Consider the following 72089-nt stretch of genomic DNA (forward strand, 5'->3'; position numbering starts at 1 on the left):
AAGCAAATGCTACAAATCAGGACTTAATTTATTGTTTGTTGATTGTCTACACTTAAGAAAGAGATGAAGAAGATATTAATGATACAGATTAAAGTTTAAAGTATGTTGTCTGTATTCTTACAGCAAATGCTGGGAAAAAGATATTCTTAATTTCATAGAGAATCTATCTGTCATCTTTTTGCGTTTTCTGGATTGGATAAAAATATCAATATAAGAATGGCTGGGAGGGCGGAGCCAAGATGAGGAAGTAAAAGCAGTGACTTGCTTGAGTTCTCCCCCAAACCTCTCCAAATAACTGTAAAAATGGCTCTGAACAAATTCTAGAGCAGCAGAACTCACAAAAGGACAGAGTGTAACAACTTTCCAGCCCAACACAACCTGGATGGTTGATCAGAAAGGTCTATCGTGCTGGGTTGGGAGAGAGGCGCAGTACGGCATGGGCGCACAGGCAAGTTCAGAGGACTGAATCTCGGGCAGTTGTGGTGGTTTCCAGATTTCTCAACCCATGAAGGCCAAAGACAACTTAGAAGCTAGGAGAACCAAGAAGGAAGAAAATGACTAAGGACAGAAGTCTGTTTCTTGGTGGTCATACCACCTCAGAGAAGAAGTCTTTCAAACCATCAACTATACTTCATGATCTCTTGATCCAGACACCATGAACTCCACCATATGCAAATGAAGAAAAGAGGGGAATAAAGCTGATTCAAGTGTTTTTGAAGATGTCGATAATTCTGAGTATGGAGCCAATTTAAAAAAAAAAAGTTTCTCCCGACGATGTGGTGAACCAATTGAATACAGTTACAGACTATACATGCATGCTCCACAATCTCACAAAGGTATGTACATGATATACTACCATGATTCTCCCAGAAGCCATTTCCTCACTGCTCTCCACAAGGAGAGATGCAATCTGACCTAGCTGATGAAATCTGGCACCCCTACTGCCAAGAATTCCACAAGATCCTTGCTTTTGGACAATGAACTGAAATCAGGATTAAGTATAAGGAAAAGAACAGGCTGAGTTTTATTGGGGAAAATGTAAAGCATTTTCAATGATCCTAAGTTTCTTTTTCCCTGTCACAAACATACATGCATAAATAAATGCATATATGTACATTCAAAAAAATAGCGATATAAAATCTCATCCATTTGTGGAGCTTCTGCAATCCACTACTCTTTTTCCCCTTTATTTTTTATTTATTTTAAACATTCATTTTAAACAATTTTGAGTTTCAAATTCTCTCCCTCCCCTACCCACTGAGAAAGTATGCGACATATCAATTATACATGTATAATTATGCAAAACATATTTCCATATTAGCCATGTTGCAAAAAAAGAAAAAAGAAAAAGAAAAAAAGCAAGAAAAATAAAGAAAGTGAAAAAAGTATGCTTCAGTCTGCATTTAGAGTTCATCAGTTCTTTTTCTGGAGGTGGGGTAGCATTTTTCCTCATCCAGTCCTTTAGGATCACTGTCGTGACCACAGTAGCCAAGTCGGTGTTGATCATCTTTACCCTTCTACTGTCGCTCTGTACAGTGTTCTGGTTCTGCTCACATCAGTTCCTTCTCACCTCCTTCTACCCCGGGAGGTACAAACCCCGCCCCGAGCCTGGAGTACGCCCCCACCGTGGGGGCGGGGACGCTCTAGGAACTCTTGCGTGCGGGCGCCCGTGGCTGCCCGGCTCTTTTCGGGGGAGGACGCCGTGTCCGGTCTGTTCCGGAAGTGGGAGATGCCGGGGGAAGAGGCTGGGGGCCTTTGACTCTTGCTCCCTGTAAGAGGAGCGAGACCAGCGGGGCCATGTCGGGGTTCAGCTCCGAGCTGATCGATTACCTGGAAGGGAAGATCTCCTTTGAGGAGTTCGAGAGGCGGAGGGAAGAGAGGAAAACCCGCGAGAAGAAAGTGAGCCGAAGCCCTTGCGCTCCCCCGAGGCTGAGCGCGGAACGGTCCCGGCGCGGAGCCCGGGAGCGTCGGAGCCCAGCCGCGCTCCCCTCCCGGCCGCCCCCGCTGCTCCCGCCCGGGGTCTCGGCCTCGCTCCTCCGAGGCCGCCGGAGGAGAAGGCCGGCCCCGGGAGGAAGGAGGTTTGAGGCTCTGCCATTTCGGGGTGTCGGGCAGGAAGGCGCCCTAGAGACGATCCTCCAGAGCCGCCGCCCCCATTTTACGGATGAGGAACCCGAGGCTCGGGAGCCGGAGGGGCCCCCCGGGGCTGGGGCGATTGGGCCTGGGACCCTTGATTCTAGATCCCTCCTCCTGCCCCGACGCGCCGAGCTCGACCGTGGGAAACTCAGCAGTTCGTTTCCCCTATCTGGGCCTCAGTTTCTCTAATCTGTAAAATGAAGCGGTTGGATTGGAAAATCTTCCAGTGCTAATGATTTATGAATATAAATAGACTTGTATCTCTCCGTATCCCATCCTATCTCCTCTCCTGAGGAGGCGCAGACATTGCCTCTTCTGTTTAATGGGCCTATCCTTGTTAATAGGATTTTTATTTCAGTGACATTGACATCAACAGACCCCAGTGTTGTGGAAAGAGGCTGAGACGTGGGTGATAGTAGTTGTTCCACCACTAACTCAAGATTTTGGACAAGTTATCTACTCTAAACTTGTTTCCTCTTTGGTACAGTAATGGGGTTGGACTAGATGATCTCTAAGGGCCTTCCAGCTCTGAAGTTCTCTTATACTATAACCTGCTGTTGAGAATCCCTATGTGTTTAAGAGGAAGAAAAGTCTTCACTCACATTTTATTCACTTGGTGTAGATCTGAGTCTTTCATTTTCATTACTCCTTTCTAAAAGCATCTGACATACCTTTCTCATCCAGGAAACTAGTACCATCTCCTACCCCTTTTCGGAATTGCATCCCACATCTAGTCAATGAAATGACCAGAAAGATCTTCTTATGGTTGTTTATATCTAATGAATATGATTTGTGATCTTATTGATGTGGGGCTTTTTTCCATTGGTACAGATTACAGCTCATTCGTACTTCCTCATCCTGTCAGATTCTCATCCATGTTTTTCTATAGATGCTCAATGAAGGACCCACCTTCTGGAAACTAGGATTTTTTTTTTTTTTTTTAACCATTTCAAGGCTACTAGTGGAGTATTCAGGCTGTTCACCTTTTGTCCCTTGTGAATTCCACGTGAAGGACTTCTCTTTGTATTTGATCATACATGTCTTTAGTGATGTGTCTTATATTCCTTATACTTAGAACTTTAAGAGAACTTACCTGTACTCACCACCCATCCCTCTAGAGAGCCATCTATAAGTTTAAATTCTCAGGGACTGTAGTGTTGCAGAATTTAACAACCACAGAATGTCTGTGGGATAACATTTGTATTGAGAAGATGGATCTTTGTACTAGGAAGTATTCTGGGATTAAAAGCATGGTACAGTTTCCCGACTGTAATCCACTCCCTCAGTCATTCCTATTTAATTCTAGGCCCAGTTCATTGTTCATCTAATTCATTGGACTGGCTATCCCTTGGCAGGGTATGATATGAACAATAGGCATGATAGCTTCTATTATCTATGTAGCACTAAATACATACCTCATTTCGTCCTCACAATAACCCTTTGAGTTAAGTAGTGCATGCATTATATGCCATAGATGAAGAAAATAAGGCTCAAGGAGGTTTGACAGGTTGACAGTTATAATAGGGGCTTGAATTTGAACTGTAGTTTACTGTACTCTTACATTATAATTATCTAAACTGAAAACTCTTTGTTTTTGAGACTCTAGATACACACACATACACACAGACAGAGTCAAGAACAGAAAGTAGTATAAGTGTGTCGTTTAAAATATGTAATTGCTAGATTTTTTTAAGTGTGTGTTTTCTATGCTAATAAATTTTAAATCCTTCAGTCTGGTCAGGAAAAAGGAAAAGTTTTAGCTGAGGAAAATCTAAATGACTCAGAGGTCCCATCTTCTTCTGGAATTGATTCTATCAAATCTCAGAGCCAAGATATCAATGAAGGTATGTTGAAAAGGTTTAATATCTACAGTATCTAGTAAGAGTTATAAAAGTGTTTGTTGTTTTGTGATTAACGTAACATTTGATGGCAAATGGCCTGTTTATTTGATGAATGTGTTTATTTTTGTGACTTCAGTTTATGATAATGTTTTATATGCTTTGTGTCCATCTTTAGGGATGTTTCTTACATTCGGAGTTTCTCTTCCTCAATATCATAGAAGCCATATTTTTCTAGCACACAGAAGAAGAGAATAGGAGACAGCTCAATGGCTCAATGAATAGAGAATTAGGCCTAGAGTCAGGAACACCTGAGTTTAAACCTGGCCTCAGATACTTACTAGTGACTAGCAAGTCTCTTAATCTTTGTTTGCCTTAATCCACTGGAGAAGGAAATGGCAAAGCACTCCAGTATCTTTGCCATTAAAACCACATGGACAGTATGGTCCATGGGGGTCAGGCAGTGTTGGAGGTGACTGAATGACTGAACAGCAACATTCTTAGAATGGCTTCTGGTCCATCCTTAACTAAAACCATTTATCCAAAAATTGTATGTAGTTACTTTTGCCTCGTTAGCAAAATCGTTACTCCTGGAGTGTAACCTCCTTCTAATTCTAAATTGTTTCAGATTGTTCTCCTGCCCCCCCCCCCCCCCCCCCAGTCCTCTGATCTACATTTAGGTCAGTCACTTTAACCTAAAGAAGTTTATCAAGCAGCCTTTTCATTTTAACTTCTTGTTATATTAATTTATGAAATTTTATTGAAAACTTTGATGGGTCTTGATTATCATAGTCTTGTTCACTGACAAAAGACAACAAATATAATATATGAATCTAAAGAAAATTTCAGTCCTGTCTTATTAGAATCTTACTACTTGTGTGTATGTGCATGATATCTTATGTTTTTAAAATGTATTATAAATCATCTCATATATAACCCAACCAGGTTAGACGCTTTCGTTGGGATATGTTTTAATGCTTGACTTGGTCATCAACCTGAATCTTCATTTGAAATGGCAAAATTACTCTAATAATTTAGAAACTCATACAATATGCTTTGTAATAATTAGCATGATCATTCAAGTATAATAAATTCTTATATAAGAATTGGAGTGTTGGAGTACATAGAGAAATGGTCTGAGGTACAAGACCTGGGTTCAAGTCCCATCTCTGACACATACTGTTTGTGTGCTCTTGGGCAAGTTATTCATTCATGTATTTGTTTGTGAGGCAGTCGGGGTAAAGTGCCTTGCCCAGGGTTATACAGCTAATATGTGTCAAGTGTCTGAGGCGGAATTTGAACTCAGGTCCTCCTGACTCCATGGCAGGTGCTTTATCTTCTGCACTTGGGCAAGTTATTTAACTTCTCCATGTCCTAGGCAACTCTCAAAGACTAAGTTGTAAAGCAGGTGCAAATCTTCATTGATTAGTAGGGGGAGTTTACTTACTAGGTTTTTTTTAAACTAATGAAATCACAGGTTTGGTTCCCCCATATATATGCCACCCCACTCCCAATTAAAATAGCCATATTAATTTTACTTTGGTTGAAAACTTTTAAGAAGATGATCATAATGGTTCAAATAACAGTTTTTAAAAGCCAGACTTGTGACTTCAGCGGTGAAGGGAACTACAGGTAAGCAGATCTTACCACTGCAGTTGGTGTAGTCTCTACAACTGAGTTGCCTAGGACACTGAGAGGTTAAATGACTTGCCTGGGGTCACATAGCTCTGTATGCACAAAGCCTCTCTTTCTCTCAGTTAAAAATGTAATCACTTAAATACTTCAGTTTATGATTCTTAGACTTTGGAGTGATTTCGAGTGTTGAAAAAATTAAAATCCTGCAGGTTTAATGAAAACATCCTTTTTGCCTGTATCTATGTATTCATTTTATTTAATCAGATATTATTATATTCGATTTTGTTCAACATCTTTAGGATGTGTTATTTTTTTAAGTATTTTTATTTCTGAAACTTAAATACACAATAAGAAAAGAAAAAGAAACATTATAAACTTAACTATTGAAACTTAAATACAAAATAAGAAAAAAAAAGTCACGTCCGCAGCAGAATGTAAAAGAGAATTCAAAATATATAGCAAAAAATTTCCATTTCAAGAAAGCCTGTACTATACTTTGTGTTGAGAGCTGTCCATCTTTTCTTTGCTTCCTTGTTAGTTTTCTTTTGTTCTCTGCTCTGCACTTTTTATTTTGTTCTTTCCCCACTCTCCCCGAAGGCTGTAGTTAAGCGTGAATATATTTATGAATAGATATAGATATTTAGGTACACATATACATATATACACATACATACACACATATGTAGACATATACTTTCCCTAACAAATTCTACTTTTGATCTTTGTTTTTATGTTTGTGCATATCTCTTATTTCCTATCCCTCCTAACTCTACTTTACTTCCACCTAGTACCTTGCCCTCCTATTATTTAACCTACCCCTGCCAAGCATCCCTCCCTTCTTCATTCCCATTAATCTAACTATACTCTACCTTTAACCTTATTCCCTTACTCTCTCCTTCCCTTATCCTCTCCCTCCTCCCTATCCCCTTAGTGTTTTATTTCTTTCTGAATTTAGTTTTTACTCTTCTAAATATATATGTATTGTTCCCTCTTGAACCCATTACCAATGAAAGTAGGTTTCCAGAACCAATAGACCTCCTCCCCCATCTAATTCCTCTGTGGTTCTTCTTTTCACAGCTCATTTGTATAAAACAATTACTTTTTTTTTAGCTGTTTCTAAATGGTTTTACTTTTTAAAGTCATATCATACTCAGGTCTACCCCAGTCTTTCTGACCAATCACTCAATTACTAATAACAATCTTAGACATATGTTTTATGTTTTACATACATAAAAAGTAAACAGTCTGTCCTTATGGAGTCCCTTGTAATTAGTCTTTGGTTTGTACCTTACATTTCTCTTGACTCTTGTATGTCAAATCTATTAAGTTCAGTTTTTTTTTTTTGTTAAACCAAGTCCTGAAAGTCTGACAGTTCGTTAAATGTCCAGTTTTATTTTTTCATTCAGGATTATGCTTAGCTTTGCTGGGTATAATATTTTCAGCCGGAGCCCTGATAATGTGTTCTACATAGTTAAATTTTCAAAATAGTTGAAGCTTATTGATTTAAGTATAAAAACATATTTTAATCATTTAAGTCTTTAAAAAATATACACTCTTATCTGATTCCTTAAACAGTTGTTATCAAGAAGAATGTAACCATTTCTTGATGGTTCAGGTCATTTTTCAAAACATCAGTTATTGTTCTGTGCTATAATACTGGGATGTCCTGAGAGATTATTGAAGTGTTTGTTGCTATTTTCCCCACACTGAATTATCCCACTGCCATGCTTTTATACTTTTATGTTTGTTTTCTATAGTTTTTCTCTTAGTTGTCTCTGAAATCTATTTCCAGTCGGCTGCATTCACACACACAGTTGTCTAGCTGTATGCCTGAGTGTGACACTGCCTTTCTTATTGAGCAAAGTATAGCTTTAAAGCCTTGTTTTTGCTGATTACAGGTCTCTCCTTAGCTCCCCCAACTTAATTCCAAGTTTGTGGCTGTATTCTAAATACTTATGATTGCTAGAAGTCTAACTTCTGGATGCATAGGGTACTACTATAATAGGCTATAAAGACATCCTCTTAGAAGGGACTACCTTTTTTTTTGAAAGTCAAAATGGTTGTATTTGGTTTTGGTTTCTCTTTACCCAGGAGAAACATCCGATGGAGTCAGCAAATCGGTCCACAGGGTCTTTGCTTCCATGCTTGGAGAAAATGAAGATGAGGAAGAGGAGGAAGAAGAGGAGGAAGAAGACGAAGAAACACCAGAACAACCCACAGCAGGAGATGTATTTGTGTTGGAGATGGTCCTTAATCGAGAGACCAAGAAAATGATGAAAGCAAGTAGATTTTTCTTTTGAAGAAAAAGTTGTGATTCAGTAATTAGTACACATTTTTTCAGTGCATGAAAATGCACTGGAGACTGCCATAATAGGGTCCACATTCAACAAAAATTTCAATTAAAAAACAATTCAGCAAGCATTCATATGCCTGCCATGACAGGGCACTGTATTGAGGAAGATGACAAAGAAAAGTGTGACATCATCTTTGCCGTGAAAGAACTTGGAGTCAAGTAGGGGAGGTATTAAAGGCCTGAACCAAGGTGGTGACAGTGGAAATGGAAATGAGGGGGCATTTGGGAAAGATAATGGAAAGACAGACTCAACAAGACTTAAATGTTTGGGGGAATAACAGGGTTGGATTGGGTATAGATCAAATAAATCAAAGATTTGAGTCTGAGATTTTCAGCATATTGACTGAGCAAATTACACCATCATAAGCTAATGAGGAAGGGGCAGATTTGGTGAAAAAAGATTCAGTTTCTGGTGTAGGAAGAAAGAGGTGGGCTTTTGTCGTATTGTACCAGACCTTCTCTCAAGTTCTCTATCCTAGTCTAGGTCTGATGGCTGATTTCATATTATCTGGCAGAGGATGAAAAGCAAACATTTTTGAAGTTAATATAATTCTGAAAGAAAATGTGGGGTTATAAGAAGCAGCTAGGTGGTGCAGTAGGTAGAGCTCTGGCCTTGGAGTCAGGAGGACCTGAGTTCAAATGTGGCCTCAGACACTTGATACTTAACTGTGTGACCCTGGGCACGTCACTTAACTCGAATTGCCTTGGGGGGAAGAATTATTCTGAAAAAGAAAATTTATAGTTCTGAGCTGTATTAGATTGTATCATTGCAAGTCTCTGGTGTATTTTAACTTTCATGCTGTACAAATAATAAATATTAAATAAATTAATCAAGCCTACCTGTAAAAGTATCCTACTTAGTAGCTTCTGACCACTTCAAAGTTTGCTTTAAAAAAGCACGTGTGTACACACACACACACACACACACACACACACCCCCACACACACACCCCAAATCACAGAAGTATTTTATAAAGTTATTTTGTGTTCACAAAACTTGTTTCAGTTGAAATTTTAAACTTTTAAAGCCCTGGTCTTTGTAAACTGTTTAGGAGATAATTTTTGTGCTTTTCTTTAATTGAATTTTCAACTGTTTTTCTGGTAAGTGAATCAGTTAAAATTGCAACCATTTAGTCTGAACTGTTGAATTCTGGAGCTTGAAAAGTTGCCTTTTTAAATGAAAGATCTTGATTTTATTATTTCCTAGTTTTATTAAAGTGTTTTGAATTAATATGTAGAACTTTAAACTATTCTAACATAAATGCCATTTTTGTTCTGTAGGAGAAAAGACCTCGAAGTAAACTTCCTAGAGCTCTGAGAGGGCTCATGGGGGAAGCCAACATCCGATTTGCTCGAGGTGAACGTGAAGAGGCCATACTGATGTGCATGGAAATTATAAGACAAGGTACTTTGTATGGGGGTCTGTATATCGATTGTGGGAGCTTAAAATTTTGTCCCTGCAAGTTCTTTGGCATAACACATAATGAAATAGAGACTTGAAAATTATAGCTATTTATGATGACATTTATCTTACCGCTTTCACTTAAATACAAGCATTGACCAAGAAGAACTTAAAATCACTTTATTTAAATGAACTAAATACCTCAGGTAGCAATAGGATAGCAATATATTCTATTCCCATTCCCATTAAATTGTGCTACTATTTCTCTTATTGGTGTTTTGAAGTCCTTGTATTCCGTTTTCCATTATTCTAAAATTGGACTTCAGACTTAATGTATAATAGTGTTTCCTAAATATATCAAGGATATTATGTTAAAAAAGAATTGAAGAAGTTTCGTTTTTTCCATTTCCAGATCAGATAGTGTCAAGTGATGAATTTAACCTGGGTTTCTTTTTGGCAAAAGACAATTCTAAACTTGTCATTTGTCTTCTTTAAGCCTCAAATCTTGTTATTAAGAGCACCTTTAAAACTGATTTTTCTTCTTTTACTTAAAATTATTGTTTTGCTTTCTCAGTTTTGCCAAACTACTACTCACTATAATTAATAAGGTAATTAACCTTAAAAAATGATTCCTTAAGTTATATTATCAAGAACCTCTTAACATTTGTTTAAATTTTGAGAACCTTCTTTCAGACTTTATTCTATATGTTGTAAACGTCACTGCTATTTCTTATTCTTTTAACAACTGATAATATGTTAAGTTTCTTCAAGATAATTTCTCATAGTTGATGTTACTTACCATCCTTGTCTGCCCCTTTATCTTAGTCCTTTTTTTTAAATATAATTTTGGGGCATTAATTTCTAGATTACTTCATTTTTGGAATTATTGCGTCAAAAGTTGAGACTATTGGGCATGCTCTGGGCTGAATTCCTTGGGTGGAAGTGTCTAGGTTCATTAGGAGATGCAGCTCCAAGGGTGTCCTCGACATAATACCAATGACTGAAGGTTCATTAGGAGATGCACCTCCAAGGGTGTCCTCGACATAATACCAATGACTGAAACATATTGGCCTATATCCTCTATGACAGGATGGAGAGGCAATTGTAAAAGTTCCGTCTAGCAGATGTTTTACAAAGGCATACTTTTTGCCCTTTTTTTTAATAGAGTTCTGGACCTGGAATCAGGATGACTAGTTTTAAATTGTGCCTCTGTTCTTTAATAGCTATGTAATTTTGGGCAAATCACTTAGAGTTTTCTAAGTATGTTTCATCACCTGTAAAATGGCATAGTAACACCTGCATTACCTCTCTTTTGGGGTGATCATGATGTTTATATGAGATAATCTATATAAAAGACCTTGCAGACTTTAAAAGCATTACATAAATGTTAATTATTATGATGATATTATGAATAAAATAAAGTTATAGTTATTAGTTTATATATACCTAAAGGCATCCTGAGCTCCATTTTTAGTTCAGTTTGTGACGTTCTCCTAGAGAGAATGAAATGAAATGGACATGAAAAATATTGGCGTGTTTGAATTTTAGAATAGTTTGTGGACCCTGAGAGTGTAGCTAGCTCAGCCACTTTTTTTCCTTTTCAGCCTTTTGTAAATATTGAAAAAAAAATTATCTCTTTTAGCTCCTCTTGCTTATGAACCATTTTCTACTCTTGCCATGATATATGAGGACCAAGGTGATATGGAGAAATCATTGCAATTTGAGCTAATTTCTGCACATTTAAACCCTAGTGACACAGAAGAATGGGTTAGACTGGCAGAAATGTCACTAGAACAAGACAACATTAAGCAAGCTATTTTTTGCTATACAAAAGGTAATGTATTTTAATATTTTTATATCAACTGTAATAGATAATATTTTGGTTGACAAAGTCTAGAATTATTGTCATTGCTGGGCTGTGTTGTAAAGTTTTTGAAAATGAATTTATTTGTAATTAACTTTCTACTGAGATTGGAAATTTGTAATTTGAATTGTCCTATTTTTACCTTTGTCATTACTAAGTGAGACAGATGGCACTAGGACTAAATCTTTTATCCTGGAGGATACTTTGTTTCAGAACCATCTCTACCTGACCAGTTTTATCCCAGGGTCAGCTTATGGGACCAGATGTACATCTTTAAGGTGCGAGCCAGCTTTGAATTGAATATGATCCAGGACTTCTTTCTAACTAGATGGGTCATTAAGGCAACTTGAGAGTCAAAGTTTGCTCTGGTGTGGAAACTGAAGAATTGATTTTTAACAGGTTCAGGGTATTTTCTGAGAAGATACTGATGAAATAAATGTATGAGAGTTGGAAGGTACCTGAGAAGTTATTCAATGTAGAGTAGACCTAAATCTCTGAGAGTTGGAAGGTACCTGAGAAGTTATTTAATGTAGAGTAGACCTAAATAGGGATCTACTTTTCAGCATCCCCAGCAAATGATCATCTAGCCCAGGGGTGGGGAACCTGTGGCCTCGAGGCCATATGTGGCCCTCTAGATCCTCAAGTGTGACCCTTTGACTGAATCTAAACTTCATGGAACAAATACCCTTAATGAAAGGATTTGTTCTGTAAAACTTAGACTCAGTCAAAAGATCATACCCAAGGACCTAAAAGGCCACGTGTGGCCTTAATGCCACAGGTTCTCCACCCCTGGTCTAGGCTTCCAATGTAGGTGAAATAATAACTGCCCAAGACACTTCAGCTTTAATTGTTAGGAAGTTTTCCCTTAGATTTGTTATAGAAGCTGCTGACCTGAGGCCAGATTATAAAGAAGTTTTAAATTTAGTTCACCCAGTTGGGACAAACTAGGAACAGGATATGTTGACAGGAAAAGCTTTACAATGTGACCATTTTATTTACTAGTCTCACCTTGATTTCATTGTGAGATTTGCCAAAAGAAAAAGAACCAAGTGTTTGTATGAGATTGGAGTTAGCATATTACTTCCAGTGCTGGCCCAAACCCTGATTATAATAGTGGGTCAGGAGTATATTATGATGTTTAGTTATGTGTTTGGAGCCACCCTGGAAGGATCTGGCCCTGAGGTCTGGGTCCTTGGCTCTGAGGTGAACTGGAAAATCCCTGAGGGTGCAGTGGAAAAAGTGCTGGATTTGGAGTTGGAGGGCCTAGGTTCAAATTTTGGCTTTGCTTTATACTACTTTTTTCACTTTGGGTTAGTCACTTCTGTGAGTTTTGGTTTCCTCGTTTTTAAAATGAGGGGTTTTGAATTAAATGACTTCTGAGATTCCTTTTGGCTCTAAATCTATGATACTGTGAATTGCCTTAGTTTAAACATCATGTAAACAGGGTGGTTAGCACTTTGTACCCTATTTTTTGCTGTGTGTTAAGCAGAATACATATTATCTGTGTTGTATTTTTAGCTCTTAAGTATGATCCTACAAATGTTCGTTATCTTTGGGAAAGATCAAGCCTTTATGAACAGATGGGAGAACATAAAATGGCAATGGATGGTTATAGACGCATTTTAAATCTCCTATCCCCATTCGATGGAGAGCGCTTCATGCAGTTGGCCAGAGATATGGCAAAGTAAGTTTGTGTGGAAACCTGTTATAACATTTTGCTTTTTTAATACTTGAAATAGTAAATTCAGTACTTAACATGTCAAAAAAACAAGGCATGTGTGTTTGAAATAGAATACATTTTTCTCTTCAGGTTCAGGTAGTTATGCTTCAGTGGATCCATGAATGAAAGAGAAGTTGCCAACTTACAAGTGAGTTTTATTGTAAACGATCTTCATAAGTTGGCTGTTTGAAACCCAGAAGATAAAAAAGCAAGCGTTTATTACGTGCCTACTTCATATCAGGTGCTGTTCCTAGCACTTGGATTACACAGACAAAAGTGAGATTGCCTCTGCCTTCAAGGAGCTTTTATTCTACAGGGAATTTCTACTAGAAACAGTTACAGTAGGCTAGCACACAGAAGTCTCTAACTAAAGTGTGATAGTACACATTTATAACAATATTGTTTTCTATTATTTTTCTTTATAATTATAAATTGATTTAAATTGGAATATATACATTTACTAAGGTTTTACTTAATACAAGGCACAGTGCTACCTCTTAGAGATTTAAATAAGCACATGTACACAAGTGACAATAATACAAGCTAGAATGTGAGTAACTATATCAGGTTGAACAGAATGGCACAGACTTGATGAAAAAGACTGTGGATGGGGGTATCAGAGATTGCTTCAAGATAGAAGTGGCTCCTGAGCTAACTGGCCCTTGAAGGAGGAGGATTTGGAGGTATGAGCATTTCTAGGAATGACGAGGAGAAAAGATACTTCCAAATACACAGAAGTAGAAAAGGCTAAGAGAAAATAAAGAAAGGTGATTATTCCAGTTTTACTAGAGTATAGAATGAGTTAAGGGTAAAGGGGAGGCAGTGAAATAAAGCTAGAAATGTAGGTTGGAGCCAAATTAAAGTCCATAAGTGCCAGAATCCAGAGTTTATATTTTATTCAGTAGGTAGTGTGGGCAACAGAAATAGCAAAGATTGGAAAAGGGGGAAGCTTTTGTAGGGGAAGATGATGAGTTCAGTTTTGGATATGTTGATTTTGAGATATATTGTGGACAGTCAAGTGAAGATATTTTGATAGTGGTAGGAAAAGTAGTACTGAAGCTCAGGAGGAAAGGTTGGGGCTAGTGATAAAAATTTCAAAGTCATTTACATAGATGTGATGAAAGAAGTTTTGGAAATAAATGAGCTCACAAAGAAGAGAATTTAGAGAAAGTTGAGGCCCCAAAACAGGGTACTCGCACTTAGGAGTCAGGAAAATGCAGCAGAACCAATGAATGAGTAGGAGATAGAGCCAACATAATGCTCAGGAAGCCCTGACTGGAGCCACAGTAGGAGAAAGGTCCAGAACAGTGGCTGGGACAACCCCAGCACCAGGAGCCCACAAGAGGCCTGAAACCAATGCTTTTGTCAGAGCCACTGCAAAAGACAAGACTAACAGAGCAAGACAGCCTTGCACTGGGGCTATTATTACCATTATTATTCAACATAGTGCTAGAAGTGCTAGCTGTAACAAAAAGACAAAAAAATTGAGGGAATAAATAGGCAAAGAAGAAACAAAATTATCATTTTTTGCAAATAATATGATGATGGTGTACTTAGAAAAACCTAAAGAGTCAACTAAAATGTTAATGTCTTCAGCAATGTTGTAGCATATAAGATAAATCCTCAAAAATCATCTGCATTTTTCTGTTATCAGTAAAACCCAGGAGGAAAAGATAAAGAAATTCCATTTAAAGTAACCATAGAATGTATAAAATATTTGGTCTACCTGCTATGTTACACACTGGAGCTATATGAATACAATGACAGTATGATTTCACAGAGTTAAAATACGGGGCTGGAGCAGAATTTATTATCCTTTAAGCTAAGTTATCATGAACTCAGGCTAGTCAACAATAAAAAGAGACATAGTTAAAAAGAGATAAATAGGGAGTTTATGATATGTTTATGTTAAACATTATGTTTAAAGGTACCATAGATATTGGATTCCTTTAATGAGCCAAATACAGTTTCTGATACCTAAACCAGGGAGAGAGATATCTGAGGAAGAAAACTTTAGACTTATATCTAATGAACACTGATGGGAAAATGTTGGAAAAAAAATTAGAAGATCAGTTAACCAACAAATATTTATTAAAGCTTACTATGTCCTAGGTATTGTTCCAGGTACTAAGGATACAAATAGAATGAATAAAACGATCCCTCCTCACCAGGAGTTTACATTTTAATTGAGGAGATACTCGCGCGCTCTCTCGCTCTCTCACTCTCGCTCTCTCACTCTCTCTCTCTCTCTCTTTCTCTCTTTCTATTTCTCTCTCTCTCTTTCTCACACACACGCTAATCAAGCATTTATTAAACTCTTACAGAGTATGTATAAAGACAAATCACAAAATAATTATGTACAATGTAGTTTGCGAAGGAAAGCACTACAAAGTGGAAAAATCTGTAAAGACTTTATGTTGAAGATGGTGCTTGAGCTGCATCTTGAAGGAAGAGAAGGATTCTGTGAAGTAGAGTCAGGAGGATATGCATGCTAGGTTTGAGGATTTGTCAGGGCAGTGACACAGATCAGAGGTGGAATGTTGTGTATAGAATGGCTATAAGGCTAGTTTAGTTGAATTGATGAATTCAGGCATTCAGTGAGAATGAAGCAAGGATATCTGTTGCTGTGTCTTAATTGATCTAGTTCTCGAAATATTAACTGTAGCAATAAGATAAAAAGTGAAGAAATAAGCATAGGGAAAGAGGAGTTAGCAGTTTTTTTTGCAGATAACATGATAGCTTACTTAGAGAATTATTGAGATTCAACTTATATGAGATTCAACAATAACTTCATAAAGTAGCTGGGTATAAAATAAACATAGTCATCATCCTTTGTGTGCATATTGCCAACAAAACCCAGTATAAACAGAAAAGGTATTTCATTTAAAATTACTTCAGAGTTTTCAGGATTCAGTTTACCAAGACTCAGGAATTCTGTGAATGCAACCTCAAGATATTTTTTACAGAAATAAGGGATAAGAATGACTGAATTAATTGAAGAGAAATGAATTGCTCATATTTGGGTGGTACTACTAAAATACAAATGACAATACTGCCTAAATAAATCTACAGATTTAGTGGCATACCAGTCACAACTACCAAAGGATTACTTTATACTAGATAAAATTATTTTAAAAATTCGCCTAGGGGGCAGCTAGATGGCGCAGTGGATAGAGTACCAGCCCTAAAGTCAGGAGGACCCGAGTTCAAATGTGGCCTCAGACCAAACACTTGACACTTACTAGCTGTGTGACCCTCGGCAAGTCACTTAACCCCAATTGCCTTAAAAAAAAAAATCCTTAAAAATTTGCCTGGAAGAATAAAAAGTCAAGAATCTCAAGAAAAAATAGTGAAAAAAAAAAAAGATGAGAAATAAGAGGACCTAACAGGACCACACCTCAGATTATACTACAAAATAGTAATAATCAAAACAATTTGTTATTGTTAAAATTTTTTAAAAGTTGATCAGTGGAACAGGTTATGGGCATACAACGCAGAAGCATTTGAAAACTCAAGGATATGAACTTGGCTATCATCAAGGATATAAACAGGGGTAATGATTCATTCGGCAAAAAATCAGAAAATTAGAAAGCATTCTGGGAGAAATTAGGCTTAGAGCAACATCTTGTGCCATATCTCATAATAAACACCAAATAGGTCTTTGACTTAGCTTTAGAAGTTCACTTAGAGGAGAGTGAAAAGAAATCCTTTCATAGCTGTGGATAGTTTTCCCATCTGTAAAATGAGGATATTAGATTAGCTAGCCTCCAAGGCCTCTTTTAGTTCTAAAGCTATGGCTCTACTATGTTAAATGTTTGTCGATTGATTGATTACTGTACAACTTGTTGTTTTATATGTAAACTATTAGCTTTTACAGTGGTGATGTAATTGTGAGTCCTAGCTTGTGAACTGTTTTGGTTATCCAAAGGAGTCTGGTTTTTGGTTTGCCATATTCATATTCCTTGCTTGTTGGAGAAGTAATATCTGGTTGGCACATTCTCCATTCTGCTCTATAGAACATACATAAAAGCAGTTACATCATCCCAACATCTGATCTGTAGTTTAGAGTAGGAATCAGCAAACTATTGCCGGCTTAGGCAATGAGTTTGTCAACCCCTGGTTGTAGAATTGACCTGATAATTGCTTTAAAGTCTAATTTATATTGGCTATACACAAATCTCTTTCTCTTTCTTCCTCTATGAGATCTTATTTAATCTTTGGATGAGTATTTCAGTACACTTCTATTATTTTTAAATACATGGATTTCCCCCCTAAAAGTTGGGATAGTGAAAAATATCGCAAACTGTGTGTGACGAACATAGATAAAAGCTTGATAACCTAAACTAACTGATTTTCAGTCAGTTTTTGTGTGCTTATCTTCCAAGGAGTTATTATGAAGCCAGTGATGTCACTTCAGCTATTAACATAATTGAGGAAGCTTTTTCAAAACACCAGACTCTTGTCTCCATGGAAGATGTTAATATAGCAGCAGAACTGTACATTTCCAACAAGCAGCATGACAAAGCGCTAGAGGTAGGAGAATTTACATATGCCAGCTTTAGATTTTGAACAGATTTCTGCTGTGTGTTGAAGGGAGTAATAGGTGTTTCTCAATTAAAACTAAAAATAGAATTTGAGAAATTGACTCTTCATTAGGTTGTCTGTATAATAACTATAGCTCATATTTATAAAGTGTTTTATGCTTTACAAAAGTGATTTCTGCACAGTGACTCTGGGATGTAGGGAAACAGCCCCATACAGTGTATCTTGTTATAGTGATTGCTTTCTGATTTTGTAATTAAAGTTTTTAAAGAGAATACACATTTAAACTGCTTTTAAGTTTTAAAAATCTAATTTACAGTGTTTTTCTGGCAGTTAGTATGGTTGCCAGATTTCCATATTGCTTATTTTAGGACAGTTATATTCAAACCAATAGCTATGGTGTGTTTAGTTCTTAGGCTTGAATTTTCTTGGTATTGAATTATATACAACTTTAGTCAGTGTTTGTTCCAAGTACGAATTTCAGTATATCATAATGACTTTTTATGATTACTATTAGTATGATTACTTAGTATTTAACTAGTAATTAATATTAGTTGAATTATTCTGCATATTACAAAGATATTTTTCTCAAGGAACACTTATACATTTATTCTTTTGTGAAATAAGTTACAATTTTGCTCTTTTTAGGTTATTACTGATTATTCTGGAATTGTGCTATGGAAAAAAGTTATTGAAAAAAGCATACCGGAAGAGAATAGAGGTAATATTACACATACAATAGGATTGTTACATCTTTGCAGTGATTTCTTAAAGTTAATGTCCTCATGACCAATTTATCCAAGAATTTTTTTCGTCATATATAGATATTTTATTTAAACTTCCTCCTTAGTCTTCTACCCCTTGGTTGATTGCATCACAGACAACTTCTTTACTTGTTTGTAAATTTTTATTATCGGTCAGATTGATATGTGTCATTCAATGTGGTCTGTACCTCATCGGTGCCGAGTTTTTTGCCTTGTGCCCATTGAAGTGAGTAGAATGAAATGAATAAGCAGTATACTAAGAGTCCTGAGAGTTAAAGCAATTTGCTGTTTTGAAAAGTACCTAAAAAACCTTTTTAGATAAACAATAACCAAAATTCACAGAAGTAAATATTAAGTTAAATAGAAGACAATATAGTTTTAGTTGAATAAAGATTAAATTGCTTTAGTGAACAGTAACTTTCTGACTAGTGTTGTATAAAGCTGGTTAGAAGGTTCATTCTGATTTCTAGGTTTCTCTAGCAGCCTTTTTTTCTAGTTCAAATTCTTTTCACTGTGCTATGGTGGTATTAGCAACATCATTCAATTCAAAAGCATGTATGAAGCACATATTATGTGCAAAAAGCACATAGTGCTAGATACAGAGAGACATAACAAAAGGTAAATAAGATGATTTGTGCTAAGTATAATAGAATTTGCAGTGTAATTATGGGTGAGGAGTTTGTGCTAGTAGTAGCTTGAACTTATTTTCATAGTTTTTGGGTGCAGGACACAGTCTGATCGATCATGGCAACAGGGCTTGTGTTCTGTGTATAATCAAAGAATAGTGTAGAGCAGTGGTGTCAAACTCAAATAGAAATGGATCCTGCTGCTGCATATTGACTTGGAGAACCTCAATTTAATATTTTGTCTGTTGTATTATATTTTTATTTATTTTGTTAAACATTTTCCAATCATTTTAATCTGATTTGGGATGTACTCTGAGTTTTGAGTTTAGCCTATAGTGCTAGGGAGTTTGACATCTCTAGTTTAGAGAGTAGGTCTCTGTGAGATATTTTTTGAGGGATGTTGAAGGGATTGCCTGCATTAAAATATTTTTCCATTTCCTAAACATGCCACTCCCCCTCCCCCTTTTTGCTTTCATACGTTTGCTTCACTTTTTCCCTTTGCTTAGAATGCCTTTCCTGTATCCCTTTATGACAAAATTCTCTCAGTCCCTCAAAGACTAGTTGATATGCTTTGATAAAGCCTTTTGTGTTCCATCCAATCAAATATAATTTTTTCTCCCCCTGAACTTCCCATAGCACTTTATACCTCTTATAGCACTTAGCCTGTTTTACCTTCTATTACAATCTTTCGTGTACATACTTTGTCCTCTCTTCATCCCAATTAAACTGGTTATCACCCAGAACATCTGGCATGAATCAGTAAATGTTAATTGCTGAATGAATGAATGAATATTGAATGAATGAATGAACGAAAATATTTTTCAGAATGCAGTAAATCTGATGATATTGTTTCCATGAATTGGTCTTAGAAGATAATTTTTTTGTTGTTGATTTAAAAAAATAAAATATCAATTGAGAATGCTTTTTTTTATACTCATAGGATTAGATTATAAATCAAAATTTAAAACTAGCAAAGAAAGAAATTCTTCATAAGCCATTCATAAATGAAAAATACAATTGATAGGTGGGATTCAGTAGTAATACTTAACTTTTTTTTGTTGTTCCAAATGGGAAAGATTTGATGGACATTCAGAAGGAAGAGTCAATGACAAATGAAGCTTTTTCAGAGGATGCCATTCTTATACGTAAGTGACAATTTTAAATTAAATAATTGAAGATCAATAGATGATCTTGGGAAGAGACATCAGTGTGACATCAGTCAGTCAGCATCCATCTGTTATGTGGTAGGCACTGTTCTAGGTATTTGGAATACAAATATAAAAAAAAAAGAAACAGTCTTTAATCTTAAGGAGCTTGAGACAACACTTGCATTTATAAGCATATATAAAGAAAAATAGAAAATAAATATATAGTAGGGGGAAAAGGCACCAGCAGTTGAGGGATCAGGAAAGATTTTAAGTAGAACACTGATGATTGAGTTGCATCTTGAAGGGAGAGAGATTCTGAGATTCTGTGAAAGTGGAGGTGAGTGGCATTGTTTTCTAGGTATGGGATTGGCCAGTACAGAAGCATGGAGACAGGAAATGTGTATCATGTGTGGGAAATGTAATGAAGGCCTATTTGATTGGATTGTGGAGCAAGGGATGGGGAAATAGGGGAAGGGAACTAGCATTTATTGAGTACTACTATATTCCAGTAGGCCCCATACTAAGTGCTTTACAAAGATTATTTCATTTGATCCTCATAACAACCTGGGGTGGTAGGTGCTATTATTCTCTCCATTTTACTGTTGAGGAAATTGAGTCAGACAGAGGGTAAGTGACTCGCCTAAGGTCACATAGCAAGTGAGGACAGATTTGAATTCAGATCTTCCTGACTCTAGGCCCAGCACTCTTATCTACTGCACTGTTTAGCTGGCCAGAGTAACATTTAACAAGTTTGGAAAAATAGGTTAGGACTTTAAAAGCCAAAGAGGAGTTTTTATTTTATCTTAGAAGCAGTAGGGAGCTACTAAAGTTTATTGATTAGAGGAGTGCCATGATTGGATCTGTGCTTAAGGAAAAGCTTCAGCAGTTCTATGGAGGATAGATTGGGGTGGGGAAAGATTTGATGCAAGGAACCCAATTAGGAAGCCATTGCAATAATCTAGGTGAGGGGTGAAAAGGAACTGGACTAAGATGGTGTCTGTATGAATAGGGAGAAGGGGCCAACTGCAAAAAAAAAAAAAAAAAAAGTTGTGACAGTAGAAACAAGATTTAGCAACTGATTCAATATATGAGTAAAATGAGAAGTCAAAGATAACACCAATGTTATAAACCTAAAATATTGGAAGAATGGCGTTATCTTTGATAGAAATAGGGAAGTTTAGGAGAGGGGTAGGTTTGTGAGGACAGGCAGTGGATTCAGTTTAGGACATTTGAATTCGAGATGTCTCTAGGACTTCCAGTTTGAAATGCTTAGTAAGCAAGTTCTGATGTGGGACTGAAGTACCAGGGAGAGATAAATTGGATAATATAGATTTGTGAGTATTCTATGTAGAGATTATAATTAAACAGGTGGGAGCTGATGTGATCACCAAGTGAGAGACTATAGAGAGAGAAGATGACCTAGGGTAGAGACTTGGAGAATATTCATAGTTAGAGGATATGTTATGGTTGCTGAGCCAGCCAAGGAGACTGAGAAGGAGCAGTCAAACACATAGGAGAGATCAGTTTCAGGAAAACAGAGAGGAGAAGATAGTGAGCAAAGGATAGTCGGCACTTTAAAATGCAACAAATAAGTTTAGATGAATGAGAATTGAGAAAAGACCATCAGATTTGTCAATTAGGACATAACTTGGAAAGAGATAAGTATCAATTGAGTGAAGTTTTTTTGATCATTTTGTAACCAGTGTTTATTTGGATTGGTAAGGATTGTAAAGGATGATGATAAACTAAAGGGCAGTTAATATGAAAAAGACATGAGGGTTCTAGTAGATTGTAGGCTGAGTATGAGTCACCAGGGGGATATGGAAGCCAAGAAAGCTAATGCAAACTTATTCTTCATTAAGAGTGTCCAAGAATAAGGAGATAATAAAAATACGATATTGTGCTGTACCATATGTCAGACCACATCTGTATTTAGTGTTCGGTTCTCAGCTACCACATTTTAGGACAGACATTGAACAGCCTGAAAGAGTTCAGAGAAGGACAGCTATAATTGTGAAAGGGCCTCATATTCATCCAATTCAGTCTAAAAGCCTTTATTCAGTATCTACTGTGTACAGGGCACTGTACTAGGATCTAGGGATACAAAGAAAAAAAATAAAAAACAGCTACTATTTACTTATTTAGGGGAATACAACATGTAAACATAAACATATATATAATAATATGAGGAGGGGGAGAAATGAACTAACAACCAGTAGGTTAAGGAAAGGCTTCCTATTGGTATGTCCCATCACTTGAGTCCTGAAATAGCTAAGGATTCTCAGTGGTAGAGACAGAATGTTGAGTTCAAGGAACAGTAGTAGACTTAACTTGGTTTTAAATGCCAATGTGATTAATTTATATTTGATCCTATGGACAACAGGGTGCTGCTGGAGGTTCTTAAGAAGGGAAGTGATATAGTTATACTTGTCCTTAAGGAAGATTATATTGACAGCTTGTGTGGGTGATAAGGTTAGAAACTAGAAGCCAAGAATCTGGAGGCTAGTAATGCAGGTGAAAAGTAATGAGAGTCTGAATTAGGTTGGCCGTGGCTTAAGTACAGAGAAAGGGATGGATGTCAGAGATATTGTGGAGGTGGCATTAACAAGACTTGGCATCTTATTGGATATGGGAGGAGAGAGAGAAGGAAGAGGCAAAAATAAGGTTACGAATCTTGATGACTGTATGAATATCATCAAAGTAGTATTAACCTGTCTACAATGACATGAAAATTGATTTTTGGTATAGGACTGGATAGTCATAATGATAAAACCGCTCAGGTTCCTTCTAGCTCTGTGATCTTATGACTTTACATGTAATTCCTGAATGATAGTAAACTGTGACATGACTTTTCCTCTTAGTGACACAATTAAAGATCTATGATAATAAAGATAAATAAGGAGAGTAAAAATGGCTGATAATTAGTTATAGTCTCTTAGTATTGAAATATTGATTAGCTTGGTCTTAAGCTTTGCCTCAGTGCAGTTTTAGGCCAAGTTTGCTGTTGCAACATCATCCTATGACTAGCTTTCTGAAACAAATTTACTGCATTATTTACTTTTTTATTTCATTATTTCTAGGTTGCATTTTAGGGTTTTTCCTGCCCCTAGTGTTTCTCTGAACTGAGAAAATTATACTTTTTAACAAAATTGAGATTAATTTACTATAAAATGTAAGATATTTTTCAAATGCAATAAAGTCTCTTTATATTAAACACTGGACCAGCCTTTGTGAGTTAGAAAGCCAAATTAAGTTTTGTTTTTTTTTTAATCTAGAGGTGGAGTGTTTTTGAAAGTGTTCAGGATGTTAGCTTGTGGATACTAAAAAGTAATTGTTATTTGAGATGAAGACAAAGAAGGTATAAACTGTTTAGCATTTGTAAGAAATATGGCTGTGGATAGCTGGCCATTACAGCGATAAACCCAGAATTTTGGCATTGTTAATGCTGGGCTTTAATCTAGTATTCTTCAATGTGGGGGCTGTGACTTGACTCTAAGGAGTATTTGATCACCCTATCTGAGGGAGGAAAGATAAATCATATTCTGCTCTTCACGCAGTGGCCAGTTGTGGAACTTATTTCAAATAGAACCTCATCTACTGTTACCCTTTTAACACTCTCCTAGGTCCCTTGCCTGTGTGGGGGCATAAGCTTCACTTCACTTCTTAATTTGGCATCTTACTGCTACTTGGCGTTCACTGCAACCACTACATAGATGCCACTGGAAAAATGATCCTATCTCCAATGATCCTTTTTCCTTCTCTTCTCCCTTGGGGCTGTGACAGGTGACCCTCAGAGGGCAGCCTCTGTGCTCCAGTGCAGGGACAGCTTCCCATTTTCATTTGGGATGAAACAGAGTGAGTTTCAAGACATGAGCAGTCATGGAGAGATTGTGATCTTTCACTGTAGATATTATTACATTATCTTTTCTCCAAACTACCTGTCTTCCGAATTTCCCTGTTACTGTCTAGGACACCACCATCCTTCCAGACATCAGGTTCAGAATCTTAGTGTAATTTTCATCTCTTCACTGTGTTTCACAGTAGTATATATAATTTATAAATAAATGTACACATATGGGAGGTTGTGCTCAGAAACTTTACTAATCAGTGTGTATGATGAAAAAAGTTCAGAAACCATTGCTTTACTTTGCAAAAAGGCTGTATGTAGAGATGAGAAATTATTATATATAAATCTTTTTTTTTCCACAGCTGAAGAAAAGGTTACTTGCACTATACCTGAAGGAGTGCCAATTGATATCACTGTTAAATTGATGGTGTGCTTAGTTCACCTTAATATCCTTGATCCACTTGATGTAAGTAAAAAGAGTTACCATTTTTGCAAGTTACAATTTTTGGCAAAGTTACCGTCAGTTTACCCATGTGCCAGAAATTATAACTTGGATCTAGATTATTCACAGTTTTTTAGGGCCAGGGAGTTTATTATGACTATATGACCATTTATTATGACTATTTGTTATGATTTCCACTCAAATCCTTATAATTTCTTCTTGAAATTGAATTAATTACTTTTTTCCTTTTAAAAATGAAAACAGATTTGATTAGAATTGGAAATTAGACCCTTAACACTTTGGGGTTTTGTTTTTTGAGTACAAGTTGAAACAAAATACTTTATTCCTAATTAAATGCTATTTATGTATTCTTTATCTTCCATAAGGTATAGTTCACCAGTTCATTTCTCTAGAGAAAACTGATGAGACCCACTCTGTGACCTTCCTCCAATTAAATTTGGAAACTCATATTGATTATTGCAACTCAAGTCTTTCTTGATAACATTGGTTTTTGAGTTAAACTGAAATACACATTTACATAAATTTATCCTCTGAATGTGGAACTGAAGCCCTTGTTTTGTGTGATGACAGTCACTCCTGACCACACTAGTGGAACAGAATCCTGAAGATATGGGAGATTTGTATCTTGATGTCGCTGAAGCTTTTCTTGATGTTGGAGAATATAATTCTGCACTTCCTCTCCTCACTGCATTAGTCTGTTCAGAAAGATATAACCTAGCAGTAGTTTGGCTCCGGCATGCAGGTAAAATTTTTGATAGTTTTACATTTTGGGGGCAGCTCCCTTTGAAGATGCTAATAAATATTTGAAATGCTGATATATAAAAAACCAACTCTAGGTATATTGTAGTTTTCAGCAAGTCATTAATGTAAGTTGCTTTAATATGGAGAACAAAATTATTTCTTCAATTTTCAGGAGTCACAGGCTAGAACTTACTAGTATACTAGAAAAATAATTTACTAAATGACATTCTGGTTTAAAAAGGTTAATGTATTCACTTAAATACTGTCTTTTGTTGGATCACCAATTAAGACCTTAAGGGGCATCCCCTTATCTGGTCCAATCTGCTTTTTTTTTTTTTTTTAAACAGATAATGATATTGAGGCCTAGAGAGGTAGTAAATAGAGAGCTAGCATTTAAATCCAGAGCCTCTGGGTTCAAATTCAAAGCTCTCTCCACTGTACCTCTTGTGGGGATATGCAATTGCTTATATAATCTAGATCATTATTTACAAGTATCCGGAGAAATATATATATATGTGTGTGTATATATATGTGTGTGTGTGTGTGTGTGTGTATATATAATGTGTGTGTGTGTGTGTGTGTATATATATATGTGTGTATATATATATATATTTGAGCCTTTATAGATTTTTTTTTTTTAGCGAGTCAGTTGGGGTTAAGTGATTTGCCCAGAGTCACACAGCTAGGAAGTATTACGTGTCTGAGGCTGGATTTGAACTCATGTCCTCCTGACTCCAGGGCTGGTGCCACTGTGCCACCTAGATGCCCGTATAGATTTTTTTTAGAGAAGGAAATGGCAAACTTCTTTGTCTTTGCCAGGAAAACCCCAAATGGAGTCACAAAAAGTCAGACATGACTGAAAAAATGGCTGAACATATTTACAGATTTATTATTTTAAAAATTAATTTTTGTATGGAATTTAATAAATGACTAATAGCTTACATTTGTTTAATGCTTTATACTTTACAAAGTATTTTTGTATACATTATTTCATTTTATCCTCACAAACCCACAAGATAGATAAATTCAGTACTACTTCCATTTTACAGATGAAGAAATTAAACTCAGGTAGTAACTTGCCCAAGGTTATACAGCCAATAAGTAGTGGAACTTGGCATCATTGATATAGAGTTGGAAGGAACCTTAAAGGCTGTATAATCCATAACTTGAATATGTATTTCATATATTTCGTTTTGTTAGATTCAACCCATCATTGCCAGTTGAGATTGTTTTTTAGTAATTAGTCTTATGCAGTGTGTTTATTATTCCTCTCAGCTTCATGTCATCTCTGAATTTGATTAGTGTGTATTGAACAGCATAGGTCCATGTGCCTTCACTACAGACTTCATTAAGTTGACCTCAAACCATCTGGGGCTACCATTTGGGTCTCTGTGATCATTCAACCAGTTCTGAATCAACCTAATCATATCACCATCTTTCTTTCATGTTTCCATCTTGTTCACAAGTATAGTATGAAAATCTTTATCATATACTTTGCTGTAATCCAGGGTTAGAGTTGTACAGGTTGGACAAACATTGGATGGGATGCTATCAATCAATCAGAAAGATTTATTAAATGCCTACTATACTAGTTATACTAGTATACTGCATTATACTAGTTACTGGGCATATAAAGGCATATAAAGAAAAATTCTACCCTTAAGGTACTTATGTTCTGTTGGGGGAAACCATATACATGTATAAGTACATATTGTTGTAGTTTTGGTAGGAAGGATAATAGCTACAGGGTGGATCACTGAAAGCTTTATGTAGACGATGAAGCTTAAAATTAATCTTGAAGGAACTTAGGGATTTGAAGGAGTGGAAATGAGGGGGACATTCATACAGGCATGGGGAATAGCCACCACAAAGGCAAAAAAATGGGTAGAATGTCATGTGTGAAGAATAGCTAGAAGACCAGTTTTTAGGGGAAGTAGGGTTTAAAAAGGCTAAAAAGGTAGGTTCTTGCCAGGTTGTAAAGGGCTTTTATGCCAATAGAGGTGTTAGAGGCAATAGGGAACCTTTGGAGTTACTGAGTAGGGAAATGACAATGATCAGATCTGCATTTAATCTTCATGGCATTCCTCAAACTTACAGGTTTAGTAACTGTAATAAAAAAAAATTGAGATTAGTCTGATATGATTTGATATGATTAAGCCAGGCTGGATTTTTGTGACACTGCTTTCTTTCCTAGTTGTTCACTAATTACCCATTTTATAATACGTTGTAAAATTTTTCCTTGAATGAAAGTCAAGATCACTGGCCCATAGTTTACAGTTTTCATTTTCTTCCCTTTTTTTTTTACATCCCCACATTGGAACATATGTTTACCTCCTTGCATTTGGTACCTATCCTATTCTCTTATCTGTATATCTCTATACAGATATAGAGATATACACATAGATATACGTATAGATAATAGTGCATTTTTGCCTACTGATTTGAACTCATTTAGGTTACCTCGATGCATTCTTTATTTCTTTCATTCATCTTGAATTTAACCTTTTTTTTTTTTTTTTTTTGTTCTGGCCTCGAAATCATGATCCTTGGTAGACAAAACTGATGCAAAAGAGTAGTTGAGTAATTTGTTATCATCCCACCCAGTTTGAGCCATTGTTACATCCGTTCTTTTAATATTCATTTCAGATCATTTAAATATTTTGCATACATGTACTGTAACTTTATCATAATTAACTAAATTAAACTTCACAATATTAAAATTCCTTTCCTAATCTTTGTATTTAATTCTGATTTTTTTTTTTTACTTTGATGAATGTAACTTTTGGGTTGGGAGTAGGTTGGAGAATCTATTCTAGTAATAGTATTGAGAACTGTTATAATATTATGTTTCAGTATGTAAAATTAGTCTATTTTATCTTTTTTTTTTTTAATGTTTCTAAAGAATGTCTAAAAGCCTTAGGTTACATGGAACGTGCTGCAGAAAGCTATGGCAAAGTGGTTGACCTGGCTCCATTACATTTGGATGCGAGAATTTCCCTCTCCACTCTTCAGCAGCAGCTAGGTCGTCCTGAAAAAGCTCTGGAGGCCCTGGAACCAATGTATGATCCAGATACTCTGGCACAAGATGCAAATGCTGCACAGCAGGTCAGATGTACATCATACTTTTTGGATTATTTTCGTTTTCTATAATACTTAGTGTTCATCCCTTTCTACCCCTCCAACTGATGTCCCATATAGTTTAATAATAATGTGATTTGTAGCTAAGATAAAATATAAGTGAAACATATGTAATATATACTGAGGTGTACTACAAATGAACTTATGATTCTTTTGGTGTCGATAAGTCTGGAAATCGCCACTGCTGCCCGTGATTCAGTCCCCTGAGTCCTGCTCCAGGTTTTCTGGGGCCCAGTCTATGCTGGTGTGGCCTGTGCTGGACAGTGCTCTTCTCTCAGCCTGGTGCAATAGACCTTTCCTTTCGACCTTCCTGGTTTTCTTAGTTTGGAAATTTGTTTCACTCTCTCTTTTTATGGATTCTGCTCTAAATAAAAGTTTTAAAACTGATTTTATTTATATGAAAATGAATAGTCATCAGACCATTTATCATTTTCATATTTACTTAGGAGCTGAAGTTACTACTCCATCGTTCCACACTGCTGTACTCACAAGGCAAAATGTATGGATATGTGGATACCTTGCTTACCATGTTAGCAATGCTTTTAAAAGTAAGTAATTAAAACGAATGGATGGAAGGTACAGGGAAGCAGATTTTGACTCAGTAGAATGAATAAATAAAAAGTACTTAACTAAGCACTTACCCTGCCAGGCTGGGGATACAAGTTGTCAAAAGATAGCCCTTACACTCAAGGAGCTTATGCTTTAGTGTGGAAAGACAACACATGTAGGGGAATGGTTACCAAGGGGAGGTTTCATCTAAGAAGTCACAGAGATGGTGAGTGGAATAAGTCAGTCAGTGAGCATTTATTAAGTGCCTACTATGTGGAAGGTACTGTGCAAAGCACTGGAGATATAAAAAATGGTAAAGGGTAGTCCTTGTTCTCAAAGAGTTCACAGTCTAATGGAGGAGACAACATGAAGACAATTATGTACAAAGAAGCTATGTACAGGATAAATTGAAGATAACAGGAAAGATGCTAGAATTAAAAGGGCTAAGGAAAGGCTTCTCATAAAAGGAGAGATTTTAGCTGGCACTTTCAGGAAGCCAGGGAAGCCAGGAGGCAGAGATGAGAAGGGAGAGAATTCTAGGCATGAAGAATAGCCCAGGAAAATGCACAGAGCCTTGTTCAAGGAACAACAAGGAGGTCATTGTCATTGGATTGATACCTAGGGGTGAGTAAAGTGTAAGAAGATTGGAAAGGTAGATGGGGGTCAGGTTGTGAAAGACTTAGAATGCCAAAGAGAGGATTTTATCTTTGATCCTAGAGGTGATAAGAGTTCATTGAATAGAGGTGTGTGTTTTGACAACTGTGTGGAGAATAGATTGAAGTGGGGAGAAAATTGAGGCAGGGGGAGCTAGCATAAAGATACTGCAGCAGTCCAAGTATGAGGCTATAAGGACCTGCTTGGGGTGGGGGGGGGAGTAGTGTTGGAGGAAAAAAAGAAACATAAGCCCTTTGCAACAGATTGGATATGATGGGGTGAGAGAGAGTCAAGATTTAAGGATGACTTCCAGGTTGGGAACATGGGTAACTGGGGGTAAGGGAGGGGGTCATCTTTGACATGAATAGGGAAGCTGGGAAGAGAGGAGGATTTGAGGGAAAAGATAACGAGTTCAGTTTTGAACATGTTGAGTTTAATATGTCTACAATACATCCAATTTGAGATAATTAATAGGCAAGTGGACATATGAGTTTGGAGGTTAGGGCTTGATAGGAGAATCATTGGCATAGACATAATAATTCCATGGGAACTGCTGAGATTACCAAGTGAAATAGTATAGAAGGAGAAGAGAAGAAGTCCCAGGATAAAGCTCTGGGAGACACTCACAGTTCGCAGGCATGACCTGTATGAGGATCCAGAGAAAGAACAGTCAGACAGGAGGACCGGGATAGAATAGGGTTATGGATACCTAGAGAGACCAGAGAGTATCCAAGAAAAAGATGGTGATTTGAAAGTGTTAAAGGCTTCAGGTAAGTCAAGGAGGATGAGTTTTGAGACACGCCAGTAGATTTGGCAATTAAGAGATAATTGGTCAATTTTGAGGTAGTATTTTTGGTTGAATGATGATGTTGAAAACCAGACTCAAGAGAGTTAAGAAGAGAGTAAGAGGAAAGGAAGTGGAGGCACTTATTGTAGAGTCTTTCTATGAGAGAAAGAGAAAGAGATATGGGACGGTAGCTTGTGGGGATGGGTGGATCAAGTGGGAAATTGTGAAAGTAAGTGAGAGAGTAGGAATGATAGAGGCAGCAATCTACTAGAGAAGACGTTCCCTTTCCAGGAATGGTAGTGTTAATTTAATTCCTGTTTTTTAGAGCAAGAAATAGAGAAGAGGTAGAGTGTGGCAGGACAGAAGATGGTTGGAATACAGTGTACTGGGTCTGGGACTGGTTAGATATGGTGGACTGTTACCAGTAAGGAGAGCATGGCTTGACTGCAGGAAGAGGCTAAGTTGAGGTGGAAGGTAGGGCTGTGACAATGGTGATGAAAGGACTTCTTAGTAATTAGAGCTGTTTAAAAATAGAATGAGCTGCCTTGTAAGGTAGAGTTTGTTCACTGGAGGAATCACAGGATTTAGAATTGACAGGCATTTTTATTGTGTAAACCAACCCCTTCATTTTGTAAATGAGGAAAGTGAAGCATAGAAAAGGCCACTTGGATGCTGAGATCCAGAATTCAGACCCTGGTCTTTGGACTCTAAATCCGGCATTGTTTCCACTGTACTGCACTGCCCTTCACGTTCAAGCAGACACACGGGATAAGCCTTTGTTAGGGATGCTGTCGAGCTCTGTCAGCCAGGGGTTGTGACTAGAGGGACTCTAAGGTCATGTCTGTGGTTAATAGCTGTTTTGCTTAGTTTGTACCTTGGATTCATGAGAGATCCTGAGTTTAAGTGAAATGTGGTTTTTGCTTATTTTGCAGTTTTGGCTTGCACACAAACACAGACACAGCCAAAAATGAATGGAAAAATAAAGTGAATGGAAAGAAATGAACTTTGGCACTCAGTACATAACTCAAAGTTCCCACAAAAATGGACTTTGGAATTTTTGTCTTGGATAAGTTAAAGCATAGTAAATAAATCTATCGATGTTATCAGACTCAATACAATTAAATTTTTGTTAATACTTAGAAAAATCAGAATGGTGTTGCAGTCATGTAGCTCCACAGATGATTATAATACCATAAATTATTGGCCCCACAAAATTTTACTGACCCACCTTCCCTCCTGCCTATGGAGCCTGAACCATATAAAATAATTTAATATTCTTTTCTACCTACTCAGATCACTCTCTTGATTTTGTTGGGATTATTCATAGAAGTAAGAAGCTCTTTATTTGTTTCTGAATGTTGGAAACCTAGAAGCTGCAGTTTTGACATTGGCTTGTTTTTAAAATATAAAACTCCTTTTCTTATATATAGATTGATTAAGCTTTAATGTGATGAAAAACCTCAAAATGTCTTTAATTTTAGGTAGCAATGAATAGAGCCCAGGTGTGTTTGATATCTAGTTCCAAGTCAGGGGAAAGACATCTATACCTGATTAAAGTATCAAGAGACAAGATATCAGACAACAATGACCAGGAGACAGCAAACTGTGATGCAAAAGGTAATTTCATTTGTTTAAAAAAATTGTGTTCATGTAACTTTTCTAAAATAAAAAATTTTCACAGGTTAGGAATCTAGCATGAGTCTGCATAGTTATTAGAATAAAATAATTTCTTCTTTTTTTATTTTGATGAGAAGTACCATAAAATCAGTTGGAGTCATGTGTAGATTATTATGGGGAAGCCTCTCCCTTGTATACAAATGCATCTGTTTGCTTATATTTTTCTATTATGCACATATATTCTCTGATGGAATGCAAGATGCTTGAGGGCAGAGACTAGTTAGTTTTTGTCTTTGTATTCCCAGAGCCTAGCACAGTCTTTGGCACATAGTAGACACTTAATAAAATGGTTATTGATTGATCTGAGGCTTTGATACATTTAGGTTTGCCTTGAAGCATAATTTTTTTGTTTAATCTTTTTTATTTCTTGGAAACAGTATCCTAAACTGGTTTACATTCTTGTCATTTCAGCCATATTTGCTGTACTCACAAGTGTCCTGACAAAAGATGACTGGTGGAATCTGCTGTTGAAGGCCATCTATTCCCTGTGTGACCTTTCCCGATTTCAGGAGGCCGAGCTCCTGGTGGATTCTTCACTGGAATATTACTCCTTTTACGATGATAGACAGAAACGCAAAGAGCTTGAATACTTTGGTCTTTCAGCTGCAATTCTCGACAAAAACTTTAGAAAAGCATACAACTACATCAGGTGAGAACCCACTGCAGTGGTGACAGTCTTCTAGGTCTTTTGTCATAGAAAGGATGTTGTGTTCATTAGCTTTTGAGTTTGTCTCTCTTTGTTGTTCAAAGTCACTTGCTTCTTTTGCTCCTGCTTCTCAGTGCTTGTGGGCAGCTAGTGACGCAGTGGATAGAGCACTAGGCCTGGAATCTAGAAGACCTGGTTCAGATCCAGCCTCTGGCATGTACTAGCTGTATGACTCTAGGCAAGTCACTTAACGTCTTTCAGCCTCAGTTTCCTTATCTGTAAAATGAGGATAATAATAGCACCTATCTTGAAAAGTTGTTGTGAAGATCAAATAAGGTTATGTTTGTAAAAAGTGCTTAGACCAGTGCCTAGCACATAGTAAACAATGGTATAAATGTTAGCTTTTGTCATTATCATCATCATCATCATCATCATTATGTTTAGTATCACTATCATCACTTACCTCCCAGGATTGTTGTGAGAATCAAGTGAGATGATAGTTGTAAAGCCCTTAGCACAGTGCCTGTCACATAGTAAGCACTATATAAATGTTAACTGTTACTATTTTTTTACCTTCTTTTATGGATTGGCAAGGTACAAAAGGCAGCTAAACTTAAAGCAGTTTCTTTTGTTTCTTTGCATTGAAGTTCATGTGTTTATTTGAAAGCTGGTCCCAAAGTTGTAGAAAAATCAATTCCTACATTATTCCCCAGGAAAGAGCTTTCACTGAATAGATTTTGTTCAGAAGAGCTTACAGCAACCTGCTTTTCCTCATGGTGGTGGTTATAGTTCATTGTTGTGAATACACTACTGACTGACTCCTTGATTGGATAGCAGAAAGATGATTGTGTATCTTTGAATGTTGTTGCCTACCCTTCTCATTTTGCTTTAATTTTAGGATTATGCTCATGGAAAATGTGAATAAACCTCAGCTGTGGAACATCTTTAATCAAGTTACTATGCATTCTCAAGATGTACGGCACCATCGTTTTTGTCTTAGATTAATGCTCAAAAACCCAGATAATCATGCTCTCTGTGTCTTAAATGGACACAATGCATTTGTATCTGGTAGTTTCAAACATGCACTTGGTAAGTATATCATCACATGTGACTGTGGCTTTTCCACAATTTATTTTACATTGAGTTTATGTTTCATATAAGTTTTATAACATGTAACAGAGAATTCTTTTTTTATAACTGTATAATTTAGTTCTCAAATAAATTTTGCATTTAAAGCTTCAAAAGTGTCACCAGATTTAAATTCCTTGGCTTTATTGGACAGTAAATTTCGTGAGTGCATGGACAATTTTTTTTGTATCTTCCGTAGAGCTTAGCATATATCCTACATATAGGTAGGGATAAATAAATGTTTTTTGAATTTACATTTATTTTTTAAGAATTTTTAACCTAATAAATTTAAACCAGTAATTTTTTTTGACAGACCAACATAGAGCAAGATTTATTTTTGTTGTGCTTTTTTATTCTAATTAATCTCAGGGAGAACTAATTAATGTAATAATAAATTGCTATAAGAAGAAATTAAAAAGGGAAAAAATTAAAGCTTAGCAGATGCTTTGAAATTTAAAGTTATTTATATACTTTCTTCTGCTTAAAGGACCATGTTTTCCATTTTCCCTTGTTTAGCAGTTTGCTGTGCTCATCCGTTGTTAGTATTTTTAAACCTCTCAGGAAAGAGTACCTCAAAAATAATGGGATGTTGAATCTTTGTTTCCTATGTTTTTATTTCTTAAATATTGTGGAAACATAAAGGAGACCACAATCTTTTTTCCCCCTCTGTCTCCTTCAAAAAACATTCAGGACTTATGAATTTTAAAAGTTGGAAAAATTCAGTGTAGGACTATCCCTTCCTTTGAAGTCTTTCTTTGATGCCTCATTCTGGTGTGGATATGAAACTGGGTTAGTGAAGCGGAGCATAAGCTGTGGTAGGTACTGCTATGCATAGGTCTAACCGTGTCACACAGGACCCCACCCCCCATACTCGGTGAACTCCTGTGGCTCCCAGTCACCTGCAGGATCAAATACAAAATCATCCGTTTAACATTCAAAGCCTTTCATAACCTAGCCCCCATCTACCTTTCTAGTCTTCTTGTCCCTTATACTGCCCCCACGTACTCTTTGTTCCATTGACACTAGCCTCCTTGCTTTCTCTTGGACAAAACACTTCATCTCTTGACATTCCAAGCATTTTCTCTGGCTGTCCCCAATGCCGGGAATGTACCCCCTTCTCATTTCTGCTTCCTGACTTCTTTCAAGTCCCAACTAAAATCCCACTTTTTACAGGAAGCCTTTCCCAATCCTCCTTAATTCTAGTGACTTCCCTCTGTTGATTTCCTATCTATCCTGTACATAGATTGTTTGTACATAGTTGCTTGCGTGTTATATTCCCTATTTGATCCTGAGCGTCTTGAGGTCAGGGATTATCTTTTGCCTTTTTTTGTATCACCAATGCTTAGCACAGTGCCTGGCACCTAGTAGGTACTTAATAAATGGCTTTTGACTGACTGCTGGAAAGTCTTTGAGTACAGTCTTAGCAGTGGACATTGATTCTGTGGTCCAGCTACTAGCTAACCAAGTCCCTAGAAGCTTATCACCAGAAGGTTTGCCAACAGGTAATGATTTTTTTATCCGTAGCAACCCATAGGAGACTCTCATTCCTAATAAATCATATTTATTAAATTCCAGACTTCCTCCCCTTTCACCCCCCCAAGGAAAAAAAATTACCTCAACTGCCCTTGTATCATATGGTGCCAAGGGTGAGGATTACTTCCCCAAACTCTGGAAATTATGAGGTATTGAAATCAAGAACTTTTCAAGTTTTAAATTTTGATTTTTCTTAGAATACAATATGGCATGTGTGACTCCTGGGACTGCAAAACAATTTTTTTAGTAAACTTTTTTTCCACTAGAGTCTGATGTCCCATCTTCATGTAGAGATTCTCAAAGGTTATGCTAATGGAGCATAAGATCTTACATGTTTTATTAGCTTGGAAAGGCTTTGAGTGAAGGCCCTAGTAATGGATTTTAAATCTTATGCAGAGGTCAGCACAGCTAAATTTAGAGAGGCTTAAAGGTGATGAATTTTTCAATCATAACAGCTCATAAGGACCATCTACTAAGTTGTAGAGAAGTTTTGATTTGTGTTGGTGGAGGGAATGCTCACACTGATGAAATTCCAAATCCTTTAAGGTATTGAAATAATGAGCCTTTCCCCTCACAGATATCATGGTACTTTGTACATTTTGGAAAAAAAATAATACGTGTAATTTAGAGATAATTCATTTTGCTTTCATGTTCCATACTTACTACATAGCAATAGAACTTCTATTTTTCCTTCAAATATAACTAACACTACCTACTTTAATATTTACATATATATTTATTTATTTATACATATATTTTTAGTCATTGTTTGGTTGTTTTTTAGTTATGCCTGACTCTTTGTGAGCCTAGTTGGGGTTTTCTTGGCAAAGGTGTGATTTGCTGTTTCCTTCTCCAACTTATTTTACAGATGAGGAAAGTAAGGCAAACAGAGTTAAGTGACTTGCCCAGGGTCATGCAGCTAGGAAGTGTCTGTGGCTAGATTTGAATTCAGGTCTTTCAGACTCCAGGCCCTGCCCTCTATCCACTGCACCAGCTACCTGCTCTGTGTGTGTGTGTGTGTGTGTGTGTGTGTGTGTATACACTTCATGTATCTGTAAGTACAAATGCTTCTTAAAAAATAAACCTAGGACAGAAAAGCTTAATATTAAATCAGATCGATAAATTGTAATCCAAGAATGAGATTATGTAATTTTTTTAACATAAACTTTGAAAACTTTAAAAGCACACTGTAATGCAGATAAGATTTTATTATTACAATAATAATTATAAATTTTATAGTATATATTTATATTATAGTATTATATATTTTAACTGTTATCTTACACTGTTATATAATTTAGGAGGTTTTTAGTTGACATGGCCCTATGATAGTTCATTTATAAAGTTGGTAAATGGTGCCTCCCAATTCTAATTTGTAATTCTGGTGAGAAAACATCACTCTAGACCAGGGCTTCTTAAACTTTTATCACTTTTGACCTATCAGCACTTCTTAAACTGTGGGTTGCAACCCCAGATGACCCACAGTTTAAGAAGTCCTGTTCTTATAGCCACATTGTGAGATGACTAACATTGATATACTTAGACCTTCTCAGCAATTCAAGGATCTAAGACATCTCCAAAGGTCTATTGATGGAAAATGGTATCCACATCCAAAGAAAGAACTATGGAGTTTAAATGCAGATTGAAGCATACTATTTGCTCTTTTTTTTTTCTGTTTTGTTTTGTTTTCTCTTTCTTTTAGTTCCTCCTATTGGTTCTAATTCTTCCTTACAACATCTCTAATATGAAAATATGTTTAATAGGAATGTATATGTATAGCCTATATCAGATTGCATGCCATCTTGGGAACAGAGGTGAGGAGGGAAGGAGAGAAAAATTTAAAATTCAAAAGCTTATGTTATGGAAGTGATTGTTGATAAAATAAATTAATAAAAAAAATTTTTAAAAATTAAGTGCTGTTCTAGACAAATGTGTGCAAATGATTCCTTTGTATTGATGCTTTTTCTTTCCATTGTGTTAAAATTGCTTAACTCAGAATGTGTAGGCTTTTCTTTAACAAAATATATTAAAAAATACAGTTGTGCCTCAGTTAAGCAAATATGAATTTATAGAACATGAATGAGAAGTATTTTACTTTACAAAAGAATTTACTATGTGAACTTAGATTTAGAATTCATAATCATTTTATTTGTATGCATTTTCAGGATTATCTGTGAGTAAAGTGAACTCTTTTGCTAAAGTATTGGGTTGGGTTTTTTCTTTTTGTAAAATATTAATCTACAAGTAAAAGTTAGCATTAAAATGGAACTAAAATGTCAACTTCATATCTAAGAGGGAAAATATTTTCAGTTCATATAAATCATGGACAAAGTACATTGATGATTCTAATTCTGATTTGTAGACATACAAATAGTCCGTCATTTTAGAAAATCAAAGTAATTTTCATTTTGCTGTGCTTTGAAAATGTGTAGATAACATGGCAGTATGGTGAATTATCAGAAAAAATAATGTTTATCAAAAACAAAGCTAATTAGTTGTTCTTAAGCCTTTGCAATGTGGCTTTCAACCTCATCACTCAACTGAAATGCTTTCTTCAAGATTACAAACGATCTTAATGGCTAAATCCAATGACTTTTTTCATAATTATCATTTTTCTTTATGATTTTTGTCAGTGGCAATCATTCCATCTTTCTGGATATTTTTCTCCCTTGACTTCTGTGACTCTGCTTCTTGATATTTTTTAAACTTTATTTATTTTTAGTTTTTAACATTCACTTCCATAAGCTTTTGAGTTTTCAATTTTCCCTCCCTTCCCCTTTCCCCAAGACGGCATTCAATCTGATATAGGATTTACATATACATTCATATTAAACGTATCTTCTTCTTGATTTTTTTCTACCTCTAGAAAATGTTCCTTCTCAGTCTCGTTTGTTGGCTGATCGTCATGGTCACATTCAATTAAGTGTAGGCTGTGGTTTCTCTACAGTATTTCTCTCAGTAACCTCATCAGCTCTCATGGGTTTAGCTGTTTTTCTATACAGATGACTGTATCCATTATGAACTCCAATTTTTCCTTGCCAACTGCCTTCTTGACATCTCCACTTGGATATCTCATTGACAGCTCAAACACAATATGACCTAGACAGAACACATCTCCTCCCACACCCAGGTTTTACTCTATCTCTTGAAGACATCTATCTAGTCGTCCAGGTTCCTAACATCAGAGTCATTCTTTTTTTTTTTTTCAATTTCTTTTTTTTTATTAACTTCTTTTGGTTTCTCAATAATCACTTCCATATGCTTTTGAGTTTAAAATTTTTCTCCCCCTTCCTCCCCACCCTCCTCAAGATGGCAGACAATCTGATATAGGCTATACATTTACATTCCTATTAAACATATTTTCACATTAGTGATGTTGTAAGTAAAAATTAAAACTTATAGGAGGAACCATCAGAAAGAGGAAACGAACTCAAAAGAAGAGAAAAAAATAGCAATTCAACTTCCATAGTTCTTTCTTTGGATATGGATAGCATTTTCCATCACAAGGCCTCTGGAGATGTCTTAGATCCTTGGGGTTAAGTTTATCAATATTAGTCATTGCACAATATGGTTGTTATTATGTACAACGTTCTCCTGGTTCTGCTCATTTCACTCAGCCTCAGACCATTCAAGTCTTTCCAGGTTTTTGTGAAGTCAGCCTGTTCATCATTTCTTATGGTACAATAGTATTCCATTATGTTCATTTACCATGACTTGCTCAGCCATTCCCCAATTGATGGGCAGCCTCTCAATTTCCAATTCTTTGCCACCACAACAAGAGATGCTATGAATATTTTTGTACATGTGGGTCCTTTTCCCATTTGTATGATCCATCAGAGTCATTCTTGACTCCTACTTTTCCCTTACTCTAGATCCTGCTGCTAAATCTTGTTCATTCTATCTTGATAGTATATCTGGCCTCCATCTTCTCCCTACTTTCTTCTCACACAATAGACAGCCTAATTCAGGATGACATCACCTGGTGTTTCCCTCCCTTCCCCCTCCTCACCAATATTAGTACTGTACACATTTTAAAAAAAATCACTTTGAGTCTCTCTATCCGTGTACGTGCTGTATCTCCCAGAAGAATCCTGGAAGGCAGAAAATTTTAATCTATTGTCTCTTTCCCTAGCACCTAGCAAAGGCTCTTAATACATGTTTGTTGAATTGAATTTGTGAAAATATTTTCTCTTGAGTTCATTTCAAATCATGCTGCTGCTTTTTTTTTTTTTTAGGCCAGTATGTGCAAGCTTTTCGCACCCATCCAGATGAACCTCTCTACAGCCTTTGTATAGGATTAACATTTATTCACATGGCTTCTCAGAAGTATGTATTAAGAAGGCATGCACTTATTGTGCAGGTAATTCCTTTTGATTTCTTCATATTTGTTTTTTAGACCTTAGTCAAGGCAAACAAAGTGCCTTGACCTTGATCAATATGTTTAGTGTTCTACATTGAGTATGTTTGGTTTAGGCTATAAAGATAACAAAGACTAAAGAAATCTTGAATTATTTTTTACTCTAAGGCTGTAACCTCTTCTGAGCCTTTTTAGATTATTGGATAATGTTAGGATTACACTTTTTGTCAACCCTACTATCCATACTCATCTACCTGTTTTTTCTTTTTATTTCAGTGAAAGACTGAAAACAATTATCCTTAACATTTTTAAAATAGAAAAACCTGGCATGAGCATTAAAAACCAGGCTATGTTTAACCTGCTTTCCAAGTGTTTTGAAGCCGAAATTCAAATGTATCTTTATACTATTTTCATAGTTGAAAAGTGAGGTTTGGATTTTTTTAAAGCCTCTATGATATAAATACAGGTGTTTCATCTTTGTGATTTTTATGAATTACTTTAATTGATTATGCTTTTGTTTTTCCTGCATACCCATAAGACTATCCTTTTCTTCCATGTTACGTTTTTCTTTGGAAAATAATTTGGTTTTCTATTTTTTATATACCCTTTCTACTAGTATCTCATGCTGAAAAACCTTAAAAGTCTTCTTTCCACTTTTGCTACCATTTGATATTTCATGTATCAGGCAGACTTTGTGTACCTAGCAAATACTCAGTTTCATGAGAATGATCAAGAATATATAACCTGGCTAGTGTGGGCAAATTATTTTTTTAAGTATTAATGTAAATTATTTTTTTTCCTGTTTAGTTTTCTTTAATAAAATGACTGTATATGTTGTTTAGCTTTTAAATTCTTAACACACTTTGAATTGTATATCGTTTATTTATCAAGAAAATTTCATTTTTAGTAAACCTTTACCCTGGTATAGATGTAATAGCTTTTAATAATAGTGTCTAAATTCCTCTGTTGGGTCAAAAAAGAAATGTGATAATTTATATTATATTAAGTTGAATTCATCTCTGAATATATTTCTTTTTTCTCTGGCTTTTGTTTTCGTATTTACCTCAGTTATCTTGTAATTTTAATTTAAATTAAATTCTAAAATGAGAGAGAGTATGGTATATTGGAAAGATGATTTGAAGTCAGAAGATCTGAGTTTGTGTTCTAAATCTGACATTTACTGTGTGACCTTGAACAAGTAATGTAACCTTTCTGGGACTCATTATGGTCTTATATAAAATGAGAATAATAATACTTGTACCATTCTTTATCTCAAAGTTGTTTTCAGAAAAGCACTTTGTAAACCATAAACATGCTGTAAGCTGTTGTTATTTAAAACATTTCTCCCACATCATTTTTTGTTATTCATTTTTGTGTTATTCATTTGTGTAATAGGTTCCATGTTTCCAAAGAGTATATAGTCCAGATTACTATACACATATGGTTTCCTTTTATTGTCTACATAAATTGTAGCTAACCTCCATTCCATTAGACATAAATAATACCTCTTTACTGGGACCTTACATGAATCCTGAGTATTCATTAATATTGATATTTTGAGGGAAATCTTTAACAATTATTACATTTACATTTGGAAGTATAATGAATCACACTTCACATTTGGATTTTCCAGTTATAATTATTTTGTGCTAAGAAGTTTTTTTTAAAAATTATTCATTTATACTGAATAGTCACTTCTTTAATATTTTTAGCTTTATGTAAAGAGTAAATATGGGGGGTGAACTAAAAAAAGAATGCATTTGGGGAAAAAGTAAATGGTTTTGTTGTATACAGTGTTGAGAAAATGGGTTAGTGCATTCTCCCAAAGAATCTGCTTTTCTAGTAAAATTACTCTGAAAGGCTCTTCATAAGAAATATGAGAAGGGGTTAGGGTCCTTAGACTTAATTTACCAAATGGGACCTATTGCCACCAGAAAGTTGCTTGTGTTCTAATGAGTTTTCTTCTAAGGGTAAACCTTTTCTGTTTTGTCAGTATACGTTCTTCATAAGTTACTAGGCATGTATCAATTAAAAAGGTTTGCCTCAATCTCAGCATTGAGTGAGCTAATTCGAAGCCATAGACAATATGTTCATGGAGGGTGGAGGCGTGATTGTGGCATTTGACTCTTAATTTCATGATTTCATTGCAAACAGCTAAATCTTATCAATTAAAATAATATTGGAGTGCCCCTTGACTTTTTTTTTAAAGTATTAAATGTTTCTAATCTTTTGCAGGGATTTTCCTTTCTTAACCGGTACCTAAGTCTCCGTGGACCTTGCCAAGAATCATTTTATAACCTAGGACGTGGCCTTCACCAACTGGGGCTGATGCATATTGCAATCCATTATTACCAGAAGGCCCTTGAGCTCCCTCCACTTGTACTAGAGGTACTATATATTTTCATTTCAAAACTGAATAACCAGTTCCCTCTTTTTTTTTTTTTTTAAGATGAATTTAGTCAGCCAAATTTTATGGCATACGCAGTACAACAAATTATAGCTTACGTGTTTGAAATAGTTCTCTAGGTCAGGACTTCTTAAACTTTTTCCATTTGTTGGTGTTGCATGGCCTGAGGGCATGCGCAGTGCTTGCACATGCTTCGTTTTCATAACCAAGGGTACAGTGAAGTTGTGAGATGCCACATGGGCAAGCACTGCCAGAAACACCTCGAATTCATTACACGTTTGATTTTTAATTAATTTTTGGTTGTTGCACATTCAGAAACCTTTTACTGTTGCCAAATTTTTCATGACCCCATATCACAACACACACTTTTAGAAGTGCTGCTTAGGTTAGATAGGTGTATTGAGAAATAAATTTTAAATGTATAGGTTTTAGAAATCTAGTGTTCTGGGAGGTAGCAGAACATACAGATTTTGAACTTATGATGTGGTAATATAGTAGCCACAGGTGGTGGACATCCAGCCTAATTGCATATGGAGTCATAATTCATTTTGAAGAGAAAACATAGCTTCTCTTCCTTTTTGCAAATATGAGGAGTCTGAAAAATTTAGAATATTCTTTCTTATACTTACAAACCAGCTGTTACTTTGAAGATAAAGTATTGACAGGGAAAATGTTGCTTGTTGGTAATAATACCTTTTTGAGCCCCCTAGAGAACCTTATAGGTATTTTCCACTTTAGCTCAGTGCCTGTATTATATTAGGTGAAATTCAGAACATAAACAGTAACTCTGTCCTGTTGGATTCAGTTGCTGAGTTACTTATTTGGAGGGTAGTTTTTCACACATTGAAAAGATCTTAAGAGACAAGAGATAAGATCTTTGACTGTTTAGGGGTGAACTGGGTTAAGTCTTCCAGTTAGAAACATCCTACCTCTTTGATTCTTTACTACAAAGATTTTATATTCAGTAGACAGAAACTTATTTTTAGATAAACTTGGAAGCAACTAATGCTTTGCCAATCATTGTGGTAGATGATGGTAGACAAAAGAATCAAGACTTATTAACAGATACTACCATGAGATCAGAGAGCTTTGACTACTTCATTTTACATTTTATAACTTCAAATCCCCGAGAGGTGAAGTATCTTGCCCAGTATCTGTCACACCCTAGGCAGGGGCAAAGCTGTGATTTGGAAGCCACATCTGGTCCAATGCAATGCTCTCTCCAGCTGCACAACACACTCCTTGGAAAGAGTCAACAAAATATCAAGATTCCCATTTATTAGACAAAAACAGTCTTTTTATATGTATAACTTTACTAAAGTACAATAAATTTTTTTTGAGAGAGGAGCTGTTGGGGGGTGCTAATCTTGTAAGTTTTCCCCAGGGTAGAAATACTTGGTGCTTGTGTCCTAAGAAATGGACAGCCAGATGTAAGTAGCAGTTTCTGGTAAAGAGTTACCTTATTTGTAGTTCCTAATATTAGGACTATGGAATGTCTTTTGTAGACATTTGATAAAATTATAAAGAGGAAAACATTGATTTTATATCCCTAGGAAATTAAGACTCCATTGTGTGGGATTAGAGACAGAGTGGTCTTTGGTTAGAGTAGGCATTTTACTAAAATAGAGTACGTCAGGATCCAGACTATTCTTGGACCTTTGCAGATGGGGTGCAGTGATACTCAAAATTCCCAAATATGTAGTGTATTCTGCAGGTCCTTAATATAAGTGTGTGATGTCTGTATAATGTCCTAGAGGCCTTAGGTAGTTTGAATACTATTAAAAATTCTATTTGATGATATGAACATTTAAAGTTTAGGGGAAATGATCTTTTTGCTTTACTGATACAAACTTTCAAATAGCTATATAAATTTTTTTATTGATGCCTGAATTTTACTAGCTAATTTAAAAAAGTTACTTTCTAAAATTGCATTCTCTGTTATGTTGTTCTCCCATGTAGCAGTACCAAATATAATGGGTTTTTCATGTTTCTTCCCTTTTTTGTCCCAGGGTATTGAAAGTGACCAGTTAGATTTGCGAAGAGATATTGCGTACAACCTGTCGCTGATTTATCAAAGCAGTGGAAATATGGGAATGGCTCGAAAGCTGTTGTATACCTATGGAACTATATAAGTTATCTTGGCAAGAAATGAAGTTTTTATGCAACTGCTGTGAACTATGATTTTGCTTTATGACTCAGGACAGGTGTTTTGGTCACCCTGAAGGACCTTAAGGAAATTATTAATTTGGCATTATTTAACATTAGGAAGTGTTCTTTTTATTATAAATAAGTACAAGTGTATATGTGTTTTAAAATGTCTGATAATGCTGTTTGGAATGTAACTTTCTGTGTATCCCTGTGGATTCCTGTACACATCCTAGATTTTTAAACTTTTTGTCAGGACAGACTTTACCCATCCTTTAATAAACCATGAGAAAGCATTTGTCAGTCTATTCTGAACCTGTACTGGGCAGTATTAAATATTGAACCAGTACTTTGTATTCAAGTCTGCTATTTTTTCTTTGTTCCTTGTTAACTTCTGAGGTGCTATTCAAAGACTTAATGTTTCTAAACATATTCTCTCAATGAAGGACTTGAGAAACTATGAAAGTATTTTTAAACATGTCTGTATTATACTGCATTATATATTGTGATTGTTGTCCAGGCAACTATTTCTTGGTACTTTGTTTCAACTTTTTTTCTTTGACTCTTGGAGAAGCCAGATTTTCATACATGTTCAATAAATCAATATTCCCTGGCTAAGGAAAGACTATTTCCATAAGACAAAAACAGCCAGCTGCTTTAGTCCCTTAGTGCAAAATTAACCCAATAGGTTGTTTTGTTTTCTCAGTTTTATTGGATTTTTCGTATTTATGCTGCCATTGATGTCTCTGTTATCAAGGTCGTGATTATTTCTGTAAGATAGATACCACTCTCTCAAAGACTGAACCAGTTCAAAAAATCTTGTACTGGGGAAAGGGGGAATCACAGCTTCTTTGCTTGTTGTGGCTTTGAGGAAGAACAACACGGTGCTATTTCAAGGTCACTATGATGATTGGGGAAGCTGGTAAACTGGTTAAGGTTAGAGACATCGGAATATTTCATAGATAATGCAAAAGATGAAATAAAAGACAAAAAACTGACATAACTTGTGATCTTAAATATTACTTCCTGGGAAATCTTACTAATGCTTTACTGATATGCACTTAACTTTTCTAGTTTAGAAGCAGGACTTTTATTTACTGAATAAATGTATCATATTTTGGGAAAAAATGTGTCAATTGAATTTAATAAAACTATTTTTTGTAAAAAAAAATCTTAGCTCATTTTTAAGTGTTTTTTTTTTGCTTAAAATCTGCTATTTAATTAGGAAAGTTAATTATAGTTAGTATAGTAAGAGTTTCTACGTCTTGTAAGTACTGCTGTGTCTTCACTAAATGTTGAAAAACTCCAAAGAAACTTTTGATATTTATAGCATTGATCCAAGGTTGTTATTATGTAGTAATCTGTTCTACTTGTATAAAATATCTGATGTTTTCCCTGCTCACTGATCCTTTATGTTATTTGAACCTGAAGCAGCTGTGATCTGTCACAAATGTCACACTAATCTATCTTTTCCTTCTAGAATGGAAAAGGGAAGATAAATCAACACTGGCCATTTGTTATTTTTCCCCAGACCCTTATTCTTTTAATGATCTTCTTTCCTGTATAGCTTTTACCCATTCCATCTTTTCCCCCTTTGTTCTGTTTCTATATTTTAGTAAAACATTTCAGGGATCCAGAGTATAAGAGCTAAGATGGTCCTTAGAGCTTTGCTTGCAAAGTTGCCTAGAGCTTTTATGTATCTTAAACTGTGGTAGAGTGGAATTTAAAAAAAAAGGAAAGTCTGTATTTAGTACAGTTCTTTTGAGGCTGTTGTCAGAAACATCAAAAGGATTTGGCTACCTCACTGCCTTATCTACAACACTTCCATGAGAAGAAGTTCCCTATGCTCAGTCATGTAAAGCATTTATGCAAATTCAAATTTGGCTTAACATTTCTCTGGCAAGCCAGGCAGTGATTTTGAAGTTGGAGAGTTCACCCAACATTTATTATAAGTGGAACACCTTAATACTCTAATAGTTACAATAAACACTTACATAGTACTTGAAGGTTTGCAAAGCACTTTATATATATTATTTCATTTGGTCAGTAGTAAATGTTTATAACAAGTTCATGGAGTTATAGACCTAATGTTGGAAGAGATGCAGACACCCTTTAGTCCAACCCGCTCATTTTACAGTTAAAGGGAGCAAAGTCCAGGTGAATTAAGTGACTTCCGCAAGGTCACAAATAGGTAGTAAATGTTAAAGGCAGGATTTGAATCCAAGTCCTCTGACTCCAGAGCCAGTGATTTTTCTGCCGAAAATGCTGTTCTTCCATGAAACTTAACTATAAAGATGTGTGTAGGGGTCTGAGAGATACAGTTTATCTTATGTGCGTGTTTCTCACTTCCCAGACTGACACTTGGCTAATCAATTTCTGTCAACTGAAAATTCTCCCCATTAATAACTATAAAATTAGAATCCTTCCCTTTGGAAATGTTTTAGTTCTAAGGTCAGGTAAAAACCATGTTATTGTAACAAATATTTTTCCTACATGCTCAGCTCAAGTGCCTTTCTGTTGCATCTCCTAGAAATACTATTTATGAGGGAAGCAGTTATGTATATTGGAAGACAGTCTGTATCCTGAATCTTGAGACCTGGTCCTACCCCCTGCCCTTATCATGATACTCCTAAGGCCAATATATTCTTTCTGGATCAATGTTCTCATAATACACTTGGTGCTGGCAGCAGGAGTATGCTGGAACCAGCTTGTACCAGCTCAAGAAAGCTAATTGTTCAATTTGTAGTGTGAGCATTTTACAACTCAGAAATTGGCAATTGCTGCAAATCAAGGTTTGATTTATTGTTTTTTGGTTGTCTACACTTAAGAAAGTGATGGAGAAAATGTTAATAATGCAGATAAAACTTAAAAGTGTGTCAATGCATTTTTTTTTTCCTTCAAAGAACTGGTTTAACATTTACCAGTACAACCCTGCCTGTCATTATGAGCTCCTCAAGGGCAGAGAGTGTCTTTTACCTTTTTTTGTATCCCCAGTGCTTAACAATGTCTAACACATAGTCGGTATTTAATGGAGGTTGATGATGATGATCACCATATTGTTATTTTATTATTATTTAATCTCTGTTCATTTTATATCCCTCTTTGTTCTTTTTTTAATCTTCAGTCCAATTTCTTTTTATGGTAGTCTAGAAACGTGGTTGATTTCATTGCATAGTTCTTTCCTGATAAGTAAACTTATTTTCCTGTCATGTGTTTATTGTGTTAAGGGTGTCAGCAGCTCAAATATGCTGTTCACCTTTGAGTTGTTTTATAGGAATGACTCAGATGCCTCTTTTATTGAAGTTCCATCTTTTTTCAATGATAATTAGGCTCAGCTTTTCAGGATATGTCTTTTGGGGTTGGTTATATCTTGAGCTTTGCTTTTTGGAATAACTTATTCCATTCTTTTCTGTGATTTCTCATGACTGTGGAATAATCTTGGCCTATTCAAATTGATATCCTTTTATACCTGAAGGCTTTTCAATTTGCTGCTTGTTTGCATTAAAATTTTGGAATTCAGCTATTATACACTTAGGAATTTCAAACTCTGGAGATCTGTAGGTTTAATCAGTACTTTGTGTATGTATTCAATAGCTTTGGGTAGTTTTCTTGGATTATTTTTTACAGTATGCTATTCATGCCCTAATTTTTTTTTCCTTTTTTCCCGTTGTCTAGGTAATAATTCCAGGAAAAAAAAAATTCACATTATCTCTGTATTCTTTCTTCAAGGTGAATCGGTTGGCCTATCTAGAATTCATGTGTTCTTTCCAGGTTCTTTTTTGTTTACCTTTTGACAGATTTTCTCCCATGTATTTATTTTTTAGATCCAAATCAGTCATCTTTTTCAGAACCTCTAAGGTTTTCCATTATGTGTTCTAAGTTATCTATTCTGTTTTGTCTTTATCATCTTTGCTTTGCTATCTCTGATTTCTGACCCAACGTCCATCCAAATATGTTCTTTTGAAGATTTTATTTATCTTTTGACCCACTTCCAAGTTTCTTGGTATTGTTCCATGAACTCTGGGGAATCTGCAGTCTCCTTTTTCATTGGAGGTTTCATTTTCCTTCATGGTAAAATATTTGGCAACTATGTTATGACCTTTAAACTTCTTTCTAGTCATTTTTCCTTCTGATTTTCACTTATTCTGTCAATTCAATCCAATAAACATTTATTAAGTGCCTATTATGTGCCAGGCACTGTGTTAAGCACTGGGCATATAATTAATAAAAAGGTAGATCTTGGCCTCAAGGAGCTTACATTCTCAAGGGGGAAGCAGGAAAGGAGGGTTATAGGACGCCATGGGATATCTTGTTGGGCAGAGTTGAAACCAGGCAGGGCAGCAGATGCAAAGTGCTGTAAGCTGAGTCTAGTTTGTGCCCTCTATAAAAGAAGGCATTTGGAGGAGTTTGGTACTCTGCCCTCCAGCCCTCCAATTAGAGAGGAGAGGAGGCTGATGGAAGGGATGTCACTCAGGGCTTGAGTTAGTGATATGGTTGTGAGTTTGGAAGTAATGGGCTTATTCTGGAAGAGGCACCATTTTCTGCTACCGGATAGGGCAGCAGATACAAAATGGAGTCAGTAAACATCTATTAAGTGTCTACTGCCTGCTCTTGGGAGACTTACAATCTGGTGAGGGAGACCAAAACCAAATAAATAAGGTACAAACAAGCTATATATGCAAGACAAATAGTTAGGAGAGTGAAGGCACTGGAATTAAGAGGGGTTGGGATAGGCTTCCTTTAGAGGATGGGACTTCAAGGAAGGCAGCAGGAGCGGAGGGAGAACATTTCGGGCTTGAGGGGACAGCAGGAGAAAATGTCCAGAGCTGAAAGATGGGGGGCCTTGTTCCTGGAACAGCGAGGAGGCCAGTGTCGCTGGATCAAAGAGTACAGCAAAGGGGAAAAGGGAAAGAAGACTCGAAAGGTAGGAAAGGGCTAGTTTAAAAAGGGCTTTGTTGTATTTGATCTTGGAGGTGACAGAGAGCCTCTGGAGTTTATTGAGTGGGGAGGTGACAGGGTGGGACCCGCACCTTAGGAGAATCACTTTGGTGGCGGAAAGGAGGATGATGGGCATAGGGAGAGACTGGAAGCAAGCCAGCCCACTCCCTTCCGAAGGTAGGTTTGTTCTCTTGAACTTTAGGCCTCATTTTTGTATTCTAGTATCTTCTCTCCCTCCCCTTTTGTTACTGAGTTCCTTCTTCATTCTGCTGTTCAAACCCCTTAGCCTGGGCATCTTCAGTTGGGGGAGTCACAGGAGCCTAATGGTTCTTTGCCCAGAACAAGCACCATGGGGAGAGGCCTGACCCCAAATGAGTTTCTGGTACTGGGCTTTGTGCATGGAAGCCCTTTCCCCTTTATCCAGCCCAGTTCTTCCAGGTCTTGCACTACCCCCCACAGTTCCCAATTGCAGCCCCTTTCATGTAGCTGGGTAGTCAGGATCAATATTTTTTGGTCTCCTGTGGAATGTACAGGGATTCAGACTGAGTCACTGCTGTGTGTGTGTGTGTGTGGTGTGTGGTGAAGGGCGGGGCGGGGACTAAATTGGGCCTCTCAATAAGACACTGAAATACAAATTTGTGAAGCTGCTTGTGTCAGCTGTGCCTAGTCTTCAGGACAGCTTAGGGTAGGGAGATTGAGTGGGACCCTGATGCACTTCGGTTCTTTGATAATATTCTCTGAAACGTTTTGTTTTGTTTGTGTGTTATTTTGTAGGTTCAGTTTTCTCTGAAACTTTTTACTTTGTGTATGCATTATTTCGTAGATTCAGTTTTAATTACCATAGCTTTGGTGCATATTTCTATAAGGAAAGGTATCCTTCCGCAGTTTTGCTGATCATATCACGTGACTGGGGTTTCATATGCCTGTTTGATTTTGTGAGGGTGTGTCTACCCCTGCTTTTGTTATCAATACTTTGAATCTTCTCCAGACCTCTTTTTTTCCTCTTTAGCATCAACTGGCAAAGTTCCATTGCCTTCCCTTCCCAATCTCCGCTTCTCTCCGAGTCTCTTAGAATGAACTCAACAGCTACCCACTCCCCATCACACCTCCTCTAAATAACAGGTACCACGGGTGACTGTCTTGTGTTCTTGTGCCCTAGATACAGCTTTGGCAGAAGCCATATTTCTTCTTCAGATCGCTTATAGTACCCAGTGTCTTGCACATAGTAGGTATTCCAAAAAATGGTTAACTATGCAAGCCAAGTTAAAGAAACTATTGCACAGAAATTATGAACCTTGAATATATACATATATATATTTAAATGATTTATTTATTTTTAGTTTTCAGTATTCACTTTCATAAGATTTTGAGTTCTAAATTTTCCCCTTCTCACCCTTCCTGCCTCCCCAAGAAGGGATGCAATCTGATATAGGCTATACATGTACAATCATATTAAACATATTTCCACATTAGTCATGTTGTGAAAGAAGAATCAGAATAAAAGGGAACAACCACGAGAAAGAAAAAAAGAGAGATAATAGTGTGCTTCACTCTGAATTCAGCCTCCATAGCTCTTTCTCTGAATGTGGATAACATTTTCTATCATGAATCTTTTGAAATTGTCTTATATCATTGTATTGCTGAGAAGAACTGTCTATCAAAGGTGGTCATCACACAATGTTGCTGTTACTGTGTACAATATTTTCCTGGTTCTGCTCACTTCACTAAGCATCAGTTCATATAACTCTTTCCAGGTTTCTCTGAAATGTTTCCAGGTTTTCTCTTCTGCCTGCTCATCATTTCTTATAGCACAACAGTATTCCATTACATCCATATACCATAGCTTGTTCAGCCATTCCCCAATTGATGGGCATCACCTCAATTTCCACTTCTTTGCCACCACCAAAAGAGCTGCTACAAATATTTTTGTACATGTGGGTCCTTTTCCCTTTTTTGGGATGCAGACCTATTAATGGTATTACTGGATCAAAGGATATGCAGAGTTTTATAGCCCTTTGGGCATAGTTCCAAATTGCTCTCCAGAATGGTTGGATCAGTTTACAATTCCACCAACAGTGCATTAGTGTTCCAATTTTCCCACATCTTCTCCAACATTTATCATTTTCCTGTTTCGTCATGTTAGCCAATCTGATAGGTATGATGTGGTATCTCAGAGTTGTTTTGATTTGCATTTTTCTAATCAATAATGAGTTAGAGCATTTTTTGATATAACTATAGATAGCTTTAATTTCTTCATCTGAAAACTGCCTGGATCTTATACTTGACCTTGTGTGGTTTAATATTTTTATCAATAATTTTTAAGTCAATTTTTATCAATTTATAATCTATTTAATATTTTATTAATGACTTGGATAAAGACATAAATGGCTTGCTCGTCAAATTTGCAATAACAAAAAATTAGGTGGGATAGTTACACACTGAATGACAGAATCAAGTGTCAAAAGGATCTTGACAGGCATTGAGAATGTTGGGTCAAATCCAATAAGATGAAATTAATTAAGGACAAATGTCTTACACTTATGTTAACCAAAAAACAAACAAACAAAAAAATTCCCTAAGTACAAGATGAAATAATATGGTTACATAATAGTTTGTTCAAAAAAAGATTTGGGAGTTTCAGTGGATTGCAAGTTAAATATTCATCTACAGTATTAGATGGCAGCCAAAATAGTTAATGTGATCTTGGGTTGCATTCAGAGAGGGTATTAGCTAGGATTACAGAGATGGCGATACTCTGTCAGACTGTATCTGCAGCATTGTGTTCAGCTCTGAGTCCTGTGTTTTAGGACGGGCATAGATAATCACTTGAATGTCTACAGGAGAGCAATTAGGATGGCAAAAGGCATATATGGTCATGCCTTATAGGGACTGATTTAATGAACCAAGGGAAAGGCAGTATGGAGAGAGGGCAGCCTTCGACATCTGGAAGACGTGGGCTCATACCCTGCCTCTGACATATGCTGTGTGGCCCTGGACAAATTACAAATGAAACATCAACTGGATGGCAAGAGTACGTAAAAATAACCTCCAGATTAAGATGAGGGTTCTTCTCCTGCCATATAAAATCCTACCTGGTTCAATAATTGACTTTGTGTGTACCTAGCTTGTAAGCCTCTTATGGACAGAAATTTATACTTGGACATCTTTTGTGCTTGGTAATGCCTTTCCTAGTGCTGGTCACATAGACCTCAAGTATCATTTGTTTGATTTTTTTTTTAATGTGTTCTAATCAGAAGTCCTCATGCAATAATTTTAACATGCAGTGGATGGCAGTAAAAGCCCACAAACTTTGACATATGTGAGCCAGTCTGTTTTCCTAGCACAGGGTGCACCACAACCTTGCAAAGTTTTAAAAAATCATTAGGCTTGAAGAATGTTTTTATTTAAGCTGAAATTTTTAAAAATAGGCCTCTCAATATTCATCAGTCATTCCCCCATTCAGCCCAGGCATTTGTACCCGCTTCCCCATCAGCATGCAAAGAGCAGCCTGACGCACCAGGAGTATCTTACTTTTGCCTGCCTAATCCCCAGTCACAACAGAAATATTGACTGGTTCAATGAATTCCATTGTAATAGTATCCCAATAAATGTCAAATGTTAAAAAAAAAAAAAGCTACTGCAGGGAGATGTGCCAATAAATTATCATGCACTAAGAATTTTGTTGCTTTTTGCTCATGCAGCTTTTTGCTCAACCAGGTAAAGGTTATGATGAAATAGGATTCCTAAACTATAGTGGAACAATTCAGCATCGTTGTAAATAAAGTCATGGTAGCTCATCCTCAGGCATCAGGTCCACTGCAGCCAACTCTTAAATGTGAATTATTTGTTTGCTTCTCTTGAAACCTCTTTGTTACCTCATTTCTTCTTATTTTCAGTGGTCATGGACACCCTATCACCCAATAAGAGAAGTGTGAATCATCTAAGCATAGCCACAAATGTCTCTCTCTCTCTCTCTCTTTCTCTCTCTCCCTCGCATTTTTGTTTTCCCTCTCCTACTCTCCTCTCTTTATCTCATTGAAGGTTGTATTTTTTTTCTCACAACATTTATGTTCAAATACTTTATTGTGCTTAGGTGGACAGATGGTCAGCTGTGATTCTGAGATTTGCTTTCAGAATGATTCTTCCACCTCTCTAGTTGGCTTATCAGCTAGAGATAAGAAGAAAGTATTAATGTTATCTCTTTACTTTGGGAAACAAAAACCATCTCCTTAAAGAGAAACTGATTGGATCCCAAGCATTACAGACCAAGGTATTTGTAAGGAATAGTCAGAAAGTCTTTTAAAATTAATTTCCATTGAGAAACTAATTTTATACTTTGGTGGATCCATTATTTCATCAAGAGGGTACTTGCCTCTATGCTGTTAAACATTTTTGTCACTACCTTCAATAAAAGAATAGATGATATGTTTAACAAATTTGTAGATTACGCAAAACTAGGAGAGATATTTAACACACTAGATGACAAAGCAGGACCCAAAAGGATGTTGACAGGTAAAGCACTAGATTGAATTTAATAAGATGAAATTCAGTAGAGATAAACATAAAGTCTTGCGCTTGGGAACCAAAAATCAACTCCATAAATACAAGATGGGGGAGGTACATATAGACAGATGTTCTAAAAAGCATCTGGGTAGATTACTGAACTGAAAGTTCAATGAGTCAGCAGTGTGATTTAGCTGCCAAAAAGACTATTATAATCTTGGGCTGCCGTGTTAGGAGAGCACAGCTTCCAGGAAAAGTGGTTGATAGCTCTTGACTGACTTTAGCTATAATATTGCGTTCTAGGCACCATGGTTTAAGAACAGCATTGATAAAAGCTAGAGACTCTCCAAAAGAAGGCAACCAGAATGGTGATGGACCTTGAGTTCACAATAAATGAGTATGAGTTGAAAGAACAGGACATAATTAGCTTGGAGAAGAGAAGGCACAACAAGACATGATAGCTGTATTCGAGTATTTGAAGAGTCATCATAGGGGAGAGAGGTTAAATTTGTTCTGTTTGGTGCAGGGGGAAGAGCCAAGAACAATGTGGGAAAGCTGCAAAAAAAAAAAAAAAAAAAACTAACTTAGGTTGGATGTCAGGAAAAATTCCTGGGGCAGGTAGGTGGCACAGTGGATAGAGCACCGCCCCTGAAGTCAGGAGGACCTGAGTTCAAATCTGGCCTCAGACCAAACACTTGACACGTACTAGCTGTGTGACCTTGGGCAAGTCACTTAACCCCAATTGCCTCACCAAAAAAAAAAAAGAAAAAGAAAAAATTCCCTAACCATTAAAAAGTGTTATGTGTTGCCTCAAGAGGTGGTATATTCACCACTCCTTGGAGATCTTCAAGCAAAGATTCAATAATCACTAGTTAGACATATTACAGTGGGGATTCCTTCATGAATGGGGTGGATTAGATATCTGCTAATGTCTCTTCCAATTCTCACATTCTGTGATTCTCTAATACAGATCATCAACCTTTCATGTCTTCTTATCCACTGGGTCAGTTACAAAATTGTGGCTTTTTTCATTTTTTGATCCCAAACCACATCTTCCAACAACTGTTTTTTCTATTTTCCAGTGCCCACTTTTGCACTGAAATTGTCAAGTAACAAAATACATGTTGGCATTTTTTTTTTTAGAAATGTTTTAAGTACAAAGAATTTTTACATTTCCTTATTGTCTGAATTGGTGATAGTACCTAAGTTGCAATTATTTTTATGGTGGTTTGATTATAGAGAGCATTGGAAGATGAGATGCCTAAGCATTCATAAAATATTTTTCATTGCCTCTTGGCAAATGAACAAACCACTAAAACCACAGATTGTGAGCCCTCATTGATGTGCTTACCTTTAATAATCAGAGAGTTAATGAATAATGGCACAGTGAAAAAAAAGTAGCGAACGATATTTTGCTCACAAAGGCACCACCAGTGGGAAGAATAGACACATGTAGATAACACAAGTTCAGGGCATGCATGTGGAAGAACATACATGTAAGGAACATCTGTGACCATGAAGGGGCACATGTAGAGAACGTGTGTGGAGAAGGTTTGTGGGGAAAGACAAAAAAGAGGACTTTTTTGAGATATGATGAATTTAAGACTATGTGTATGTAACATCCATTTCAAAATGTCCTATAGGTAATTGGTGATGTGGGACTGGAACTTAGTAGTAAACATTATGGCTGTTTATACATATTTGTGAATCATTTGCCTAGAGATGACAATTGAACCGATTACCAAGTGAGATAGTATAGACAGGGAAGAGAAAAGGGTCCAAGATGGAGCCTTGGAGGGTTATCCCAGTTAGTGGGTATGGCATGGCTAAAGTTCCAGCAAAGGAGACTAAAGAGCAGTAATACAGGTAAAAGAACCAAGAGAGAGCAGTATGAGAAAAAAACACAGAAGAGATAGTATCCTGGAGGGAGAGGTGATCAACAGTATCAAATGCAGCATAGAGGTCAAGAAAAGGCCATTGGATCAAGCAATTGAGAAATTATTGGTGGCTTTGGAGACAGCAATATCAGGTGAATGATGAGGTTGAATGCTCGATTGCAGATTTAGGACAGAGTGAGAAGTAAAGATGGATGGATTTTTTCCAGGCCTTTAGCTGAAAAGAGAAAAGATACATATGATGGTAACAGGATGGTAGGATCATGTGAGGACTTTTCAAGAATTGGAGAAATGTGAGTATGTTTATAGGCATCAGGTAAGGAGTCAATAAATTGAGGAGGGGGGTACAGATGAGGTAAGAGAATGTAAGACAAGAAACCACAGCTCTTTTTAAATGACCTTAATCTCCAGTGAATTATGAGGTATGGTCCTTAGCTGAGAAAGATACCATAGGAAATAGGAGGAGAGATTAGGTGAGCAATCTTATCCAATGCAGTGAGTGGGGCAATGAACTACCTCGGGTGGAGAAGAATTGCCTTGCTGCAAGGAACCAGTTGAAATTAGATTACATTTGAAGCAGACTCAACCAGCAGTTTTGTGTCTTTCTCCAGGGCTACTCAGAAACACAAATTGAAGTGGAGGAATAGATGATGGGAGCACTATAGAGTTCGGGTTTAGCAAGGTGTGAATGATGATAGATTAAGGGGTGAGATGAAAAAATTACTGAGACGCGAAGGGAACCTCTAGTCTAGAGAGTAGCAGATGAAACAAAATTGCCTTTGAACACAGTTGTAAAATCTTACAGAAGAAAGTGGTTAAAGATTATGAGTAGTGTCGGCTCATAAAATATCAAGAAGCAATGGAAGAAGAAACATGCACTGGAGGATTTAGCAGAGATCCAATTAAGTAGCAGTAAGCAATGGGATGTGGAGATGGCCTGGAACAGGTGTGGAGGCCTGGTTCTGGGGCAAGACGAAGCAGAAGCTTTCCTCTCAGAATCCAGCTTTCCACAAAGAGAATCCAAGTAGATGAAGAATGCCTTTTGTCCTAACTATGGTTGGATGGATAATCCATGGAGGGTCTGTATTATCTAATCTAATTTATCTGTCAACTCTAGCATTTCTCATCTATCATCCCTCATCTATCGATCTACACCTATCATCTATCTAAATCTATCTGTCCATGCACCCTTCCATCAACGTCTGTCTATCTGTCTATCCGCCTGTCTGTCTTGTACAAAAACTGCAAATGGATGATGAGTTGGGCCAAAAATTGAAGAGGAGGAAAGCAACCTATAGACTGCTTTTGAGAAACTGCAAAGCTTTTTTTCAAAATGACCCAAGCTTCTTCCTAAAACAAAGTTCATCTTTTTAATACTAATACTCTTCCACGAAGTAATGGCACATAGTAGGCACTTGTTAATTGATTAATGGCTATGAGTCGTGGAATGTTACAGACTCCAAGGAATTGAGGTTGAGGATAACACAAAGGACAATGGAGAGATAGATGAGATGGATGGTAGGTGTGAGCATACCACATGTTACAAATAATTAAAAAGGATAAAGGGTATAAAAGATGTCATCAAAGAACTATTTGCTTTAAAAAATGTTTGTTCATGTAAAGAGAATGAAGGATAACTGAAGCCAATTGTTTCAGTGCTTTGAGGATTAGAGGAAGATTCCCTTATACATGGAATGGATCTACCATGGTGAAATATGAGAAGCCAGGCACAAACTACATAGTTTTGAAAGACAGTGTTGGAGTGTGATTTGCATTGCTGGAGGCACTACTCTCATTGAAAAGACGATAGAATCATTTGAGTTTTACATATAAAATCTTTATGAGAATAATCCAGACATGCCTCTAGGACATCTCTAACCAAGGTATAAGAATGGAACAGCCAGATTCTTATAAGGGATATTCTGCTTGAGACATCTTTATGATAACACAAATTACTGAAAGGTACAAAGAATTTAAAATCTCATTCTGCTTATTGTTTGTGGACTTTAAAAAAGCATTTGATTCAGTTGAGAAAAATGTCACCTTAAAAGACTCTCCTTCAATAAGGGGGTCCTATGTAAATGGTAAGTTAGATTCTTTGAAGGATGTAATGAGAGAGAATCTTATTTGACTGCCCTCTGATTATTTATGTCAAATGAGGTATGAAACAGGGAGACCCTATGCCCAGCAAAGATTTTTTTGCTGTTGTCATTCAGGATATCCAAATGAAAGGGGAATTTCCTACATACTTCATCTATATATGGTGAGTTCCTCCATGTTTTTGGATGATAGTGTGCTGACTGCATTAAGTCCTAAAACATAACTAAACCTCAATGAGATCCATAGTAACTGTTGTTTGGTTTAATTATCCACTTAGGAAAAATCAAGTGGATGAAGAATGTTGACTAGACTATGCCATTTAGTTGGACAGACAACCTATAGAGCTGGTTTATCAGTACATATATTTTGGACAAAAACTGAACAGGTGGAGGAGAGTGGGTTGGATTGTGTCTTGGATACTGCACCACATTCTTGATGATCCAAAGATTCTTCCTGAAGCAAAGGCTCATCTTTTTAATATCAGCACTCTTCTGGTAATGCTATATGGCTGAGAATGTTAGAATGTCAGTCTCTCAGGAATTAGAGTTGTTGCCCACCCAAAAGACAATGACTGAAGTGCATGATAGGTATAAGTAGGCTATAACCTATTACCAAAAAATTGCAAAGGAAAAGTGGAATAAAGTATATTACCAGAGAAGGACATTGTCAGAATATTTCCAGAGAAAGATATTATTATGAAAGGATATGAGCTGGTTATATGGTAAAAGTGAGGATGGATGGACTCTATTGGTATCCAATACAATGTCTTTTCTTTCCTTTTTTTTTTTTTTTTTAGTTTTTAGGCAATTAGGGTTAAGTGACTTGCCCAGGGTAACACAGTTAGTAAGTGTCAACTGTTGGTCTGAGGCCAGAGTTGAACTCAGGTCCTCCTGACTTCAGGGCCGGTGCTCTATCCACTGCACCACCTAGCTGCCCCTTTTTTCTTTTCTTTTCTTTTTTTTTAGTTTATCCAATACAATGTCAAGAGATCTAGGTAAAAGTCCCCAATATATTGGATACATCCCAATGTAGAGTAATAGGGAGATGTGTATGAAAATAAACATATTTATTTCAGAAATAGAGAGCCAATTCCTTCCCCTTACGGTTCTATATCCACAGTCTTCTTTCATGAATTGCTTACAGGATATATTAGAGGCTTAGACTCCAAGTCAAAACAAACGTAACCATCAAATTTGGTGTTCTATGTGTTTTAATGGTGATTTCAATTAGAAATATCTTAAAGTATTCTATTAAAATTATTTTACAAATTAGAAATATATTAAAGTATCCTACAGCATTCCCTATAATACAACTAATAAATATAAATTTTTTGTGGATGGGTGGGGATTTGGGCTTAGTTTTCTTTTTTTTTCCTGTTCATAGAAAATAGTTCCTAAAAGCATAACCTTGAAGCAAAATCTTCAGCCAGCATCAAGAAATTCAAGTCAGCCAAAGCCCTGGAGCTGTAGCTGCAATTTTAGATGCTGTTTTGTTGCTGGTGGTGATCACTTCCTGTTTATCTCTGGCTAGTACTTCTTGGACACGTATCTAAGCTGCTGTTTGGTCTCCCAACGGTGCAAGGCAGACTGAGCACGTGCCCTGTTATACCTTGACGTCCCATCCTGTTAAAGATAAAACACAGAATGAATGTTATATAGCACACACTATGCAGAAAAACTAATTTTGTGAAAGAAGGGTCTTTTGTTTTGTTCTTATTGTATGTCACATTAAAGCATCTGTATCAGTTTTAGGCAAGTTTCAGAAAAATAGAAATATGAGCTTGTATTATTTTTGAGAAAGAAAAAACCTACATCAGCAGTTTGAATCCACTATTCTCATTGTTTAAAAGGTCTATAGATTGGGGTATAGTTGGGAAGTAAAGATACAGAAACATCTTTAGTAATCAGTTATTTAAAAGTGATCCAGTATGAATATTAAGATGTCCATACTACGAAAATCATGTCCTCCTTCCATCTATTGTCCCGCGGAAGCCGCTGTAACCGGTTTTTGCTAAGTTCCAGTTGTAGGCCATCAAACTTACTCTTGAACCAGCGGTGAGCTTCTTCCAGGTTAGCTGTTATCTAGGAATGTGAATGACTGGAAGTCAGAAAAAAGGAATAGCCATAAATGTAGCAATGTACTAGTCTGACTCAAAGTGTATATTTGGATAGAATGGGTAAAATTCTGAACTCGAGTGCCTTAAAACCTTTTTTTGGCACAACAGTTGACATATAGGCAATGATAACCCCTGATGAAGGTTGTATGTTGTCTTATGCTACTTTCTAACTTGTTATTTCTTGTTGCCTTCTCAGATTTTTTTTCCCAAACCTGTAATTTCATCAGTACAAGAAACTCTCAGTGTGGAAAACTCTTCCCTGATACAGATGGGCAACTTGTTTCAAACTATAATTGTAGAGAGTTGCTCAGGACAGAGAGAAGTTAAAATAACTTGCCCACTGTCACACAGTTCACATGTACTAGAGGGAGAACTAGAACTCATGTCTTCCTAATTCTAAAGCCAGCCCCAAAGGTACTGGAAGAGATGGGAAATAGAGTCACAATCTAGGGCTGCCTTCTCAGATAAAAGGCAGGACGGTCTTGGAGTCAGAGTTCAAATCCTGCCTCAGATACTTACTAGTTAGGTTCCCCTGGGCAAATTACTTACCAATTCTTTTTTAGTTTCTTCACCTGTAAAATGAGGAAACTGGACTTGGTGACCTCTAAGGGATCTTTTAGTTCTAAATGTATGATATTTATATTTTTTCCAATTTGATAAATTTCCAAATTATCAACATTAACTGGGCAACCTGTAAATAGCTACTGCCTACAAAGTGGCTTTGGGCGCGGGCTCTGCTAACGCTCCAGATGAGAGAAAGATGGCACCACTGGCTGCTCTGTGCTTCCACAAGAAGGTCAGCTCAGATCTGCTCGGTAGTAGGCCCTCTTTGGCAAAGAACTAAAAGGACAGGTTTTCCTCTTTGAATCTTGATATACTGCAGTTACATTGTTTAACTTGAAAGGACTGAGGATAAAGAGCCAGATAGGTTTTTCTTCCTTATCCCAAGTAAACAGACAAGTCAAGGCCATACTACATCCAAGTAACATTCACAATGATGTCTGATAGAAAGGTTTAAGTACTTTACCATTAAGAACACAGTGTAAGATAAAAACATCAGTGCTAGAAGACCAATGGACAAATTCACTAATTATTGTCAACAAATAATTACGTTAGTTTAAACTAGAGTCATCTGTCTTCTGTAATGCCTGTCAATAAATAAAGTCATCTCTAATTTCAGAATTACATATTTTGTAGTAGGTACTTGAGGCTAAGCATTTCTACATAATGGCATGTTAATCAAGGCACAGGGTCTCGCTAAACTAAAAAATATTTGGGATAGAAAATCTGCTAATGGCTAAAGCCATTTGACTAAGGAAAGAGACTAAAACTCCTGTACCTGTCTTTTATGTCCATGCTTCTGGCTCACCTGTTCTGATTCCACACTGGCTTCTTTCAGTTTATGTTCCGTTACCTCTTTACATTTTCTTAGGTGTCTGATTGTTTCTTCCATTTCCTGCAGAGGAAAGTGATGCAAACATCTTTTTAAAAAATGCCATTTCTGTTCATTGAGCAAGCAGCTTTGGCAGCAAACAGGCACATAGTAGAAGTGTGAAAGGATAAGCCCTGCCAGTGAGATGGAAGCAATAAGGGAAGGAATTGTGATTACTTTAGTCTGGCTGGGTCTGGCCATGATCTCCGCTGACTACCAAGAGAAAGAAAGTGATAGTTGGGTCGTCTGGAACTGGGAGGTAATTTTTAATTTTTTTATAATTCTTTTTATTTATTTTGTTAAATGTTTTCCAATTATATGTAATTTTTAATAATCATTTTTTTTAAATTTTGAATTGAAATTCTTTCCCTTCCTCTTCCTCCTACACCTCCTTGAGAAAGCAAGCAGTTTGATATCAATTATACATGTGAAGTCATGCAAAACATATTTCTATTTTAGCCATGCTGTAATAGAAAACACAAACAAAATAAAACAAAAATAAAGAGTTTAAAAAAAAGCACGCTTCAATCTGCATTCAGAATTCATCAGTTCTCTCTCGGGAGGTGAACAGCATTTTTCACTGTAAGTCCTTTGGAATTGTCTCAGGTCATTGTTTTGACAGTAGCTAAGTCTTTCATAGTTGATTATTCTTACAATATTTCTGTTACTGTGTATACTTCTGGTTCTGCTCACTTCATTTTGTATCAATTCATATAAATCTTTCCAGGTTTTTCTGAAACCAATCCTGCTCCTCATTTCTTATAGCACAGTAGTATTCCATCACAATCATATATCACAACTTGTTCAGTCATTCCCCAATTGAAGGACATCCCCTCAATTTTCAATTCTTTGTCACCACAAAAAGAGATGCTATAAATATATATATATATACATATATATATTTACAAATAGGTCATTTTTCCTTTTCTTTGATCTCTTTAGGACAGAGACCTACTACTGGTCATGCCGAGTCAAAAGGTATGCACAGTTTTATAGTCCTTTGGGCATTGTCTGAAATTGCTCTCCAGAATGGTTAGTCCAGTTCAGAACTCCACCAACAGTGCATATGTGTCCCAATTTTCTCACATGCCCTCCAGCACTTTCCATTTTCCTTTTCTGCCATGTTAGCCAACCTGAGAGGTGTGAGGGAGTATCTCAGAGTTTTAAGAATTTGAATATTTAATCAACAGTGATTTAGAGCACTTTTTTTCATGTGCCCATTGATAGCTCTGATTTCTTTTTCTGAAAACTGCCTGTTTCATATCCTTTGACCATTTATCAACTGGGAAATGGCTTTTTTTTTTAACAAATTTGGCTCAGTTCCCTATATATGAGAAATGAGGCCTTTATCAGAGAAGCTTGCTGTAAAAATTTCCCCCAATTTTGTTTTCCTTCTAATTTTGGTTGCACTAGTTTTATTTGTGCAAAAGATTTTTAATTTCATGTAATCAAAATTATTCATTTTATATCCTGTGATGCTCTTTATCTCTTGTTTGGTCATAAACTCTTCCTTTATCCATAGATCTGACAGGTAAAAATCCCAAGCTCCCCTAATTTGCTTATGGTATCACCCTTTATGTTTGATTCATTTATCCATTTTAACCTTATCTTAGTATACAGTGTGAGATGTTCATCTATACCTAGTTTCTGCCAAACTGCTTTCTAGTTTTCCCAGCAATTTTTTGTCAAATATTGAATTTTTACTCCAAAAGCTTGGATTTTGAGTTTATCAAATGCTAGAGTACTATTGTAATTTACTACTGTATATGTGTACCTCATCTATTTCATTGATCCACTGCTCTATTTCATAACCAGTACCAGATTATTTTGATGATTACCACTTTGCAATATAGATTGAAAAATCTGGAGCCACTAGGCTGCCTTCCTTCACATTTTTTTCATTGATTTCATTCCCTTGATATTCTTGACCTTTTGTTCTTTGAGATAATTATTTTTTTCTAGCTCTATAAAATAATTTTTTGCTAATTTGAGTGGTATGGCACTGAATAAGTAAATTAACATAGGTAAAATTGTCATTTTTATTGTATTGGTTCAGGCTACCCATGAGTAATAAATATTTCTCCAATTGTTTAGATTTTTATTTCTGTGAAAACTTTTGTAACTGTGTTCATACAATCTCTGGGTAGGTCTTACATATAGATGGAGGGAGGTAATTCTTATGTTTTATTTTCTGAAACCATCCTTCTTCTCATTTTTATTTTCTCTCTCCCTCCTTCACCTCCCCCCAAGATAGTAAGCAATTTGATACAGGTTATATGTGTTCAATCATGCAAAATATATTACCATATTAGTCATGTTGTGAAAGAAGACACAGATAGGGGAGGTAATTCTTAAGAAGATAATAGGTAACCAAATCTTTTGGATATTTCATATTGGTCCAAATAGAAATCATTATCTTTTTTTCAAAATACACTCCTGTACTGAACTTTCCTATTTAAGTTGGTGTCCCTTCTATTCTTGGAGTTCTCTAGGCTCATAACTCTGGTGTTAAACTCAGCTCTTCATTCTCCTTCACTTCACCCAACTAATCAGTTGCCAAGTATTACTTTTACCTCCATAATATATACTACACAGAACTCCTCTCTACTCATGCATCCATACCGTATTTCAGGCCTTCATCACTTCTTGTTTGGACTATTGCAATTGCTTCCAAAGAAAGCTCAGGTCTCTCCACTTTTGCTCCAAGCCATCCTATACAATGTAGCCAACATTATCTTCAATAAGCACAGAATTGACCATGTAAGACCCCTACCAAATAAATTTGAGAAGGTTGTCTACAATAGATGCCTCAGCTTCTCCTCTTGCTCTTTTTTTTGTCCTAAGTTTGTTTCACTAAGTGGTAAGTTTATAGCTAGGTGCACGGTGGATAGAGCATTGAGTCTGGTGGCAGGAAGGAATTCAAATCTGCTTTCAGACATTTACTGGCTGGGCAAGTCACTTAACCCTGTTTACCTCAGTTTTCTTATCTGTAATATAAGCTGAAGAAGGAAATCCAACCTACTCCAGTATCTTTGCCAAGAAAACCCCAAATGGGGTTATGAAGAGTCAGATATGACTGAAACAACCGAACAAGTTTACAAATTAATGTACATTAGAGGTAATGATGCAGTTGGAGGATATTGGACCTTGTCTAAGCAGCATGATGAAATCTACCAATAGTATGATAGAAGATGTGACCTTTTCCAAGACCTTGGCTTTTCTGGCCGGCAGAGGTAAGCCTGTGCATCAATTTGTGTTTGTGCACCAGTTCAGTGATCCACCAAATGTCAGGGTTTTGTCCTATAGCTTTATGAAATGAGTCAATAAGAATAATCTAAAAGAATTTACATGTTGAATCTTCACCCACCAGTAGGAGTCTAAGACTCTTAGGGCCCCACAGTGGCATCCAGGATTCTGAAGGCTCCTGGCACACTTTAGCTGATTGACTCTGCGATAGACAGTTTTACCAGAGACTGCACCCTTGGGAGCTGGATGCTTTCACCTACTTTGGTGAACGCAAATCTAGTAGATGACATAACCTTGTTTAGTCTTGTATCCCAATTTGTGAGTTTTATCAGGTCTGGTTGGCCAGGGAGCTCTATGGAGGGAAAATAACTGGTGGTATTGCCAGCAATGGACCTGTAAGAGGAACTGCATTACATCTGTTTCTTCCTACATAATTCTTGGATGTATTTCTAAGCCCCTATCCTGGCTTACACCTGATACCTTCCATCAACTGGAAAGGAAGAAGGCACCTTCACACAATCCTACTCTTTTTAATTGTTTACTGCCTAATTTCTGACCTCATCATTCAAAACTGCTCTCTCTAAAGTCACTAACAATCTCTAAATAGCCAAATCAAATACCTGTGATACCTGTGAATATCTCTCTGTAGCCTTTGACAATTGTCCTCTTTTCCTTGATATTCTCTTCCACGTTTCTGTGACCCTATTTGATCCTAACTCTCCTCCTACCCATCTGACCACTCCTTCCAAGTCTTCCTTGCTAGATTTTTGACCAGGTCACACCTACTTGTCCACTAGCCATGGATGTCTCCCAGGGCTCTGTACTGGGTCCTCTCTTCTTCTCCTTCTATACTATTTTACTTCATGACTTCATTAGCTTCCATGTATTGAATTATCACCTCTATGTTGATGATTCTCAAATTACTACACAGCCTTAACTTCTCTGCTGATCTCCAGACTCACATCTCTGCCTATGGGACATCTAGAACTGGATGTCCAGTAGACATCTTAAATTCAATCTGTCTAAAACAGAACTCCTTATCTTTCCTCGTATATCCTCCCCTCTTCCTAACTTCTCTATTACTCTCTAGGGCACTACCATACTTCCAGCCACTCAGACTCCCAACTTAGTTGTTATCTTCAACTCTCACTTTATCTCACCCCCCTGCCCCATTCAATCTGTTGCCAAGGCCTGCCCATTGTACCTTCGTAACATTTCTTACATCCACTCACTTCCCTTCTCTGATACTACCCTGGTACTGGCCCTCATCACTTCACAGCTGGCTTACTGCAAAAGGATGCTGGTTGGTCTCTCTGCTACAAGTCCATCCTCTACTCAGCTGTCAAAGTGATCTTGCGAAACCACATCATACCTCTACTCAATAAACTCCAGTGGCTTCCTATCACCTCCAAGATAAAATGTAAAATTCTCTATTTGACATCTGAAGTCCTTCATAACCTTCCCCTCCCTACCAACTTTCCAAGGCATACACCACACCCACCTTGTGTACTTTACCATCCAGTGACACTAGCCTCCTTATTGTTCCTTACACAAGATACATTATCTTTTGGCTCTGGGAATTTTCTCTAGTTGTCCCCTATGCCCAGAATTCTCTCCCTCCTCATTTCTGCCTCTTAGTTTCCCTGGCTTCCTTTGAGTCCCACCTAAAATCCTGCTTTTCTACAAGAAGTCTTTCCCAATCCTTCCTAATTCCAGTACCTTCCTTCTGTTGATTATTTCCAATTTATTCTGTTTATAGCTTGTTTGTGGAAAGGTGTTGATGTGTGTCTCTGCCATTAGACTGTGAAATCCTTGACAGCAGGTCTTCCCCATTAGATTATGAACTCCTTGAAGGCAGGCACTGCCTTATGCCTATCTTTGTATCCCTAGTGCTTAGCACAGTGACTAGTACATGTTGTTGTTGAGTCATTTCAATTGTGTCTGACTCTTTGTAACTTTTGCTTGGCTTTGACTCTTTTTATTTTAAGCAAAGATATTAGAGTAGATCACCATTTCCTTCTTCAGCTCATTTTACAGATGAGGAAACTGAGGCAAACAGGGTTAAGTGACTTTCCCAGGGTCACACAGCTATTAAGTGTCTGTGGCCATATTTGAACTCAGGTCTTCATGACTCTAGGCCTGGCACTCTATCCACTGTACCACCTAGCTGCTCTGACTGGAGTAAGCACTTAATAAATATTGTCTGACTGCCCTATTATCTCTAGGATAAAATGCAAGATCCTCTGTTTGGCTTGTAAAGCTCTTCTTTCATAACTTGATCCCTATCCATCTTCTCAGTCTCATTATGGTATTCCTTTCCTATATTCTTTGTTAGGACCAAATTGGACTTCTCTCTGTTTCTTATACATCATTCCATTTCCCATCTTTATGGCTTTGTATTGGCTGCTCCTCATCCCTGGAATGCACTCCTTTTTCACTTCTGCCTCACCAAATCCCTCACTTCTTTCAAAATGTAGATCATGCTCATGATTTCAGAAAAACCTGGAAAGACTTACATGAACTGATGCTGAGTGAAGTGAGTAGAACCAGGAGAATGTTGTACATAGTAACAGCAATATTGTACGATGATCACCTATGAACGACTTAGCTATTCTCAGCAATACAATGATCCAAGACAGTCCTAAAGAACTCATGATTGGAAGATGCTGTCCACTGTTAGAGAAAGAACTGATAGAGTCTTAATGTAGACCAAAGCATACTATTTTTAACTTTCTTTTATTTTTTATTTTTTATTTTTTTAATCTATTTATTTGTTTTTAGTTTTCAACAATCACTTCCATAAGCTTTTGAATTTCAAATTTTCTCCCCCTCTCTCTGCGCCTCCCCCTCCAAGATAGCATGCAATCTGATACAGATGCTACATATACCTTTCTATTAAACATATTTTCACATTATTCATGTTGTAATCGGAGGTTCCTCCAATAGAAGGAACCACAAGAAAGAAGAAACAAAACAAAACAAAGCAGTAGGAAAAAAAAAAGGGCAAATAGTATATATGCTTCAATCTATATTCAAACTCCACAGCTCTTTGTCTGAATGTGGATAGCATTTTCTATCATGAGACTTTTGGAGATGTCTTAAATCCTGGCATTGCTGAGAAGAGCTATGTCTTTCAAAGTTAGTTATCGTACAATGTGGGTGTTAATTTTACAACGTTCGCCTGGTTCTGCTCACTTTACTCAGCATCAATCCATACAAGTCTTTCCAGGTTTTTCTGAAGTCTGCCTGCTCATCATTTCTTTTAGCACAATAGTTTTCCATTACATTCATATATCACAACTTGTTCAGCTACGCCCCAATTGATGATTATCCCATCAATTTCCAATTCTTTGCCACCACAGCAAGAGTTGCTATAAATACTTTTGAACATGTGGGTCCTTTTCCCATTTGTATGATCTCTTTGGGATACAGCCCTAGAAGTGCTATTGCTAGGTCAAAGGGTATGCACATTTTTATAGCCCTTTGGGTATAGTTCCCAATTGCTCTCCAGAATGGTTGGATCAGTTCACAACTCCATCAACAATGTATTAATGTTCCAATTTTCCCACATCTTCTCCAACATTTATCATTTTCCTGTTTCGTCATGTTAGCCAATCTGATAGGTATGATGCAGTACCTCAGAGTTGTTTTGATTTGCATTTCTCTAATCAATAGTGAGTTAGAGCATTTTTTATATGATTATATAGCTTTAATTTCTTCACCTGAAAATTGCCTGTTCATATCCTTTGACCATTTATCAATTGGGGAATGACTTGTATTCTTATAAATTTGATTTAGTTCTCTATATATTTTAGAAATGGGACTCTTATCAGAGACACTGGTTATAAAAATTCTTTCCCAGTTTTCTGCTTCCCTCCTAATCTTGGTTGCATTACCTTTGTGCAAAGACTTTTCAATTTAATGTAATCAAAATTATCCATTTTGCATTTCATAATGTTGTCTATCTCTTGTTTGGTCATAAATTCTTCTGTTCTCCATAAATCTGATAGGTAAACTATTCCTTACTCTTCTAGTTTGCTTATAGTATCAGCCTTTATATCTAAATAGTGTACCCATTTTGACTTTATTTTGGTATATGGAGTAAGATTTTGGACTATGCCTAGTTTCTGCCATACTCTTTTCTAGTTTTCCTAGCAGTTTTTGTCAAATAGTGTCTGTTTCTTCCTGTAACTCTCTGAGTTTCTCCTCTAAGAATTTGGATGCTATACCACTTGGTGCATATGTATTTAGTAATGATATTACTTCATTGTCTATGGTGCCTTTTAGCAGGATGTAGTTTCCTTCCTTTTCTCTTTTAAGAAGATCTATTTTTGCTTTTGCTTTGTTTGAGATCAGGATTGCTACCCCTGATTTTTTTTACTTCAGTTGAAGCATAATATATTCTACTCCAGCTTTTTACCCTTACCCTCTGTGTCAAATGGGTTTCCTGTAAACAACATATTGTAGGATTATGGTTTTTAATCCATTCTGCTTTGTCTCCATTTTATGGGAGAGTTCATCCCATTCACATTCACAGTTATGATTCTATCTGTGTCTTTCTCTCTATCCCCCCACCCGCCCCATTCATGATTTTCTTTCTTTCTCCCTTTCCCTCCTCACTAGTGTTTTGCTTTTGACCACTGCCTCAGCCTCAGTCAGTCCACTCTCCCTTCTATTAGCTCCCTCCCTTTTCTTCCCCTTTACCCTTATTACTTGTCTCCCTTCTATTCACCCCTTCCATTTTCTTTTCCCTTTCCCCTCCTACTTCCTATAGAGTAAGTTAGATTTCTATACCTAACTGATTATGTTATTTCCTCTTTGAACCAAATCTGATGAGAGTAAGGTTCAAACAATGCTCATCTCTCTCCCTTCTTTCCCTCTATTGTAATAGGTTTTTTGTGCCTTTTCATATAATGTAATTTACCCCTTTCTGCCTCCTCCTTTCTTTTTCTTGCAGTAAAGTCCCTTAATTAGATCCACTTACTCAGATCCACTTAACCCACTTAATTAGATTTTTTTTAATCAAAGTCCACTTATACTCACCCTCTCTGTTTATGTGTACCCTTTTAAATGGTGTACTAACAATACAGTTCTCAAAGAGTTACAAGTGTCACCTTCCCTTGAAGGGATGTAAACAGTTTGCCCTTATTAATAACATGTTTTTTTTTTTCTGTCCTGTTTACCTTTTTATGCCTCTCTTAAGTCTTGTATTTGAAGATCAAATTTTCTGTTGAGCTCTGATCTTTTCATCAGGAAGGTTTGGAAGTTCCCTATTTCACTGAAAGACCATGTGCTCCTCTGAAAGATTATGCTCATTTTCGCTGGGTAGTTGATCCTTGGCTGCAATTCAAGCTCCTTTGCGTTACAGAATATAGTATTCCACACCCTATGATCTTTTAATGTGGAAGCTGCAAGATCCTGCGTAATCCTGACTATGATTCCATGATATTTAAATTGTTTCTTTCTGGCTGCTTGCAGTATTTTCTCTTTGACCTGGTAATTTTGGAATTTGGCTATTATATTCTTGGCGTTTTCATTTTGGGATCTCTTTCAGGAGGTGATCAGTGGATTCTTTTGATGACTATTTTACTCTCTGGTTCTAGGACTGCAGAGCAGTTCTCCTCTCTTTTCATCCTGAAAGATGCTGTCCAGGCTCTTTTTTTATCATGGTTTTCAGGTAGACCAATGATTTTTAAATTGTCTCTCCTAGATCTATGTTCCAGGTGAGTTGTTTTACCAATATGTCATTTTATGTTTTTATTTATTTTTTCATTTTTTTGTTTCTGTTTAACTGATTCTCATTCTCTCATAGTGTCATTAGCTTCCATTTGCCCAATTCTAATTTTTAATGAATTATTTTCTTCGGTTAGTTTTTGTGCCTCCTTTTCCATTTGGCCAGTTTTGCTTTTTAAGGAGTTGTTTTCTTCAGTGAACTTTTTTTTTCCAGTTGGCCAATTGTATTTTTTAAGGACTTGTTTTCTACAGTTAATTTTTGTCTTCCTTTTCCAAGCTATTGACTCTCTCTTGCATATCTCTCATTTCTTTTCCCAATTTTTATTCTATCTCTCTTATTTGACTTTTAAAATTCTTCTTGAGCTCCTCCAAGAAGATTTTTTGGGCTTGAGACCAGTTCATATTTACTTTTGATGTTTTGGATGTGGGTATATTGACAATGTTGTCCTCTTCTGAATTTCTGCCTTGATTTTCCCTATCCCCATAATAAGAAACTATGGTCATTGTACGTTTCTTTTTGCTCATGGTGTTTGCTTATTTCCTGACTTTAAAAAAAAAAATTGAACTTTCCTGCTGGAGATCAGGGGGCACTGACCAAAGCTTCTTGTGCTGGAAGCCTGGGGCCTGGTCACTGGCTTTGTGTGCTGGGGCCTCAGGTGCTGGCAGTTGGAGGCTGTAGGATTACTAATTATCTGGTGTTGGGCTGGAATTAGCAACATGGGAGCTCTAGGGGTAGGGATGGGGAATCTGGCCCCTGGAAGATGTCTGCTCACCTGGACATTGTGCTCCTTTCTTTGGCTCCTGCTCACCTGGGCCTTGCACAAGGATGTTTCGCTGCTGAAGGATGTCTTTCAGCCTGGAGCGTTATCTCTTGGAGTTGTGCTTCCCAGAGTTTTGCTGAGGCACCAGGAGACTTGGCTGCCAGAGAATGTCATGGCACGTGGTAGTTTTCTGAGCCGATGTCTACTAGGTCCCCTGCCTGTAGTAAGGTATTTGGCGGTCCTGGTATTGGTGCTTGCCTGCTCTACCAGTCTGGGGTTCAGGATCTCTCCCTGGTATACTGAGGTGGGGCTTTACGCTAGCTTGCTGGGATGCCTCCTATTCCGTACTCCCCTTCTCCCAAAGTGAGAGGAGTCTTTCCCGTTAGTCGCCCAAGCTTCCTGGGCTACAAGACTGCTGCACCCCATCTTTCTGCTGGTTCAGCTGTTCCAGGATTTTTCCTGGGGTGATATTTTCTGGGCTTTCAGAGGTCAATAAGGGAGGGTGAGAGTGACTTCTTACTCTGCCATCTTGGCTCTGGGAAGTGGAATTGAACTTTCTTTCTTTCTTTCTTTCTTATTTTTATTTTGGTTTGAGTTTTCTTCCACAAAATGACTAATATGGAAATGTTTTACATTATTGCACATGTATAACCTGTATCAGATTGCTTACTGTCTCAGGGAGGGGGAAGGGTAGGGAAAGAGAGAGAAAGAAAATTTGCAACTCAAAACAAAAAACAGAATGTTAAATATTAATGTTGTTTTTTATGTAACTGGGGAAAAAAATAAAATGTTATTTTAGAAAAAGATACAGACTATGCTCCACTTTTTACCTAAGCTTTTCTTCATATAATAAATATCAAATGGCTTGCTTCCTCAAGGAGAGAGGGAGAATGGAGGGAGGGAAAGAATTTGGCAATCAAAATTTTATCAAATGGATGTTAAAAATTTTTTTACATGTAATTAGGAAATATTTGGCAAAATATATAACATATTAAAAAGCTTTTCTTGATCTTCTCAAGAACTTCCCTCCACAACTACCTTGTATTAACTTTGTATGTATTACTCTGGACATATTTATAAAGGTTCATATTGATTCCCCCAATAGAACGTAAGCTCCTTGAGAGCAAGAGTTCTTTTACTGGCTGACTTTGTGTCCCTAGCACTCAGAACAATTCTAGCCCTGGGCTTGCTGACTGGTACTACTAGAATAGCAATACTTTCTAGAGTGTAAATATTAAGAAGTAGGAAGGCCCTGAAAAAGAAGATCT

General features: G+C 36.6%; 2 protein-coding genes and 1 pseudogene across 2 annotated transcripts in view; 1 reads left to right on the forward strand and 2 right to left on the reverse strand.

The window, feature by feature from the left end:
• The first annotated feature begins 1701 nt into the window (after window positions 1-1701).
• Window positions 1702-45222, forward strand: GTF3C3 (general transcription factor IIIC subunit 3). Its single transcript, XM_027866199.1, has 19 exons — window positions 1702-1899; window positions 3866-3977; window positions 7698-7885; window positions 9241-9364; window positions 11004-11195; window positions 12744-12909; window positions 17331-17478; window positions 18136-18208; window positions 19954-20022; window positions 24235-24338; window positions 24906-25077; window positions 27979-28181; window positions 28661-28762; window positions 31686-31821; window positions 32293-32530; window positions 33426-33616; window positions 39424-39548; window positions 41781-41933; window positions 43962-45222. The coding sequence occupies exons 1-19, from the start codon at window positions 1798-1800 to the stop codon at window positions 44082-44084; spliced, it is 2721 nt and encodes a 906-aa protein (XP_027722000.1). The 5' UTR covers window positions 1702-1797; the 3' UTR covers window positions 44085-45222.
• Window positions 45223-59059: 13837 nt separating this feature from the next.
• CCDC150 (coiled-coil domain containing 150) overlaps window positions 59060-72089 on the reverse strand; it is a 113444-nt gene continuing 100414 nt past the window's right edge. The window contains exons 24-26 of the mRNA XM_027866087.1: window positions 61019-61105; window positions 59483-59614; window positions 59060-59155 (exon numbers count right to left, since the gene is read on the reverse strand). Of these exons, the coding sequence (XP_027721888.1) occupies window positions 59060-59155; window positions 59483-59614; window positions 61019-61105 (315 nt within the window). The remainder of the gene's footprint in view (window positions 59156-59482; window positions 59615-61018; window positions 61106-72089) is intronic.
• On the reverse strand, window positions 64233-66815 carry LOC114045780 (annotated as a pseudogene).

Source organism: Vombatus ursinus, unplaced genomic scaffold, assembly GCF_900497805.2.
Source record: "Vombatus ursinus unplaced genomic scaffold, bare-nosed wombat genome assembly UNPS02014779.1, whole genome shotgun sequence".
Lineage (NCBI taxonomy): Eukaryota > Metazoa > Chordata > Mammalia > Diprotodontia > Vombatidae > Vombatus > Vombatus ursinus.

Coding starts and splice junctions, on each gene's coding strand:
- GTF3C3 (XM_027866199.1), top strand. CDS start 1,798: ATGTCGGGGTTCAGCTCCGAGCTGATCGATTACCTGGAAGGGAAGATC. Junction 1,900..3,865: donor GGAAAACCCGCGAGAAGAAA/GTGAGCCGAAGC, acceptor TAAATCCTTCAG/TCTGGTCAGGAAAAAGGAAA. Junction 28,763..31,685: donor TGTTAGCAATGCTTTTAAAA/GTAAGTAATTAA, acceptor CTTTAATTTTAG/GTAGCAATGAATAGAGCCCA.